This window comes from Coregonus clupeaformis, unplaced genomic scaffold, assembly GCF_020615455.1.
Source record: "Coregonus clupeaformis isolate EN_2021a unplaced genomic scaffold, ASM2061545v1 scaf0761, whole genome shotgun sequence".
Lineage (NCBI taxonomy): Eukaryota > Metazoa > Chordata > Actinopteri > Salmoniformes > Salmonidae > Coregonus > Coregonus clupeaformis.
In genome coordinates, this window is record NW_025534216.1 from 38,649 (window position 1) to 110,737 (window position 72,089).

Sequence of the window (72,089 nt, forward strand, 5' to 3'; positions counted from 1 at the left end):
GTTTGCTTATTTTTTTCTTTAAGCAAATACTTTTTTCTGGCCACTCTTCCGTAAAGCCCAGCTCTGTGGAGTCTACGGCTTAAAGTGGTCCTATGGACAGATACTCCAATCTCCGCTGTGGAGCTTTGCAGCTGCTTCAGGGTTATCTTTGGTATCTTTGTTGCCTCTCTGATTAATGCCCTCCTTGCCTGGTCCATGAGTTTTAGTGTGCGGCCCTCTCTTGGCAGGTTTGTTTTGTTGCCATATTCTTTACATTTTTTAATAATGGAATTAATGGTGCTCTGTGGGATGTTCAAAGTTTCTGATATTTTTTTATAACCCAACCCTGATCTGTACTTCTCCACAACTTTGTCCCTGACCTGTTTGGAGAGCTCATTGGTCTTCATGGTGCCCCTTGCTTTGTGGTGTTGCAGACTCTGGGGCCTTTCAGAACAGGTGTATATGTGCTGAGATCATGTGACAGATCATGTGACACTTAAATAAAGTCCACCTGTGTGCAATCTAACTAATTATGTGACTTCTTAAGGTAATTGGTTGCACCAGATCTTATTTAGGGGCTTCATATGCACGCACCACTTTTCCGTTATTTATTTTTTAGAATTTGAAAGTTATTTTTTTCATTTCACTTCCCAATTTGGACTATTTTGTGTATATCCAATACATGAAATCCAAATAAAAATCCAGATAAATTACAGGTTGTAATGAAACAAAATAGGAAAAACGCCAATGGAGATGAATACTTTTGCAAGGCACTGTAGTATTACTTTCTTAGCTACAGTATACATATCTCCCTGGCATATTACATAATTTATGCAGCAGCATACAATACATTTTAGACTCACCTTGTTGTGCTGTGCTCACTTGAACAGGAAGGTGGCGTGGAGGTCCTTCTTCTGGGCAAATTTTGTCATCAAACTTTGTCGTCAAAGTCTTGCATTCTCTGGAGTTATGGGGCTTTCACGACAACTGGGAACTTAGAAAAAACAAGGTTGAATCATGACGTCAGTGATCTTCAGGTCGGAGCTCTAGAAATAGTTCTTCCTGACTTGGAATTCCGAGTTGGATGACCATTCAAAACGTATTTCTTCAGACAGAGCTAATTTTTTTCAGAGTTCCCAGTTCTCTTGAACTCACTGAAGTCTGAGATTTCCCAGTTCAGAGTTTTCAGTTGTTTTAACGTGGAATAAGTCATGCTGAATTGACAGCATGGCCAATGTATTCAACCTTTTCTGGCCCATGGTGTTGCAAGGGGAATGTTTATCCTTTTAAGCTTGGAAAAAAGAGACCCTTAACCCCAGACTTGGACCACACACCCTCTCCACTGAATAGCAGGCTAGTATTGCTTTGCAACGCTTGCAGTTAGCCACTGATTCCTTCCAAACCACTCATTGTTGAATTTCCAACTTGTTGTGTAATGTTTATGTCCAATGGCCGATGAGCACCGATACGTTTTATCTGTAATTTCTCTTCATATGACAAGGATTGAAAAGGATTTGCCAGTAGATTGTCGACTTGATTGATGATGACTGCTTGTCTAGCTTGCTAGCTAAGATTTTGAAAGTATGATGTTGAGATGATCAGTCCAATCAATGCTATGGTAGATTTAACGTGATTTGACTTTATTTTATCTGTGGCCAATGACCTTGAGCCTTCTTGGATGGGCACTTCTAATGTAAATCTATGGCAGCACCCAAGGGGCTTTAATTTTTTTAGCTCCCCTTGTAGATTTTGCAGGGACGTAGTGTCCCCATGAGTGACAGAACACTGAGCCAATCACAGCGCAACTAGAGAACATTACCAACCCCTACGCTCTGTGTGTTTTCCTCTGGCTGCCCCACCACCACAGAAAGCACTAAGCTAGGCTGAAACACCTGCATGTTGGAGCTGCCTTAGTCAATAAAGCAAAAAATAGACCATGTTTGTATGCGGCTTTATTAAGTCAAAGAGTATTTTTTTTTTACATTGTTTGCAAACTGATATGTGACACGTATTAATGCCAAAATAACATACTAAACAGGTGGGGCTTTAAACAGGGGGGCTTTACCCAACCTGCCCTGAATGATGGGTCGCCACTGAACACAGGTAGTCTAGACTCTAGCTAACCACCATATAGCCTACTAAAATATCCACACAAGCCACTAGCCAGCCAGCCATATATCATGAGATAGAAGATTATAAATATGGTCCTGCTTTAAATGACGTGCAGCTTATAAAGCCTTTATAAAGCCTTCATAAACACTACATAAATTTGTGACAAATCATCTAGAACCATACATCCTGCTCTATAAATGGTTCATAAATGTGGCATTACCATGTGACATAACCACCAATGTCAAAAGTGACCTAACCCTAAAATATGACACAAACCTGTGCTTTATAAAGTGTGTTATAAGCATTGTTTAATAAAGGCTTTATAAATCATATTAAATTGAGGCTTCACAAAGCATGTACATTTTATATATTGTTTTACTCTAAAACATTTATTGGATGGCCCAACTTCTTTCCCTCTTGGGTGCATAGTCAATATTGGACCTGACCTCAACTTCCCCCCAAATGCTCTGCTGCAGGATGGCACACTCTCTAAAGTGCAGTCATGCACAGAAAAAAAAACGGTGGTAGGGTATTTTAAAATCAGTTTAGAATTTTTGCCTCATTTATTTTTTACCCCAAATTCTGTTTTCACTGTTTTGTTTTTCCAGGTTTCAGATTTCCCCCATTGTTTTCTGGTTTTCCTCGAGTTTTCACACTTATTTAATAGAAAAACAACAACATTTGATTTTCTGTGTTAACAATTATGCTTAAACAACGTCAGGGGACGACTTTTGAGTTCTGGGAAAAATCGAAGAAACTTCGATTTTTGTCTGTTGTTTTCCATTAATTCAGTGCACGTGCCCTGCACTGTTGTTTGGTTAGCAGTGATTCTGTAGTGCTGTAAGCGCAAATGTGATGAGTTTGCAAATCAAACGCCCACTTGTGGTGCCACTGGAGTGCGAGAAAACTAGTAAGTTAACCTTAAATTAATTTGTAGTAGTTTAGTGTGAAGTTAGATTACATAGCTACCTCAATCGTTATTTCAAATAATTTTGGTGACTTCACAGCAATTGCTAGTAAGCAGACTCAGCTATATAAAAATCCCATAAGATACAGCCACATCTTATAGTCACGTCAAGAGATTTGTAAATGAAAGAGAAATATAATAATATGAATCTAATGGAGTTTCCCTTCTCCCCATGTAGAGTATTTCATCCGCCAGCTCAGGAACAAGCAACACTATTCACAGCACTGTGTAATGTTCAATGTAACTGCATTGCTGGACTTTTTGAAACTTAATGTATTGATAATGTTTCATATAATAATAATTATTTAATTCTTTAAGTATTAATACATTTGTGTTCACATCATTCAGCCTTTATGTATGTGTTATGAATGACAAATGGGGTCTGACTTGATAATAAGTACAGCGTCATATGATACATGGCATTTACGTATGTTATAAATTACCTAAGGGGTCTGACTTTAAATTAAGTACAGCATCATGCGATATAGAGACTTTATGGATGTGTTATGAATGACCGAAGGTGTCTCACTTCAAACTAAGTATTGGAGCGAAAACCTACAGGAGGGTAGCTCTCCAGGAACAGGGTTGGGCAACCCTGCAGTAGGGTGTGAGAGGTATTTAAATGGCTTGATGGACCTGCAAAGCTTGCATTTGTTTGTTTGTTTGTTTGTGTGTGTGTGTGTGTGTGTGTGTGTGTGTGTGTGTGTGTGTGTGTGTGTGTGTGTGTGTGTGTGTGTGTGTGTGTGTGTGTGTGTGTGTGTGTGTGTGTGTGTGTGTGTGTGTGTGTGTGTGTGTGTGTGTGTGTGTGTGTGTGTGTGTGTGAGAGAACCAAACTGATTTGGAGTAGGGCTGAGCTCCTGTGTAGCTCAGTTGGTAGAGCATGGCGTTTGCAACGCCAGGGTTTTGGGTTCGATTCCCACGGGGGGCCAGTATGAAAATGTATGCACTAACTTACTGTAAGTCGCTCTGGATAAGAGCATCTGCTAAATGACAAAAATGTAAACAAAATGTAATAGTGGTAACATTTCAGGGTGGGAGTGGATGAATGTGTCAAAGAGCTGAATGGGCCCAGCACTGCGTGGTATGGCTTGTTGTATTGTTAAAATGTGATTTTAAAACAAACACTAACTAATGAAGCCAAGTTTCATGCGTTGGTCCACCAAAACTTTCAAGCATTTGGGCGGAAGTGTCTGGGAACGAGATTAGATGTAATGTGAAAACATATCACCCTTTATAAAGCACATATTTATATCATATTTGACAGTGGGTTATGTCACATTTGACTTGGGTGATTATGTCACACAGTTATGCCACGTTTATGAACCCTTTATAAAGCATGACATATGCTTATAGATGCTTATAACACATTTATGTAGTGCTTATGAAGGCACTATGAAGGCTTTATGAAGCCTTTATAAGCTGAACGTCTATGAAAGCAAGGTCAGGCTATATTATGAAGTTATTATTTAAGAGCGTTGAAGATTAATCAAAATCAGTGAAAACAATATTGATTTAGCTGACTAGCATATTTACTTCATCAACATTAATGATCAGCTGATATTCCAACCTCTTTTGCCAATGTCAATCATGTATTTTGGAGGCACTGTAACCAGTGGTGTAGTGATATTTGTTTAGGCAAGGGAGCACACATTTTTTTTTAAATGGACTTCATCATTTCTTAATCAAAGTTTGTACTGGCAGATGTCGCCTATTGAATATCATTATAGAATATGCACAAAATGCATCCTCCGATTGCAAAATCTGCCTCTATCCATATTGTCTCAAGAAAGTGTTCTATTTTTATTACCTTCCTACACCAAGTTAGGCATACCTAATTTAAATATAGGCAAACATCAATGGCAATCTTGAATGATAATTCTTGAGAAATGTCCAAATGTCATGCCAATCATCTCAATAATTTTCATGGGAATAGGCATTTAAATCTTGTCAAATAGTTTTTCTGTTTATAAGACCAACATAACTGCAGAGCAAGACCAGCTACAGACCAGTTACAACACCCTGGCTAAAGAGAGAGACCAGCTACAGACCAGTTACAACAACCTGACTAAAGAGAGAGACCAGCTACAGACCAGTTACAACACCCTGACTAAAGAGAGAGGCCAGCTACAGACCAGTTACAACACCCTGACTAAAGAGAGAGGCCAGCTACAGACCAGTTACAACACCCTGACTAAAGAGAGAGGCCAGCTACAAACCAGTTACAACACCCTGACTAGAGAGGCCAGCTACAGACCAGTTATAAAACCCTGACTAAAGAGAAAGACCAGCTTCAGACCAGTTACAACACCCTGACTAAAGAGAGAGACCAGCTACAGACCAGTTATATAACCCTGACTGAAGAGAGAGACCAGCTACAGAATGAGAGAGATGATCTCAAGAGAAAGTTCTCTAATCTGAGTGAGTTCACCTAATAAATGATCATAACATCACATGCCTAATATGCAGTCAACTTGTGTTTGTATTCTTCAATAATAGGTGCAGTATAATAATTCATGTTTTTGTCTTGTAGAACAAACCTGTCCTAAAGGCTGGCAGAAGTTTGAATCCAGTTGGTACTTCCTGTCTACTGAGACTAAAACCTGGAGGGAGAGCAGACAGGACTGTCTGGAGAGAGGAGCAGACCTGGTCATCGTAAACAGTGATAAGGAACAGGTGAGAGAGAGAGAGAGAGAGAGGTGGAGACTGTATTAATAACGTTGTTTTCTGTCACAACAACAGACATTTATCAATGGGCTTAAAACAGTCAGTCCTGTCTGGATTGGTCTGACTGTTACTGAGGGGACCTGGAAATGGGTGGACGGCACCCCACTGACCACCCCAAGGTAATATACTACTGCTTTAATAACACTGACCACAGTGTAAGGAGTAGGACTGATTCTCTGCGTTGTTCATACTCTAGAGTGGCCAGTCTAACTGTCGTTTCTACTGCAGGTATTGGAGGAGTGGAGAGTCTAATGTTGGTGGAGTGGAGAACTGTGTGGTGGTACATTTTGTGAGTTCATCAGGCGATAGATATTGGTGGGACAATGGGAGATCATCAGGATATTCGTGGGTCTATGGGTGTTCCACTCCACAGTACTGGATCTGTGAAAAATACTCTTTGTAGTCACTGCTGTTTAAGGAACTCTGAAGACTGATGATATATTTTGGTAGAATGGCACTCTGAACTAGACGTAGGAGAGAAAGGCTCACACACACACACGGAAGAATGCACTTACACATGCACGCACACAAATCAAATTAGGTATATATCACTCAATAGCTGTTGTCAATGTTAAGATGTACAGTTCATTATGTAACATTGTATTTAGGCTCTACAAAAATCTCTCTCTCTACCTCACTCTCTCCCTCTACCTCTTTTAATTAGCAACATGTCATGTGATTTGCCATGTGGGTTTCTGATAAGTTGATTCATTATTTTCATAAATCACTTTTATAATAAGAAGAACAAAAGCACAGATTAATAAATAAAGGAACAATGTCCTCTGAGGTCTGCCAGCTTCCTGATTGAATGTGATTGGATCTTCAAAAAAGTGTGACCTGCAGTTGGACACAAGCAGAGGGCAGAACAGAACTTAGAGGACACACACTGTTCGCAGGCAGACCCGCACGCACCCACCAACGCACGCACGTCTGTGAAGTTCCCCTTTAAAACCTCTGACAAAGATGCAGACAGATTTCTTACACACACTTCTGAATATTTCCTCACACTGACGTCACACACAGACAGCACAGATAGAAAAGAAGCCCCCTATTTGGCCATCGATGGCCAGTCACGGAGTGCAAGACATAACGTGACTTCCTTATGAACAATGCCACAGACAGGCCTTGCGAAATATTACATCCTGCTTGAAAGTGATTGGATACTTAAAACATTCTATCAACTGCAGTGCACCACAGACAGACATCAGAGAGGAACCAATAGAGACGCATATCAGAGCAGCTACTCAACTACTGGTCATTGAAGTTAGAATCATTCAGTAGATATTACCATTGCGAGTCAGTTAGAAAGGTAATCATAAGTAAGTTAACACTATAAGAGGTCAGACAGACTGAATTAGTTGATTAATTGATTGATTGGGGTAATCATTGATATTCGGTACAGTTCGTTAAGATGGCCAGCTACATCAACAAACAGGTGATTGAATTAAACAAAGTTACTGAAGAAAACCGGAACAGAGCAACAAGGAACGTGAAGACTGAGACCCATCTCTCAGGTACAAAGAATGATCTCTATCTTTCTCTCTCTCACACGCGGAGGCAGGCAGTTATGAACGCACTAACTGAACGCATGCACGCACACACACACACACACACACACACACACACACACACACACACACACACACACACACACACACTCACTCACTCACTAACACCACGTAATAGAAAAAACACATTTTTTTGGTTCTGTCTTCTGTGTGGTTCAGTTGGTACAGAGCGTGTGGTTCAAAACCAGCTGGGGTCACGTACACTAAAATGTATCAATTCAATGTATTTTTTTACTTTACTTATCGAAACTATTTGGAACTATTTAAAGACGATCAATTGAAAATAACCTTTTTAAACAACAACACAGGGGACACCCCGCCACTGTATTTGGTAAACAGCTGAGGGACGGGGCTAGAAAAATGTAACCACTCTCAAATTCATAGAGAGATATATGTATGCAAGGACTGACCATCCACGAGATCAAAATGATAGTTTTAACAATCTGAAGCTATATGGTGTTTGTTTACAATTTCATCGTGAAACAAGCTTATATTTTGGGTCGTGATGGGGTTAGACGTTTCAACTAAGCTTATGAGGCATTTACAGTAAAAGTTACATTTTCAAGTATCAATGGGGAAATATCATTAATTTAGAAATCACAGATTGCACATTTTAAGTCATGCTGCAGCTATATTGTGTAATTTTGGCAATTTAATCATACAGTAGCTTCCTGTTTACCATATTTGAGATGACTGCAAGCTTGAGCAAACATTTGCTGCCAACCCTCAATCTCAATATAGTCCCAAATGCTTCCCTAATAGCACAGTTGCTTTGACCAGGGCCCATAGGGCTCTGTTCAAACGCAGTGCACCATATATGGAATAGGGGGCCATTTGGGACTTCACCTTTTCTAATGCACTATTTTTGACCAGGGCCCATGGAGCAGATATACAGTATAGATTTTATTTTCACAATGTAGTTAAGTAATGACAAAGCAAGTATCACAATTCCAGAAATGTTTCAATATTTTTGACACACAAAAACACACCCGTTGTAATTATGTAGTACAAAGAAATGTGCACCCTGTTCACAACGGTCTATTATTTTGTGGTGCGGGAGTTTCAAGTTTGAGGAAGTTTACCCTAGCATTTCTACTGATCTGCGTGCCAGTTCTGATTTTCATGTGTATTTTCGTGGAACAGTTTAATTTCAATAACGTTTTTGTTTCTCAAAATCAACCAGCCTCTGCCATATGGACACATTGATACACCTTGATTGGCTTAATAAATTAGTGCATGGAACTAAGCAATATAGCCTATAGGCCAATGTAGCAGTAGTATAACTTCCATTGTCAACTAAGTAAAAATGAATAAACCCCACAAATAAAAACAGAAAATATCCTGATGAAAATGCAGGTTCTTTCAATCTCATTCATCTCTTTACTCTGCCTGTCTGCCTCCCTTTCAGTCTTGACTTGCGCTATCACTAATGAAGTGCAACGTTGTATCAAATCAATCAGTTAGTGAAGGGCAACATTGTATCAAATCAATCAACTGGGTCCGGCCCAATGACTGTATATATGGAGGTCCGGCCGGAAGCTGACGCTAGCGAACTTGCAACATTTAATCAACTAGCCTATTCCGGGCCCTCAGAGTTTTTTGTGCCAGTAAGCTCGGGAGAGACGCAGCTGTTTTCACTCAAAGGGAGATGTGTTCAGGTATTTTTTGACATTTTCACTGGATATATGCTATCTTCAGAACATGACATTTTGCTGTTTCACACCGTGGACTGGTGTTTATCAAAAGGGAGAGTGTTGGAAAGATTTTTTAAATACTTTGAGGAACTAAAATTCACAATTGAAATTCAATAATACTGACTTCTTTGACTTACTGTGTGCGGAGAGAAACAAAAATACTGAGAAGCTCAGCTTATTAGTGATGGTGAGTTAAAGCAATCAGAAATCAGACATCCCCAAATGGCACTTACTACACTTGCACGCAGCAGGCCAGTTAGCCTACATCTATGCATGCTCTGGCACAAACTCTCCGTCAATGTTAAGAGGACAGAGAAACCAGAAACATGCTCATTGCTGACATGGAGCACTCTAAACAAAACACAATGAAAACATTTACAAAACTCGTAACTGATCGTATGAAATAAAACAAAACTAATCTTGGCAACACACTGCCAGGTCTCTGACCTCCTCGCTGTAGGCCGTCTCATCGTCATAGGTGATCAGGCCTACCACCGTTGTGTCGTCTGCAAACTTAATGATGGTGATGGAGTTGGTCGCGGCCACCCAGTCATGGGTGAACAAAGAGTACAGAAAGGGACTAAGCATGCACCCCTGAGGGACCCCATGTTGAGGGTCAGTGTGGCGGATATGTTGTTGCCTACTCTCACCACCTGGGGGCAGCCCGTCAGGAAGTCTAGGATCCAGTTGCAGAGGGAGTTGTTTAATCCCAGGGTCCTTAGTTTAGTGTTGAGCTTGGAGGGCACTATGGTGTTGAACTCTGAGCTGAAGTCAATGATGAGCATAGAGATTGTATCATCTGTGGATCTGTGGGGAGGTATGCGGGTGGAGTGGGTCCAAGGTGTTTAGGATGATGGTGTTGAACTGAGCCATGACCAGCCTTTCACAGCATTTCATGGCTACAGGTGTGAGTGCTACAGGGCGATAGTCATTTAGACAGTTTAATTAGGCATTCTTGGGCGCAGGGACTATGGTGGTCTGCTTGAAACATGTAGGTATTACAGACTGGGTCAGGGAGAGGTTGAAAATGTCATTGAAACACTTTCCAGTTGCTCAGCGCATGCTCTGAGTATGCGTCCTGGTAATTTGTCTGTGAATGCTAACCTGTTTAAAGGTCTTAGTCATGGAGTGTCACGGTTCAGACAGACGACAAGAGGACCACAATTGCGTCACACCAGAAAGTTTATTAAAACTTAAGGGAAAAGGGAAGTAGGGAGTGAGTGAAGGCTCCAGGGGTAATCCCGTCCAATGTGCTGGGTCTGTGCCCCCCCCCAGTGGCAGCGGTGCGTCCGATGACGCCGGTGGTTGGTGGTCCAGAAGTCCTGGGGGGGGAGGAAACACAGACACAACGGGGCGGATGAAACAAGGCAGAAGTACAGTTCAAGGGAAATCCAAATACGTTGTAGCAAGGCAGAAGGCTGGTCAGAGTTACCGGGGTCGAAGAGTAGTCAGGAGTCGTAATGGCAGAAAGCAGGTCTGGTTTTCCTGGGGCAGAAGAGTATCCAAGAATCAGGCAGGTCCGGGGTCACAAAACAAGGGTGAGCCAGAAGCGCGAGCACACAGGTTCCGGGGGTGAGCTTTGCAGACGATCTGACAAAGGAGAGCTGAGAGACGGGACTTTAAATACTGGGAGAGGTTAGTGGGTAATGCAGCGCAGCTGGCAGAGTAATTAGAGCCGAGCAGAGCAGGGACAGGTGGAGCTCGTTAGGCTGAGTAGAGAGAGAGAGATGAGCAGAGTGGAAGATAGTGGAAACACATTAAGGTGGTAACCCGGTGGAGTGAGAGGGCTCATGACAGAACCCCCCCCCCAAGGGACGGCCCCAGAAGTCCCAAGAGCAACACCACGCCGGGCGGGAGGAGGGGAGCCGGAGGAGGGCTAGAACTCCTCCGAACGGTCCGAGCGAACGCCCTCATCCTCGGAGGAAGCCGGAGGGCCGTGGTCGGGGAGATGGGACAGGTCCCGAGACAGGATCAGGCACAGGACAGGAAGCCGAGCGGGCAGGACGGTTAGGGATCCCTCTGGGGCGGCCCCTACGGATTGCAGGTTGATCAGGATGCCGTTGGTGGAAGGCGGTGATGAGAGTCCTATCCACAATCCGACTAGCTGGCACCCAGGTCCTTTCCTCAGGTCCATAGCCCTCCCAGTCAATGAGGTACTGGAGACCCCTACCCCTCCGTCTGGACCGAAGCAGGCGGCGGACGGTGTAAACCAGACCACCATCGACGAGCCGTGGAGGAGGAGGACAAGGCGCAGCAGGGACCAGCGGACTCTCATGAATGGGCTTAATCTTAGACACATGGAAAGTGGGGTGCACCCTCATGGAATTAGGCAGTTGGAGCCGGACAGCAGTTGGGCTAATCACTCTTATGATAGGGAATGGGCCAATGAACCGAGGTGCCAACTTCTGCGACTCCACCCTGAGTGGCAGGTTCCTTGACGACAACCACACCCTTTGACCAACATGGTAGGTGGGAGCAGGGATTCTCCGACGGTTGGCCCCGGTAGTGTAGCTGGCAACGGATCTGAGAAGTGTGGCTCGGGCCTGTGACCAGGTGCGGCGACATCGACGGGCAAACGCAAGTGCAGATGGGCAAGTAACCTCCCCTTCCTGACTGGCAAATAGAGGAGGCTGGTATCCATAAACACATTGGAAAGGGGACATACCGATGGCAGAGCAGGTCAGAGAATTGTGTGCGTACTCCACCCATGTCAATTGCTGCGACCAGGAGTGGGGGTTGCGTGAAGTCATGCATCGCAGTGCCTTCTCGAGCTCCTGATTTGCCCGCTCTGACTGCCCATTGGATTGGGGATGGAATCCGGAAGTCAGACTGACTGTGGCTCCCAGCAGGTGACAGAACTCCTTCCAAAAAGCGGAGGAGAATTGTGGACCACGGTCAGAAACTACATCCTTTGGCAGTCCGTGGATCCGGAAGACGTGTTCCAGGACCACCTGGGCGGTCTCCTTGGCGGTTGGGAGCTTGGGGAGGGGAATGAAGTGTGCCATCTTGCTGAATCGGTCAACTATGGTGAGAATGACGGTCTTGCCCCTTGAAGGGGGCAGCCCCGTGACAAAGTCAAGGGCGATGTGAGACCAGGGACGTCTGGGCACAGGCAGGGGCTGCAGCAATCCGGCTGGGGGGCTGGCAGGACGACTTGTGTTGGTTGCAGATGGGGCAGGCTTGGACGAATTCCCGTACATCCTTTCTCAGAGCGGGCCACCAGAACCTCTGGGCGAGCAGGTTGTAAGTGCGGGTGGAGCCAGGGTGACAAGCTAGGCGGGAGTCATGTCCCCACTGAACGACCTGGGACCTTAGGTTTTCGGGGACAAAAGGCGGTCAGCTGGGCAAGTGCTGGGACCGGGCTGGTTACGGAGAGCTTCCAGCACCTGTTCCTCAACAGCCCAGGTCAGAGCTGCTACGATGCAGGGACTTGGCAGAATCGACACAGGATCCTTGGAGGGGTTGTCATCCTTCTGGAATTGACGGGAGAGGGCGTCTGGCTTGGTGTTGCGTGATCCAGGCCGGTATGACAGAGTGAAATTAAACCTGGTGAAGAACAGGGCCCAGCGGGACTGCCTGGAGTTCAACCGTTTGGCCGTGCGGATGTACTCCAAGTTCTTATGATCGGTCCAAACGAGAAATGGAGTGGTGGACCCCTCCAGCCAGTGACGCCACTCCTCCAAGGCAAGCTTCACAGCCAGCAGCTCTCGGTTCCCTATGTCGTAATTGCACTCAGAGGGGGACAACCGACGTGAGAAAAAGGCACAGGGATGGAGCTTCCTATCCTCCGCAGCCCACTGAGAAATCACAGCACCAACTCCCACATCCGAGGCGTCCACCTCCACAATGAATTGCCGGTCCACGTCAGGCATCTGGAGGATGGGAGCGGAGGTGAACCTTACCTTGAGGGTACTGAAGGCCTTGTCGGCTGCTGGGGTCCAGGTGAAGGGTTGCTTGGTGCTGGTTAGAGCAGTGAGAGGGGCAGCAACGGTACTGTAGTTCCGGATAAACTTTCTATAGAAGTTAGCAAACCCCAGAAACTGTTGCAGCTTCTTTCTGTTCTCCGGAACTGGCCATGACGTGACTGCTGATACTTTGGCAGGATCCATTTGGATACTTCCCTCTGCCACTATGTACCCCAGGAAGGCCACTGTCTTGACGTGAAACTCACACTTCTCTGCCTTGGCGTAGAGGGAATTCTCCAGAAGACGATGAAGGACTTGCTGGACATGGCGGGTGTGTTCAGACAGGTTTCTGGAGTAGATTAAGATGTCATCCAGGTAAACGAAGACAAACTTGTTTAACATGTCCCGCAGTACATCATTCACTAGAGCCTGGAACACAGCAGGAGCATTGGTGAGGCCAAAAGGCATAACCAGATACTCGTAGTGGCCTGTTGGTGTATTGAATGCGGTCTTCCATTCATCTCCCTCCCGGATCCGCACTAGGTGGTAAGCGTTTCTGAGATCCAACTTGGTAAAAACAGTGGCTCCCTGGAGCAACTCAAAAGCAGAGGTGAGCAGAGGGAGAGGGTAACGGTTTTCACTGTGATGTCGTTGAGTCCCCTGTAGTCGATGCAGGGGCGAAGAGATCCGTCCCTCTTCCCCACAAAGAAGAAGCCAGCACCAGCCGGAGATGAAGATGAACGGATCAATCCTGTGGACAGAGAGTCATTGATGTAGTCCTCCATGGACCTTCTTTCAGGAGCAGACAACGAATAAAGACGGCCCCTTGGAGGGGCTGTTCCAGGGAGGAGGTCGATGGCACAGTCGTACGGTCGGTGAGGGGGCAGAGATGTGGCTCTTGCTTTGTTAAACACTTCTCTGAGACCATGGTAGCATTCTGGGACATGGGAGAGGTCAGGGGCGGAGTTAGTAGGTACTGGCCGAGGGGGTAGTGCGGCAGCAAGCAGGCAGGTTCGGTGGCAGTCCTCTCCCCACTCCCTGATCACCCCGGTCACCCAGTCGAGCTGAGGGTTGTGCCGGCGGAGCCATGGGTAACCCAGGATGAGGGGTTGGCCTGGAGAGGGGAGCAGGTGAAACTGGATAGTTTCTTGATGGTTTCCGGACAGACCCATCAAGACCGGGGCCGTGACATGAGTGACCGATCCGAGTAAGTGTCCGTCCAGTGCCCGGGCAGGAATAGGAGGTGTCAAACGGAGGTTCTCCAGTCCCAGTTGGCGTGCCAGCTTGATGTCCATTATGTTGGCTTCGGCGCCAGAATCCACCAGAGCAGCCAGGGTGTGAGTAGAGTCAGAGAGGCGGAGGTGAACTTGCAGCAAGGGTTTGCGGTCGGAGGACTGGATGGTCATTGAGCTCAACCGGACTCCCCCTATGCCCGGTGAGCTTCGGCTTTAAAGGGCAGGTTACCACACGATGTCCATCACCTCCACAATAGAGGCAGAGGTTTGAGGTGAAGCGGCGCTGGCGCTCTGCAGGAGTGAGAGAGGCTCGCCCAATCTCCATAGGCTCAGACTGATCAAGCTGACTTGGGTGAGTGGCAGTAGCTGACAGGAGCCCAGTCGGATCTCTCCGAATGCCGGTAGTTGGTGGACCTTGGCGCCCCCTCTCACGACGACGGGTCTGTATCCTTCTGTCGATCCGGACAGTCAGTGCGATGGCTTCATCAAGAGTGGAAGGCAGTTCATGGGAGACCAACTCGTCCTTGATATAGTCAGCCAAGCTATGGAAGAACGCGTCCACCAACGATGGTGTGTTCCAAGAACTTCGTCTTGCCAGGGTTCGGAAGTCGATGGAATGGTCTGCGACTGTACGTCTGCCTTGTCGAATACTGAACAGTTCACGAGACGCCTCTGCGGTTGGTGAACCCAGGTCAAACACCTTCAGCATCTCCTCAGCAAACAGGTCGAAGGTTGCACATGCGGGGGTTTGACGTTCGAACTCTGCTGTTCCCCAGAGTCGAGCTCGGCCCGTCAGGTGAGTGATGGCATACCCGACCCTAGCCCCTCCGTGGCGAAGGTCCTTGGCTGCAAGGAGAACTGAAGTCGGCAGCTAGTCAGGAATGGCCGGACCTGGGTAGAATCGCCGTTGAACCGCTCGGGGTTTCCAATCTTGGGTTCCGGGGCAGCGGCTGAAATGACCGGGGCAGGTGACTCGGAGGCAGGGCTGGTGGGCAGACTGGCTGGGGTAAGGTTGGTGAGGAGTTGGATGATCCTGGCGAGTTGTTGTTGCTGCTGCTGGGACTGCTGCTGGTGCTGCTGGAACTGCTGATGCTGTTGGTGGCCGACCTGAAGCAGAGAGGTGATGTCGCCGCTCATGCGGCCTAGCTCTCTCTCAGTGTGTTCCAGGCGTAGCATGGCGGTGGGTTGCTCAGGTTCTTCGGTTTCCATGTCGGGGGAAGTGTGCGCTGAGTCCATGATGGTCAGATCGTACTGTCACGGTTCAGACAGACGACAAGAGGACCACAATTGCGTCACACCAGAAAGTTTATTAAAACTTAAGGGAAAAGGGAAGTAGGGAGTGAGTGAAGGCTCCAGGGGTAATCCCGTCCAATGTGCTGGGTCTGTGCCCCCCCCCCCAGTGGCAGCGGTGCGTCCGATGACGCCGGTGGTTGGTGGTCCAGAAGTCCTGGGGGGGGGGGAGGAAACACAGACACAACGGGGCGGATGAAACAAGGCAGAAGTACAGTTCAAGGGAAATCCAAATACGTTGTAGCAAGGCAGAAGGCTGGTCAGAGTTACCGGGGTCGAAGAGTAGTCAGGAGTCGTAATGGCAGAAAGCAGGTCTGGTTTTCCTGGGGCAGAAGAGTATCCAAGAATCAGGCAGGTCCGGGGTCACAAAACAAGGGTGAGCCAGAAGCGCGAGCACACAGGTTCCGGGGGTGAGCTTTGCAGACGATCTGACAAAGGAGAGCTGAGAGACGGGACTTTAAATACTGGGAGAGGTTAGTGGGTAATGCAGCGCAGCTGGCAGAGTAATTAGAGCCGAGCAGAGCAGGGACAGGTGGAGCTCGTTAGGCTGAGTAGAGAGAGAGAGATGAGCAGAGTGGAAGATAGTGGAAACACATTAAGGTGGTAACCCGGTGGAGTGAGAGGGCTCATGACATGGAGAGCGTGATCACACAGTAGTCCGGAACAGCTGGTGCTCTCCTGCATGGTTTAGTGTTGCTAGCCTCAAAGCAAGCATAGAAGGTATACTACATTACCAAAAGTATGTGGACACCTGCTTGTCAAACATCTCATTCTAAAATCATGGGCATTAATATGGAGTTTGTCCCACCTTTGCTGCTATAACAGCCTCCACTCTTCTGGGAAGACTTTCCACTAGATGTTGGAACATTGCTGCGGGGACTTGCTTCCATTCAGCCACAAGAGCATTAGCGAGATCAGGCACGGATGTTAGGCGATTAGGCCTGGCTTGCAGTCGGCATTCCAATTCATCCCAAAGGTGTTCATTTGGGTTGAGTTCAGGACTCTGTGCAGGTCAGTCAAGTTCTTCCACACCGATCTCGACAAACCATTTCTGTATGGACCTCGCTTTGTGCACAGGGTCATTGTCATGATAAAACAGCAAAGGGCCTTCCCCAAACTTTTGCCCCAAAGTTGGAAGCACAGAATCGTCTAGAATGTCATAGTATGCTGTGGCGTTCAGATTTCCCTTCACTGGAACTAATGGGCCTAGCCCGAACCATAAAAAAACGTCCCAGACCATTATTCTTCCTCCACCCAACTTTACAGTTGGCACTATGCATTCGGGCAGGTAGCGTTCTCTTGTTATCCGCCAAACCCAGATTTGTCCGTCGGACTGCCAGATGGTGAAGCGTGATTCATCACTCCAGAGAACTCGTTTCCACTGCTCCATAGTCCAATGACGGCGAGCTTTACAGCACTTTAGCCGACGCTTGGCATTGCACATGGTGATCTTAGGCTTCTGTGCGGCTGCTATTGTACTGATGTTGCTTCCAGAGGCAGTTTGGACCGAGGATAGACCATTTTTACGCGCTTCAGCACTCGGCAGTCAAGTTCTGTGAGCTTGTGTGGCCTACCACTTCACAGCTGAGACGTTGTTGCTCCTATACATTTCCACTTTACAATAATAGCACTCACAGTTGACCGGGGCAGCTCTAGCCGGGCAGAAATTTGACTGACTTGTTGGAAAGGTGGCATCCTATGATGGTGCCACATTGAAAGTCACTGAGCTCTTCGGTAAGGCCTTTCTAATGCCAGTGTTTTTCTATGGAGATTGCATGGCTGTGTGCTCAATTTTATACACCTGTCAGCAACGGGTGTGTCTGAAATAGCCAAATCTACTGATTTGAAGGGGAATTCACATACTTTTGTATATATAGTGTAACTAGCTTGTCTGGTAGGCTCGCGTCACTGGACAAATCACTGCTGGGTTTCCCTTTGTAATAGTTTGCAAGTCCTGCCACATCCAACGAGCGTCAGAACCTGTGTAGTAGGATTCGATTTTGGTCCTGTATTGAAGCTTTGCCTGTTTGATGGTTCATCGTAGGAGGTAGTGGGATTTCTTATAAGGGTCTGGATTAGTGTCCCGCTCCTTGAAAGTGGCAGCTCTAGCCTTTAGCCCAATGCCGATATTGCCTGTAATCCATAGCTTCTGGTTGGGTTATGTACGTCTGGTCACTGTGGGGAAGATGTCGTCGATGCACTTACTAATGAAGCTGGTCACTGATGTGGTAAATTCTTCAATGCCATAGGATGAATCCCAGAACATATTCCAGTCTGTCGTAGAGAAACAGTCCTGTAGCTTAACATTCGCTTCATTGCACCACTTCTGTATTGAGCGCGTGATAGGTACTTCCGGTTTTAGTTATTGCTTGTAGGCAAGAATCAGGAGGATAGAGTTATGGTCAGATTTGCCAAATGGAGGGCAAGGGAGAGCTTTGTATGTGTCTCGGTGTGTGGAGTAAAGGTGATTTAGAGATTTTTCAGTTCCAGTTGCACAGGTGACGTGCTAGTAGAAATTAGGTAAAACAGACTAAAGTTTTCCTGCATTAAAGTCAACGGCCACTAGGAGTGCCACCTCTGGGTGAGCATTTTCTTGTTTGCTAATGGCCATATACAGCTCCTTGAGTGAGGTCTTAGTGCCAGCATCGGTTTGTGGTGGTAAATACACAGCTACAAAAAATATAGATGAAAACTCTCTTGGTAAATATTATGGTCTACAGATTATCATGAGGTATTCTAACTCAGGTGAGCAGAATCTTGAGACTTCCTTGATAACACCAGATGTTGTTAACAAAGAGACACACACCACCTCCCTGCCACCACCGTTCTGTCCTGCCGGTGTACAGAAAAAACAGCTAGATTCATATTTACCATGTCCTTGTTCAGCCACGACTCTGGGCATACTTCTATTTCACTGTACAGACTTACCTATGGATTGTGGATCAATGAAAGGGGGTATCAGTCTACTCAGTTACACACACGGAACACAACTGTGAAGAGTTTACACAAATATTAGGATTGTGGGTTAGTTAGATCACAAACATGTCTAAACTACAGTTGTTGAGTGAAAATGTGATCGAGATCTACAGTGGGGGAAAAAAGTATTTAGTCAGCCACCAATTGTGCAAGTTCTCCCACTTAAAAGATGAGAGAGGCCTGTACTTTTCATCATAGGTACACGTCAACTATGACAGACAAATTGAGAATTGTGGAAAATAAGTATTTGGTCACCTACAAACAAGCAAGATTTCTGGCTCTCACAGACCTGTAACTTCTTCTTTAAGAGGCTCCTCTGTCCTCCACTCGTTACCTGTATTAATGGCACCTGTTTGAACTTGTTATCAGTATAAAAGACACCTGTCCACAACCTCAAACAGTCACACTCCAAACTCCACTATGGCCAAGACCAAAGAGCTGTCAAAGGACACCAGAAACAAAATTGTAGACCTGCACCAGGCTGAGAAGACTGATTCTGCAATAGGTAAGCAGCTTGGTTTGAAGAAATCAACTGTGGGAGCAATTATTAGAAAAATGGAAGACATACAAGACCACTGATAATCTCCCTCGATCTGGGGCTCCACGCAAGATCTCACCCCGTGGGGTCAAAATGATCACAAGAACGGTGAGCAAAAATCCCAGAACCACACGGGGGGACCTAGTGAATGACCTGCAGAGAGCTGGGACCAAAGTAAAAAAGCCTACCATCAGTAACACACTACGCCGCCAGGGACTCAAATCCTGCAGTGCCAGACGTGTCCCCCTGCTTAAGCCAGTACATGTCCAGGCCCGTATGAAGTTTGCTAGAGTGCATTTGGATGATCCAGAAGAGGATTGGGAGAATGTCATATGGTCAGATGAAACCAAAATAGAACTTTTTGGAAAAATCTCAATTTGTCGTGTTTGGAGGACAAAGAATGCTGAGTTGCATCCAAAGAACACCATACCTACTGTGAAGCATGGGGGTGGAAACATCATGCTTTGGGGCTGTTTTTCTGCAAAGGGACCAGGACGACTGATCCGTGTAAAGGAAAGAATGAATGGGGCCATGTATCGTGAGCTTTTGAGTGAAAGCCTCCTTCCATCAGCAAGGGCATTGAAGATGAAATGTGGCTGGGTCTTTCAGCAAGACAATGATCCCAAACACACCGCCCGGGCAACGAAGGAGTGGCTTCGTAAGAAGCATTTCAAGGTCCTGGAGTGGGCTAGCCAGTCTCCAGATCTCAACCCCATAGATAATCTTTGGAGGGAGTTGAAAGTCTGTGTTGCCCAGCGACAGCCCCAAAACATCACTGCTCTAGAGGAGATCTGCATGGAGGAATGGGCCAAAATACCAGCAACAGTGTGTGAAAACCTTGTGAAGACTTACAGAAAACGTTTGACCTGTGTCATTGCCAACAAAGGGTATATAACAAAGTATTGAGAAACTTTTGTTATTGACCAAATACTTATATTCCACCATAATTTGAAAATAAATTCATTAAAAATCCTACAAAGTGATTTTCTGGATATTTTTTTCTCATTTTGTCTGTCATAGTTGACGTGTACCTATGATGAAAATTACAGGCCTCTCTCATCTTTTTAAGTGGGAGATCTTGCACAATTGGTGGCTGACTAAATACTTTTTTCCCCCACTGTAGTTGTCCCTGATTGCACTGACTTTGCTCACAGCTGCTTGTTTGAAGAAGTGTACTTACTGTGATCAAGATGTGGTTGTCCCACTGGCTATCCTAAGTTGAATGCACCAATTTGTAAGTCGCTCTGGATAAGAGCGTCTGCTAAATGACTTAAATGTAAAATGTAAATGTAAAACAGGAAGAAGACAAAGGACAAAGAGATCTGTCAGAAGATGGGAACAACAAGCAGGATCATGTAGGAAATCAAAGCATCTCTGAATCATTCAGGCTGTGGGTTTAGATTAATAGAACCATGATTTCCTTTTTTTTATGTTCAGTGGAGGAGGAAATGGACTTGTGGAAGTGAATCAATACTGTGGAAGAGCCACAACTGTTTCCTCATAGTGACCAAGAAAACATACCGATTTCCTCTCCTCAACAAGTTCAATTGCGCAGAGGGGGTCTTCATAAGGTGATGCTGTAAAGGTTGTGATGTTGCAGTTTCTGTGTATGTATGTGTAACTTTATTTCCACTTGAGAGCAAGATGCCCCTTGACACTGATCCTAGCTTGAAAATTACAAAGGTTAAGACAACAGCGTCACAATAATGCAGGGTTGCTAAACCCAGAAGCACAACATTGCAAGACTTCCTGGAACACTTGCAAAACAGACCAAACACACCAGGCCGGCGTTTGGGGAAGTCAATGAGAGATGTGAAAAATTCTTCCTTAGTTGTTAATTTTCTCAAAATCTAAAGGCACAACCTAGATTCAAGCCAATGTCTTAATTAGTTCTACATGTTATTACTCCATCCTCATGAATGTGACAAAAGCAACTTTATATGTCCTGTACATGGGCACGTCGGCGCAAGATGACTATTAGACCCAATGACGTGTTTCTGCGCATGAGCTTCTCTAGCCAACGTCGCCATGACATCGCCTACAAATGTGATCTGGGATTTCTATTGGAGTCGCAGTTTTAGCATATCTTCATACTGCACTGTCTTTGCTACCGCTCTGAATCAACCATGGGACCAGCTCAAGCATTGTAGCAATGCTGCCTAGGCAGAAGGCAAGCGATCCAAGCAATTTTGACAAAAACAATGGATATATTTTTGTTGTGCAATATTTGGTAGAATCTTAATTCAATGATTCACAGCTGTAATTGCAGCAAAAAGGTGCTTCCACCAATTATTAACTCAGGGGGGTGGAGACTTATCCAATTATGATATTTCAGTTTTCTTTGTTCTATAACTGTCTTTCACTTTGAAAATGTGTAGTTGGTTGTGTAGATCTGTAGAAAATAAATCGAATTAAACCCTTTTAAGATGTCATTTTAAGGCAGCAAATTGTGATAAAAGATCAAGGGGGTGTAGACTTTCTATAAGCACTGTCCTGTAGCATAGTAGGTCTATAATATGTTACACCATAAACACCTCCTCAGTCATTTCTTATCTGAAGAACTCAACAGCACTGTAGGCAGGATATATGCTTTGATTGAAACAAAATAGGCCTACAAGAAGGGCTAATAGTTATGTTAACACCATCTGGGTTGATTACCTCACAAAACAGTAATTCAAGAAGATCTAAATGCATATTCCCATGAAAATTATTGCAATGATTAGAATGCAGTTTGGACATTTCTTCAGTAAAAGGTGAACAATTATCATTCAAGGGGCGGCAGGTTGCTTAGAGGTTAAGAGCGTTGTGCCAGTAACCGAAAGGTTGCTGGTTCTAATCCCCGAGCCGTCTAGGTGAAAAATCTCTCGATGTGTCCTTGAGCAAGGCACTTAACCCTAATTGCTCCTGTAAGTCGCTCTGGATAAGAGCGTCTGCTAAAATGACTAAAATGTAAAAAAAAAGATTGACAGTGATGTTTGCCTTTTTTGAAATTAGGTATGCCTAACTTGGTGTTTTGAGGTTATTAAAACAAAAGTTTTTCTAGAGACAAACGATGACATCATTCTTTTTTCATGCGCTCCCTCACCTAAACAAATATCACTACACCACTAGTTACAGTGGCTCCTAAAGACATGATTGACATCAGGAAAGGAGGGTAGGCTATCAGCTAATCATTGATTTTGATGATTGATGTTAATCTGCATTATTTTATTTACTGATTGTGATTAGTCTTCAATGCTCTTAAATAATAACTTCATAATATAACCTAATGTTCATAATCTTCTAACTCATGATATATGGCTGGCTAGTGGCTTCAAATCAAATCAAATCAAATTTTATTGTCCACATGCGCCGAATACAACAGGTGCACACATTACAGTGAAATGCTTACTTACAGCCCCTAACCAACAGTGCATTTATTTTTAATAAAAAAGTAAAATAAAACAACAACAAAAAAGTGTTGAGAAAAAAAGAGCAGAAGTAAAATAAAATAACAGTAGGGAGGCTATATATACCGGTGCAGAGTCAATGTGCGGGGGCACCGGCTAGTTGAGGTAGTTGAAGTAATATGTACATGTGGGTAGAGTTAAAGTGACTATGCATAATTCATTAACAGAGTAGCAGCAGCGTAAAAAGGTGGGGTGGGGGTGGGAGGGCAGTGCAAATAGTCCGGGTAGCCATGTTTAGCTGTTCAGGAGTCTTATGGCTTGGGGGTAGAAGCTGTTGAGAAGTCTTTTGGACCTAGACTTGGCACTCCTGTACCACTTGCCGTGCGGTAGCAGAGAGAACAGTCTATGACTAGGGTGGCTGGAGTCTTTGACAATTTTGAGGGCCTTCCTCTGACATCGCCTGGTATAGAGGTCCTGGATGGCAGGAAGCTTGGCCCTAGTGATGTACTGGGACGTACGCACTACCCTCTGTAGTGCCTTGCGGTCGGAGGCCAAGCAGTTGCCATACCAGGCGGTGATGCAACCAGTCAGGATGCTCTCGATGGTGCAGCTGTAGAATTCTTTGAGGATCTGAGGACCCATGCCAAATCTTTTCAGTCTCCTGAGGGGGAATAGGCTTTGTCGTACCCTCTTCACGACTGTCTTGGTGTGTTTGGACCATGATAGTTCGTTGGTGATGTGGACACCAAGGAACTTGAAGCTCTCAACCTGTTCCACTACAGCCCCGTAGATGAGAATGGGGGCGTGCTCAGTCTTCTTTGTTTTCCTGTAGTCCACAATCATCTCCTTTGTCTTGGTCACGTTGAGGGAGAGAGGTTGTTATCCTGGCACCACACGGCCAGGTCTCTGACCTCCTCTCTATAGGCTGTCTCATTGTTGTCGGTGATCAGGCCTGCCACTGTTGTGTCGTCGGCAAACTTAATGACGGTGTTGGAGTCGTGCCTGGCCATGCAGTCATGGGTGAACAGGGAGTACAGGAGGGGACCCATTTAGTCCCAGGATCCTTAGCTTAGTGATGAGCTTTGAGGGCACTATGGTGTTGAATGCTGAGCTGTAGTCAATGAATAGCATTCTCACGTAGGTGTTCCTCTTGTCCATGTGGGAAAGGGCAGTGTGGAGTGCAATAGAGATTGCATCATCTGTGGATCTGTTGGGGCGGTATGCAAATTGGAGTGGGTCTAGGGTTTCTGGGATAATGGTGTTGATGTGAACCATGACCAGCCTTTCAAAGCACTTCAAGGCTACAGACGTCAGTGCTACGGGTCGGTAGTCATTTAGGCAGGTTATCTTAGTGTCTTGGGCACGGGGACTATGGTGGTCTGCTTGAAACATGTTGGTGTTACAGACTCAGTCAGGGACATGTTGAAAATGTCAGTGAAGACACTTGCCAGTTGGTCAGCACATGCTCGGAGTACACGTCCTGGTAAGCCGTCTGGCCCTGCGGCCTTGTGAATGTTGACCTGCTTAAAAGTCTTACTCACATCGGCTACGGAGAGCGTGATCACATAGTCCTCCGGAACAGCTGGTGCTCTCATGCATGCTTCAGTGTTCCTTGCCTCAAAGCGAGCATAGAAGTGGTTTAGCTCGTCTGGAAGTCTTGTGTCACTGGGCAGCTCGCGGCTGTGCTTCCCTTTGTAGTCTGTAATAGTTTTCAAGCCCTGCCACATCCGACGAGCGTCAGAACCGGTGTAGTACGATTCAATCTTAGCCCTGTATTGACTCTTTGCCTGTTTGATGGTTCGTTGGAGGGCATAGCGGGATTTCTTATAAGCGTCCAGGTTAGAGTCCCGCTCCTTGAAAGCGGCAGCTCTACCCTTTAGCTCAGTGCGGATGTTTCCTGTAATCCATGGCTTCTGGTTGGTGTATGTACGTACGGTCACTGTGGGGATGACATCATCGATGCACTTATTGATGAAGCCAGTGACTGATGTGGTGTACTCCTCAATGCTATCTGAAGAATCCCGGAACATGTTCCAGTCTGTGCTAGCAAAACAGTTCTGTAGCTTAGAATCTGCTCATCTGACCACTTTTTTATTAACCGAGTCACTGGTGCATCCTGCTTTATTTTTTGCTTATAAGCAGGAATCAGGAGGATAGAGTTATGGTCAGATTTGCAAAAATGGAGGGCGAGGGAGAGCTTTGTATGCGTCTCTGTGTGTGGAGTAGTGGTCTAGAGTTTTTTTTCCTCTGGCTGCACATTTAACATGCTGGTATAAATTAGGTTGAACGGATTTAAGTTTCCCTGCATTAAAGTCCCCGGCCACTAGGAGCACTGCCTCTGGATGAGCGGTTTCCTGTTGATTTATGGCCTTATACAGCTCATTCAGTGCAATCTTAGTGCCAGCATTGGTTTGTGGTGGTAAATAGACAGCTATGAAAAATATAGATGAAAACTCTCTTGGTAAATAGTGTGGTCTACAGCTTATCATGATACTCTACCTCAGGCGAGCAAAACCTTGAGACTTCCTTAGTATTTGATTTTGTGCACCAGCTGTTGTTTACAAATATACACAGACCGCCACCCCTTGTCTTACCGGAGTCAGCCGTTCTATCCTGCCGATGTAGCGTATAGCCTGCTAGCTGTATGTTGTCCATTTCGTTGTTCATCCACGACTCCGTGAAACATAAGATGTTACAGTTTTTAATGTCCCGTTGGTAGGATAACCGTAATCTTAAATCATCCAATTTGTTCTCTAATGATTGAAGATTGGCTAATAGGATTGATGGCAGAGGCAGTTTACTCGCTCGCCGTCGGATCCTTACAAGGCACCCCGACCTACGTCCACGATATTTCCGTCTCTTCCTCATGCGAATGATGGGGATTTGGGCCTTGTCGGGTGTCTGTGGGATATCTTTCGCGGCCGCCTTGTTGAAGAAAAAATCTTCGTCCAATACGAGGTGAGTAATCGCTGTCCTGATATCCAGAAGCTCTTTTTGGTTATAAGAGACGATGGCAGAAACATTATGTACAAAATAAATTACAAATAACGCGGAAAAACACACATAATAGTACAATTGGTTAGAGGGATGTAAAACGGCTGCCATCTTCTCCGGCGCCGCTAAAATTGATATTTTAGTGGGCTATATGGTGGTTAGCTAGTCTACACTACCTGTGTTCTTAATTTGTAAAATCGGGATTTTGCCTCAACAATTTTGCCTCAAAAAAACCTTTTACTTTTAAAGTTATTTTCCTGACATTTTACAGCAGAGAAAATGTTGCTGCTTTAAAGAAAGCTTTCTGATATTCTAATCATTTTGCCATGGACTGGAGAGACATTTTTGCATTTTTAAAGCACAATTCCTGCAATTCTACACATTTTGTCAAGACTTATGACATGTTTTTATTTTTTTAATTTTTTAATTTCACCTTTATTTAACCAGGTAAGCCAGTTGAGAACAAGTTCTCATTTACAACTGCGACCTGGCCAAGATAAAGCAAAGCAGTGCGATAAAAACAACAACACAGAGTTACATATGGGGTAAAAAAAACATAAAGTCAAAAATACAACAGAAAATATATATACAGTGTGTGCAAATGTAGCAAGTTATGGAGGTAAGGCAATAAATAGGCTATAGTGCAAAATAATTACAATAGTATTAACACTGGAATGCTAGATGTGCAAGAGATTATGTGCAAATAGAGATACTGGGGTGCAAAAGAGCAAAATAAATAACAATATAGGGATGAGGTAGTTGGGTGGGCTAATTTCAGATGGGCTGTGTACATACAGTGGGGAGAACAAGTATTTGATACACTGCCGTTTTTGCAGGTTTTTCTACTTACAAAGCATGTAGAGGTCTGTAATTTTTATCATAGGTACACTTCAACTGTGAGAGACGGAATCTAAAACAAAAATCCAGAAAATCACATTGTATGATTTTTAAGTAATTAATTTGCATTTTATTGCATGACATAAGTATTTGATCACCTACCAACCAGTAAGAATTCCGGCTCTCACAGACCTGTTAGTTTTTCTTTAAGAAGCCCTCCTGTTCTCCACTCATTACCTGTATTAACTGCACCTGTTTGAACTCGTTACCTGTATAAAAGACACCTGTCCACACACTCAATCAAACAGACTCCAACCTCTCCACAATGGCCAAGACCAGAGAGCTGTGTAAGGACATCAGGGATGAAATTGTAGACCTGCACAAGGCTGGGATAGGCTACAGGACAATAGGCAAGCAGCTTGGTGAGAAGGCAACAACTGTTGGCGCAATTATTAGAAAATGGAAGAAGTTCAAGATGACGGTCAATCACCCTCGGTCTGGGGCTCCATGCAAGATCTCACCTCGTGGGGCATCAATGATCATGAGGAAGGTGAGGGATCAGCCCAGAACTACACGGCAGGACCTGGTCAATGACCTGAAGAGAGCTGGGACCACAGTCTCAAAGAAAACCATTAGTAACACACTACGCCGTCATGGATTAAAAATCCTGCAGCGCACGCAAGGTCCCCCTGCTCAAGCCAGCGCATGTCCAGGCCCGTCTGAAGTTTGCCAATGACCATCTGGATGATCCAGAGGAGGAATGGGAGAAGGTCATGTGGTCTGATGAGACAAAAATATAGCTTTTTGGTCTAAACTCCACTCGCCGTGTTTGGAGGAAGAAGAAGGATGAGTACAACCCCAAGATCACCATCCCAACCGTGAAGAATGGAGGTGGAAACATCATTCTTTGGGGATGCTTTTCTGCAAAGGGGACAGGACGACGGCACCGTATTGAGGGGAGGATGGATGGGGCCATGTATCGCGAGATCTTGGCCAACAACCTCCTTCCCTCAGTAAGAGCATTGAAGGTGGGTCGTGGCTGGGTCATCCAGCATGACAACGACCCGAAACACACAGCCAGGGCAACTAAGGAGTGGCTCCGTAAGAAGCATCTCAAGGTCCTGGAGTGGCCTAGCCAGTCTCCAGACCTGAACCCAATAGAACGTCTTTGGAGGGAGCTGAAAGTCCGTATTGTCCAGCGACAGCCCCGAAACCTGAAGGATCTGGAGAAGGTCTGTATGGAGGAATGGGCCAAAATCCCTGCTGCAGTGTGTGCAAACCTGGTCAAGACCTACAGGAAACGTATGATCTCTGTAATTGCAAACAAAGGTTTCTGTACCAAATATTTAGATCTGCTTTTCTGATGTATCAAATACTTATGTCATGCAATAAAATGCAAATTCATTACTTAAAAATCATACAATGTGATTTTCTGGATTTTTGTTTTAGATTCCGTCTCTCACAGTTGAAGTGTACCTATGATAAAAATTACAGACCTCTACATGCTTTGTAAGTAGGAAAACCTGCAAAATCGGCAGTGTATCAAATACGTGTTCTCCCCACTGTATTAATGATATATGAGTGAGAGTGACAAAATAAGTAAATGAGGAACCCCTAGAGGCCAGGGCATATATATCCTATGTGCCCGGTCGGTATTCGGCCATGATTGCAAAGAGTTTAGATAGCTGGCTAGACTAACTGACAATCTAAAAATGGTTAGCTGACAAGGCTAATAGAGTGACTGACATAACAAGAGAAAAACTGCTGATGCACAACTAATTTCCAAATTGCATATTGTGTATTCACATTGTGTATTCTACTAAGTTGAAAGCCCGACTGAGTGGATGCTTTCTCAGATCTGTATTCAAACAGTTTTAAAGAGTTGTCATTTTTTGGGATCTGTTTTCAAAAAGTTATAGTGACCTCCAAAGAAACTATTTCTTCCCCCGGAATTTTTTTTACTTTCCACAAAGTATAATTAAAACTATAGAAACCTCAAGTCACATACACACACACACACACACACACACACACACACACACACACACACACACACACACACACACACACACACACACACACACACACACACACACACAAAGACAAAGACTTACACATGACACAAAAACACTGAAAAATGCTAATTGATAGCAAGTCCCAGTGGAAGTTTTTTATAATGATTTTACCTTGAATGTAAATATAAAAATAGCTGTATGTTTTCAGGGTATTTAGATGTATTAATGTAATTATGTGCTGCTAACATGTCATACTGATATGGTAACCTCCTCTAAAACAGCATTGAGAAACAGTCCTCTTGTAGCTGGTCATGTACCAACACCACCCTCGTCTACGTGTGTTTGTTTGTGTGTGTGTGTACGTGTGCGTGTGTGGGTATGTGTGCATGGGAACGTTGTGTATGTTTGTTCTCACAACAGTTTTATCTCCTCAGGACCTGAGGATTCAGGGAGAAGACTCTACAGGATGGTTGCTGTGAGCTTTGGGATGCTGTGTGTTCTACAAGTCACTCTCAACATCTCCCTGAGACTAGTCTGTGAGTGTATTGTTATCTAATCATTACACTATATCAGTTTTTCATAAGGTCCCAAATTCAGATGAATGTTGTTATCTGTGTAACTAAATTCCTCCTCTGTTAGACATGTTCAAGGAACTAGTAAACCACATCCAAGATATTCTGTCCACTTTTAGCAGACTGTATAGACCTTCAGTTTTTAACGCCTGCCACTTACAGTAGCAGTAAGAAATGGCCTTTTCACCAGTAGCTATATGTATCAATCCTTTCTAGATATCAGAGGCATGGGAGATAAAACCAATGTGTCTGCAGAGAGAGACCAGCTACAGACCAGTTATAACACCCTGACTAAAGAAAGAGACCAGCTACAAAAGGAGAGAGATTATCTCAAGAGAAAGTTATCTAATCTGAGTGAGATTACCTAATAAATGATCCTAACATCACATGCCTAATATGCAGTCAATTTGTATTTGTATTGTTCAATAATAGGTGCAGAATAATAATTCATGTTTTTGTCTTGTAGAACAAACCTGTCCTGAAGGCTGGCAGAAGTTTGATTCCAGTTATTACTTCATCTCTACTGAGACTAAAACCTGGAGGGAGAGCAGACAGAACTGTCTGGAGAGAGGTGCACACCTGGTCATCGTAAACAGTGATAAGGAACAGGTGAGAGAGAGAGAGAGAGAGAGAGAGAGAGAGGGAGAGAGAGAGAGAGAGAGAGAGAGAGAGAGAGAGAGAGAGAGAGAGAGAGAGAGAGAGAGAGAGAGAGAGAGAGAGAGAGAGAGAGAGAGAGAGAGAGAGAGAGAGAGAGAGAGAGAGAGAGAGAGAGAGAGAGAGAGATATGGGGGGGTTATGATCAAACATTCTTGGTCAATAATGTATCTTCCAGTATTTAACACATTTAGTCTATTGCAGTTGACAATATCAGTATCTTTATCAACAACAGGAGTTTCTCTTTGGCCTCGATAAGAGAGTCTGGATTGGTCTGACTGACTCTGTTACTGAGGGGACCTGGATATGGGTGGACCGCACACCACTGACCACCCCAAGGTAAGAGACTACTGCTCTAATAACACTGACCACAGTGTAAGGAGTAGGACTGATTCTCTGTGTTGTTCATAATCCAATGACTACAAGGTGAGATTTGACCCTCCTGGTGTGATATGGAGACTTGTTAACAAATTACATATTGCTTCAAATCTTGTTTTCACTCATAGATGTCATTCCACAAGCACTAAAGATATAGCATAGAAACCAAGTACTATTTGCATTTGAAAATGGCATTCAAAAAATACAAATAAAGTTTTGGTTGTTGGTCCATGCTTGGTGAGGTATCTTCATTTTAAAGCTAAAAAAACCTGTATATAATTTAGGATGATGTTTTCTACCACAGTGTCTGACTATTTACATTGACCCATTTTTGTTGTTGATTTTTGCACTGGCTCTCTTCCACTGGCTCTCTTCCACTGGCTCTCTCTTCCACTGGCTCTCTTCCACTGGCTCTCTCTTCCACTGGCTCTCTCTTCCACTGGCTCTCTTCCACTGGCTCTCTCTTCCACTGGCTCTCTTCCCCTGGCTCTCTTCCCCTGGCTCTCTTTTCCACTGGCTCTCTCTGCCACTGGCTCTCTCTTCCACTGGCTCTCTCTTCCACTGTCTCTCTTCCCCTGGCTCTCTCTTCCACTGGCTCCCTCCCCCTGGCTCTCTCTGCCACTGGCTCTCTTCCACTGGCTCTCTCTTCCACTGTCTCTCTTCCCCTGGCTCTCTCTTCCACTGGCTCTCTCTTCCACTGGCTCTCTTCCACTGGCTCTCTCTTCTACTGGCTCTCTCTTCCACTGGCTCTCTTCCACTGGCTCTCTCTTCCACTGGCTCTCTGCCCCTGGCTCTCTTACCCTGGCTCTCTTTTCCACTGGCTCTCTCTGTCACTGGCTCTCTCTTCCACTGGCTCTCTCTTCCACTGTCTCTCTTCCCCTGGCTCTCTCTTCCACTGGCTCCCTACCCCTGGCTCTCTCTGCCACTGGCTCTCTTCCACTGGCTCTCTCTTCCACTGTCTCTCTTCCCCTGGCTCTCTCTTCCACTGGCTCTCTTCCACTGGCTCTCTTCCCCTGGCTCTCTCTTCCACTGGCTCTCTCTGCCACTGGCTCTCTCTGCCACTGGCTCTCTCTGCCACTGGCTCTCTCTTCCACTGGCTCTCTCTTCCACTGGCTCTCTCTTCCACTGGCTCTCTTCCACTGGCTCTCTCTTCTACTGGCTCTCTCTTCCACTGGCTCTCTCTTCCACTGGCTCTCTTCCACTGGCTCTCTTTTCCACTGGCTCTCTCTTCCACTAGCTCTCTTCCACTGGCTCTATAAACCCTGACTAGACTCTACCCATACACTCACACATGCTACACTGACACTCCAACAAACACACACACTACATACGCTCACACACACAAAACACACACACACACACACATAGACACACCTTCACACTTTTCTCATGCGCTGCTGCTGCTCTGTTTATTATCTAACCTGATTGCCTAGACCATTTTACCCCTACCTACATGTACATATTACCTAAATTACCTCAACTACCTCGTACCCCCGCACATTGACTCGGAACCGGTATTCCTTGTATAAAGCCTCGTTATTGTTATTTTATTGTGTTACTATTTTCCTTTTTTTATTTAGCACTTTTTTATTATTTTTTAGGACCCGTAAGTAAGCATTTCATGGTAAAGTCTACACCTGTTGTATTTGGCGCATGTGACAAATGCAATGTTTATTATTTAATTTTGTCTTGTTTACCCTGTAGTTACTGGTACCCACAGCAGCCTGATAATGGTGGTGACAACCCAGCAAATGGGGAGGAGGACTGTGTTGAGCTGAACACAGAAACATGGCTTCCTGTAAAGGCATGGAATGACCAACCATGTTTAGTCAATCGTCACTGGATTTGTGAGAAAGTGACTTAACAACACCATGACAACAGAGGAGGCTGGTGGTGGGAGGACAGCCACACATAAAGCACCATACAGTGCATCTCTCTCTCTCTCTCTCTCTCTCTCTCTCTCTCTCTCTCTCTCTCTCTCTCTCTCTCTCTCTCTCTCTCTCTCTCTCTCTCTCTCTCTCTCTCATAGTATTGCTATGTAGGCTGAACATCTCTCTGTAATCTGTAAAATAATTGTTTTAAATAGAAACATGTTATGTGATTTGCCAAAGCTTGTGCTTTTTCATGATCAATTATTAGCATAAATCTCTCTTAAGAAGATGATCTAAGGCTCAGATTAAGTAAGAAAGGAACAATGTCCTAGCAGGGTTACCAGCTTCCTGATTTAATGTGATTGGATCGTTAAAACAATGAGACTTGCAGTTGGACACAGACGGGCGGCAAAACAGTACTGAGAGGATACACACTGGACGCAGGCAGACACACACACAGGCAGACGTGGGAAGTCCCCCTTTTCTGATAAAGATGCAGACATAGATTTCCCCCACCACCTCTGAATAACTCCTCACACTGATGTCACACACAGACAGCATAGATAAAAGTAAAGGGCCCCTATATGGCCATCGGTGGCTGGCATAGAGAGATTAAGAGCCATAATGTGAACTCCATTTGAAGGCTGGGTATGCCACAAACAGGCCTGGCAAAGTGATAGGATGAAAGGCTGCACTCGTCACTACTTCTTGTCATGCAGCTATCATGTTATATCACTGTGTTTAGAATATCCTGTCATGTTTAACTTCCTGATTGAAGGTGATTGGATACTTACAACATTATATCAACTGTAGTGGACCACAGACAGAGATCAGAGGTACCAGGTAGAGATGCAGATCAGACCAACTACTCAACTACTTGTCAGTGAAGTTACAATCATACAGTAGATATTACCATTAGGAGTCAGTTAGAAAGGTAATCATACAGTAGATATTACCATTAGGAGTCAGTTAGAAAGGTAATCATACAGTAGATATTACCATTAGGAGTCAGTTAGAAAGGTAATCATACAGTAGGTGTTACCATTAGGAGTCAGTTAGAAAGGTAATCATACAGTAGATATTACCATTGGGAGTCAGTTAGAAAGGTAATCATACAGTAGATATTACCATTAGGAGTCAGTTAGAAAGGTAATCATACAGTAGGTGTTACCATTAGGAGTCTGTTAGAAAGGTAATCATACAGTTAGTCAAGAATGGAAGACTACGTCAATGAAGAGGTTGTTGAAGAAAATGAGAACAGAGCAAAGTCAATGAAGACTGAGACGCATCGCTCAGGTAAGAACTAAGAAAACTCTCTATCACACATATACATGTGCACACCAGGCCTTGAATTTCGTGATTTTAAGAGCAAGGCCATTTGGCCTTCAAGAGGTGCCCCACACTAATTAGTGGACTCCAATCAAGTTGTAGAAACATCTCAAGGATGAACAATGGAAACAAGATGCACCTGAGCTCATTTTCGGGTCTAATAGCAAAGGTTCTGTATACTTATGTGAATAAGGTATATGTTTTCTATATTTAAGAAATTTACAAACATTTCTAAAAACCTGTTTTCGCTTTGTCATTATGGGGTATTGTGTGTAGATTAATGAGGAAACATTTTTATTTAATCAATTTTAGAATGAGGCTGTAACGTAACAAAATGTGGAAAAAGGAAAGGGGTCTGAATACTTTCTGAATGCACTGTAATACATTACTTTTGACCAGGGCCCATAGGACTGATATGTATTTCATTTTCACACTGTAGTTATGTACTCACAAAGCAAGGATCACAATTCAGACTTTACTTTACATGGCTTGTGGGACCAGTAGTTTGTCAATATTGTTGACACACAAAAAAAAGAATGTCGACATTGTCTACGGTAACTGGTGCCCTTGGCCTTGTGTAAGTCACTGAACACTGTTTATTTATTTATTTTTGGGGGGGGGGTGGATCAGCTTAATATTGCAGATAGATTGTATCTTCTATCAATGTAATTGTCTGCATCACTTCCAATCCCCCATGTTTTTTTATATATATACTCCCCTTTATTACTTTTCAACCCCGCCATCCTTTCCCTACTTGGAGTAAATTAGTGAGCAACAATGCCCAGGCCTCTACTTCCGGTCTATACTTACTATCTACACCTTATGGACAGAGTTAATTTTACAATAATTCTATTATATATATATATACATATATATACACATATATATATATATATATATATATATATATATATATATATATATATATTTTTTTTTACTCGTGAACTTCTTCTACTCTCAACCTCTCCGATCATTTTCATGATGTCCATCCGGTTTGCTTCTATATGCCATATCTTTCTAACTGTGCTCTTTCCCAAAAGCTCCCAACATACAACCTATATACTTATTATGGACACAGTATGCTTACATTATTAGCTATCTTTGTTATTATTTGTTGTTATTTGTTATTAGTCCCATCCTTCAACTCTATTCAATACCTCCCATCTATCTCTTAACACCATCCATATAGGATTTCTATTTGCCATATATATTTCAACCGTACTGTGATGTTTTACGAAAGTTCTGAACCTTTCTATTCTCATTGTTTCTACAGATTGTGAATCACATCATGGGCAACGTTAGTATTTTAACTTCTTAGCAACTTTCCAAATACTTACTACTTTTTAGCTACTTTGTAACTATATACTTAGCATGTTATCTAACTATTTCCCTAACCTTAACCCTAACCGTAACCCCAAACCCTAACCTTAATCCCTAACCCCTAGCCTAGATTATGTTAGCAACCTAGCCACCTAGCTAACGTTATCCACAACAAAGTGAAATTCATAACATATCATACGAAATGGATAATGGACATCCACAAATTAATACACACCATGTGGAACGTAACATATCATACTAAATGGAGGGAGCCAGATTTACGTTTAACATGTTAAGTCTGTTCCTGAGTCCAAGGTGGACACTGTGTGCAGAGCACATCAATCATGGATTCACCAATAGTTAAATGTAAAAAAATATATTTTGTACAATACACACGTATTACATATTTCACATATTAGGTATATTTCTTTAATTGTCGGAAAATCTGGAAAACTTGTCCAGAAGGTTGGAGGCTGTTGGGATGCAGTTGTTACTTCCTGTCTACTGAGATGAAAACCTGGGAGGAGAGCAGACTGGATTGTCTGAAGAGAGGAGCAGACCTGGTGATCATAAACAGCAAGGAGGAACAGGTGTGAGTGTGAGTGAGTGAGTGAATGTGTGAGTGAATGTGTGAGAGAGTGAGTGAGTGAGTGAGTGAGTGAGTGAGTGAGTGAGTGAGTGAGTGAGTGAGTGAGAATCAAACATCCCTTGGTCAGTAATGTATCTTCCACTATTTAACTTATGAAGCCTATTGCAGTTGACAATATCAGTATATTTCTCACCAACAGGAGTTGACCTCAATAAGAGAGCCTGGATTGGTCTGACTGACTCTGTTACTGAGGGGACCTGGAAATGGGTGGACGGCACACCACTGACCACCCCAAGGTAAGAGATTACTGCTCTAATAACACTGACCACCCCAAGGTAAGAGACTACTGCTCTATAATGACACTGACCACCCCAAGGTAAGAGACTACTGCTCTATAATAACACTGACCACCCCAAGGTAAGAGACTACTGCTCTATAATAACGCTGACCACCCCAAGGTAAGTGACTACTGCTCTATAATAACACTGACCAACCCAAGGTAAGAGACTACTGCTCTATAATGACACTGACCACCCCAAGGTAAGAGACTACTGCTCTATAATAACACTGACCACCCCAAGGTAAGAGACTACTGCTCTATAATAACACTGACCACCCCAAGGTAAGTGACTACTGTTCTATAATAACACTGACCACCCCAAGGTAAGAGACTACTGCTCTATAATGACACTGACCACCCCAAGGTAAGAGACTACTGCTCTATAATAACATTGACCACCCCAAGGTAAGAGACTACTGCTCTATAATAACACTGACCACCCCAAGGTAAGTGACTACTGCTCTAATAACACTGACCACCCCAAGGTAAGAGACTACTGCTCTAATAACACTGACCACCCCAAGGTAAGAGATTACTGCTCTAATAACACTGACCACCCCAATGTAAGTGACTACTGCTCTATAATAACACTGACCACCCCAAGGTAAGAGACTACTGCTCTATAATGACACTGACCACCCCAAGGTAAGAGACTATTGCTCTATAATAACACTGACCACCCCAAGGTAAGAGACTACTGCTCTAATAACACTGACCACCCCAAGGTAAGAGATTACTGCTCTAATAACACTGACCACCCCAAGGTAAGAGACTACTGCTCTATAATAACACTGACCACCCCAAGGTAAGAGACTACTGCTCTATAATAACACTGACACCCCAAGGTAAGAGACTACTGCTAAAATAACACTGACCACCCCAAGGTAAGAGACTACTGCTCTGATAACACTGACCATCCCAAGGTAAGAGACTACTGCTCTAATAACACTGACCACCCCAAGGTAAGAGACTACTGCTCTATAATAACACTGACCACAGTGTAAGGAGTAGGACTGATTCCCTGTGTTGTTCATACTCCAGGTTCTGAGAGAGAGGCAAGTCTAACTCTGTTGTTTCTACTGCAGCTATTGGAGGAGTGGAGAGTCTAATGGTGGTGGAGTGGAGAACTGTTTGGTGCTACATTACTGGTTATCAGGCCAAGGAGAATGGTGGAACTATGGGTGATCCATTCCAGAGTACTCGATCTGTGAAAAAGGCTCTTTGTAGTCACTGCTGTTTAAAGAACTCTGAAGACTGATTATATATTTTGGTAGAATGGCACTCTGAACTAGACGTAGGAGGGAAAGGCTGACACACACACACACACACACACACACACACACACACACGAAGCATGCACTCACGCATGCACGCACACAAAACTAAGTAGGTATATATCACTCAATAGCTGTTGTCAATGTTAAGATGTACAGTTCATTATGTAACATTGCATGTAGGCTCTATAAAAATCTCTCTCTCTACCTCACTCTCTCCCTCTACCTCTTTTAATTAGCAACATGTCATGTGATTTGCCATGTGGGCTTCTGATAAGTTGATTCATTATTTTCATAAATCACTTTTATAACAAGAAAAACAAAAGCACAGATTAATAAATAAAGGAACAATGTCCTCTGAGGTCTGCCAGCTTCCTGATTGAATGTGATTGGATCTTTAAAAAAGTGTGACCTGCAGTTGGACACAAGCAGAGGGCAGAACAGAACTTAGAGGACACACACTGTTCACAGGCAGACCCGCACGCACCCACCAACGCACGCACGTCTGTGAAGTTCCCCTTTAAAACCTCTGACAAAGATGCAGACAGATTTCTTACACACACTTCTGAGTATTTCCTGACACTGACGTCACACACAGACAGCATAGATAGAAAAAAAATTACCTTATATGGCAATCGATGGCCAGTCACGGAGTGCAAGACATAATGTGACTTCCTTATGAACAGGCCTTGCGAAATATTACATCCTGCTTGAAAGTGATTGGATACTTAAAACATTCTATCAGCTGCAGTGCACCACAGACAGACATCAGAGAGGAACCAATAGAGACGCATATCAGAGCAGCTACTCAACTACTGGTCATTGAAGTTAGAATCATTCAGTAGATATTACCATTGCGAGTCAGTTAGAAGGGTAATCATAATTAAGTTAACACTATAAGAGGTCAGACAGACTGAATTAGTTGATTAATTGATTGATTGGGGTAATCATTGATATTCGGTACAGTTCGTTAAGATGGCCAGCTACAGCAACAAACAGGTGATTGAATTAAACAAAGTTACTGAAGAAAACCGGAACAGAGCAACAAGGAGCGTGAAGACTGAGACCCATCTCTCAGGTAGAAAGAATGATCTCTATCTTTCTCTCTCTCACACGCGGAGGCCGGCAGTTGTGAACACACTAACGGAACGCATGCACGCACACACACACACACACACACACACACACACACACTCACTCACTCACTCACTAACACCACGTAATAGTTCTGTCTTCTGTGTGGTTCAGTTGGTACAGAGCGTGTGGTTCAAAACCAGCTGGGGTCCCGTACACTAAAATGTATCAATTCAATGTATTTTTTTACTTCACTTATCGAAACTATTTGGAACTATTTAAAGACGATCAATTGAAAATAACCTTTTTAAACAACAACACAGGGGACACCCCGCCACTGTATTTGGTAAACAGCTGAGGGACGGAGCTGGAAAAATATAACCACTCTCAAATTCATAGAGAGAGATATGTATGCAAGGACTGACGAGATCAAAATGATAGTTTTAACCATCTGAAGCTATATGGTGTTTGTTTACAATTTCATCGTGAAACAAGCTAATATTTTGGGTCGTGATGGGGTTAGACGTTTCAACTAAGCTCATGAGGCATTTACAGTAAAAGTTACATTTTCAAGTATCAATGGGGAAATATCGTTAATTTAGAAATCACAAATTGCACATTTTAAGTCATGCTGCAGCTATATTGTGTAATTTTGGCAATTTAATCATACAGTAGCTTCCTGTTTATCATATTTGAGATGACTGCAAGCTTGAGCAAACATTTGCTGCCAACCCTCAATCTCTATATAAATCTAGAATCGGCTTCCTATTTCGCAACAAAGCCTCCTTCACTCATGCTGCCAAACATGCCCTCGTAAAACTGACTATCCTACCGATCCTTGACTTCGGCGATGTCATTTACAAAATAGCCTCCAACACTCTACTCAGCAAATTGGATGTAGTCTATCACAGTGCCATCCGTTTTGTCTCCAAAGCCCCATACACTACCCACCACTGTGACCTGTACGCTCTTGTTGGCTGGTCCTCACTACATGTTCGTCGTCAAACCCACTGGCTCCAGGCCATCTATAAATCACTGCTAGGCAAATCCTCGCCTTATCTTAGCTCATTGGTCACCATAGCAGCACCCACCCGTAGTCTGCGCTCCAGCAGGTATATCTCACTGGTCATTCCCAAAGCCAACACCTCCTTTGGCCGCCATTCCTTCCAGTTCTCTGCTGCCAATGACTGGAACGAATTACAAAAATCTCTGAAGCTGGAGACTCTTATCTCCCTCAATAACTTTAAGCATCAGTTGTCAGAGCACCTTACCGATCACTGCACCTGTACACAGCCCATCTGAAATTAGCCCACCCAACTACCTCATCCCTATATTGTTATTTATTTTGCTCTTTTGCACCCCAGTATCTCTATTTGCACATAATCTCTTGCACATCTAGCATTCCAGTGTTAATACTATTGTAATTATTTTGCACTATAGCCTATTTATTGCCTTACCTCCATAACTTGCTACATTTGCACACACTGTATATATATTTTCTGTTGTATTTTTGACTTTATGTTTTTTACCCCATATGTAACCTCTGTGTTGTTTTTATTGCACTGCTTTGCTTTATCTTGGCCAGGTCGCAGTTGTAAATGAGAACCTGTTCTCAACTGGCTTACCTGGTTAAATAAAGGTGAAATAAAAAATAAAATATAAAATATACATTTAAATTTTTTACATTTTAGTCATTTAGCAGACGCTCTTATCCAGAGCGACTTACAGGAGCAATTAGGGTTAAGTGCCTTGCTCAAGGGCACATTTACGTCATTTAGCAGACGCTCTTATCCAGAGCGACTTACAAATTGGTGCATTCACCCTATAGCCAGTGGGATAACCACTTTCCACTTTTTTTTTTTTGGGGGGTGGTGGAGGCTGAAGGATTACTTTATCCTATCCCAGGTATTCTTTAAAGAGGTGGGGTTTCAAATGTCTCCGGAAGGTGGTGAGTGACTCCGCTGTCCTGGCGTCGTGAGGGAGCTTGTTCCACCATTGGGGTGCCAGAGCAGCGAACAGTTTTGACTGGGCTGAGCGGGAACTATGCTTCCGCAGAGGAAGGGAGCCAGCAGGCCAGAGGTGGATGAACGCAATGCCCTCGTTTGGGTGTAGGGACTGATCAGAGCCCGAAGGTACGGAGGTGCCGTTCCCCTCACTGCTCCATAGGCAAGCACCATGGTCTTGTAACGGATGCGAGCTTCAACTGGAAGCCAGTGGAGTGTGCGGAGGAGGGGGGTGACGTGAGAGAACTTGGGAAGGTTGAACACCAGACGGGCTGCGGCATTCTGGATGAGTTGTAGGGGTTTAATGGCACAGGCAGGGAGGCCAGCCAACAGCGAGTTGCAGTAATCCAGACGGGAGATGACAAGTGCCTGGATTAGGACCTGTGCCGCTTCCTGTGTAAGGCAGGGTCGTACTCTCCGAATGTTGTAGAGCATGAACCTGCAGGATCGGGTCACCGCCTTGATGTTAGCGGAGAACGACAGGGTGTTGTCCAGGGTCACGCCAAGGCTCTTCGCACTCTGGGATGAGGACACAACGGAGTTGTCAACCGTGATGGCGAGATCATGGAACGGGCAGGTAGCTTAGTGGTTAAGAGCGTTGTGCCAGTAACCGAAAGGTCGCTGGTTCTAATCCCCGAGCCGACTAGGTGAAAAATCTGTCGATGTGCCCTTGAGCAAGGCACTTAACCCTAATTGCTCCCCGTTGCCGAAGACGTGGATGTCGATTAAGGCAGCCCCCCGCACCTCTCTGATTCAGAGGGGTTGGGTTAAATGCGGAAGACACATTTCAGTTGAATGCATTCAGTTGTACAACTGACTAGATATCTCCCTTTCCCTTTCCCTTTCCCCGGGAGGAAGAGCAGCTCCGTCTTGCCAGGGTTCAGCTTGAGGTGGTGATCCGTCATCCATACTGATATGTCTGCCAGACATGCAGAGATGCGATTCGCCACCTGGTTATCAGAAGGGGGTCCCAAATGCTTCCCTATTAGCACAGTTGACAGTTGCTTTGACCAGGGCCCATAGGGGTCTGTTCAAACGTAGTGCACCATATATGGAATAGGGGGCCATTTGGGACTTCCCCTTTTCTAATTCACTATTTTTGACCAGGGCCCATGGAGCAGATATACAGTATAGATTTTATTATCACAATGTAGTTAAGTAATGACAAAGCAAGTATCACAATTCCAGAAATGTTTCAATATTTTTGACACACAAAAACACACCCGTTGTAATTATGTAGTACAAAGAAATGTGCACCCTGTTCACAACGGTCTTTTGTTTTGTGGCGCGTGAGTTTCAAGTTTGAGGAAGCTTACCCTAGCATTTCTACTGATCTGCGTGCCAGTTCTGATTTTCATGTGTATTTTCGTGGAACAGTTTAATTTCAATAAAGTTTTTGTTTCTCAAAATCAACCAGCCTGCCAAATGGACACATTGATACACCTTGATTGGCTTAATAAATTAGCGCATGGAACTAAGCAATATAGCCTATAGGCCAATGTAGCAGTAGTATAACTTCCATTGTCAACTAAGTAAAAATGAATAAACCCCACAAATAAAAACAGAAAATATCCTGATGAAAATGCAGGTTCTTTCAATCTCATTCATCTCTTTACTCTGCCTGTCTGCCTCCCTTTCAGTCTTGACTTGCGCTATCACTAGTGAAGTGCAACGTTGTATCAAATCAATCAGTTAGTGAAGGGCAACATTGTATCAAATCAATCAACTGGGTCCGGCCCAATGACTGTTTATATGGAGGTCCGGCCGGAAGCTGACGCTAGCGAACTTGCAACATTTAATCAACTAGCCTATTCCGGGCCCTCAGAGTTTTTTGTGCCAGTAAGCTCGGGAGAGACACAGCTGTTTTCACGCAAAGGGAGATGTGTTCAGGTATTTTATGACATTTCTACTGGATATATGCTATCTTCAGGACATGACATTTTGCTGTTTCACACCGTGGACTGGTGTTTATCGAAAGGGAGAGTGTTGGAAAGATTTTTTAAATACTTTGAGGAACTAACATTCACAACTGAAATTCAATAATACTGACTTCTTTGACTTACTGTGTGCGGAGAGAAACAAAAATACTGTGAAGCTCAGCTTATTAGTGATGGTGAGTTAAAGCAATCAGAAATCAGACATCCCCAAATGGCACTTACCTACACTTGCACGCAGCAGGCCAGTTAGCCTACATCTATGCATGCTCTGGCACAAACTCTCCGTCAATGTTAAGAGGACAGAGAAACCAGAAACATGCTCATTGCTGACATGGAGCACTCTAAACAAAACACAATGAAAACATTTACAAAACTCGTAACTGATCGTATGAAATAAAACAAAACTAATCTTGGCACCACACTGCCAGGTCTCTGACCTCCTCGCTGTAGGCCGTCTCATCGTCGTAGGTGATCAGGCCTACCACCGTTGTGTCGTCGGCAAACTTAATGATGGTGTTGGAGTTGGTCGCGGCCACCCAGTCATGGGTGAACAAAGAGTACAGAAAGGGACTGAGCATGCACCCCTGAGGGACCCCATGTTGAGGGTCAGTGTGGCGGATATGTTGTTGCCTACCCTCACCACCTGGGGGCAGCCCGTCAGGAAGTCTAGGATCCAGTTGCAGAGGGAGTTGTTTGATCCCAGGGTCCTTAGTTTAGTGTTGAGCTTGGAGGGCACTATGGTGTTGAACTCTGAGCTGAAGTCAATGACGAGCATAGAGATTGTATCATCTGTGGATCTGTGGGGAGGTATGCGAATTGGAGTGGGTCCAAGGTGTTTGGGATGATGGTGTTGAACTGAGCCATGACCAGCCTTTCACAACATTTCATGGCTACAGGTGTGAGTGCTACAGGGCGATAGTCATTTAGACAGTTTAATTAGGCATTCTTGGGCGCAGGGACTATGGTGGTCTGCTTGAAACATGTAGGTATTACAGACTGGGTCAGGGAGAGGTTGAAAATGTCATTGAAACACTTTCCAGTTGCTCAGCGCATGCTCTGAGTATGCGTCCTGGTAATTTGTCTGTGAATGCTAACCTGTTTAAAGGTCTTAGTCATGGAGAGCGTGATCACACAGTAGTCCGGAACAGCTGGTGCTCTCCTGCATGGTTTAGTGTTGCTAGCCTCAAAGCAAGCATAGCAGGTATACTACATTACCAAAAGTATGTGGACACCTGCTTGTCGAACATCTCATTCTAAAATAATGGGCATTAATATGGAGTTTGTCCCACCTTTGCTGCTATAACAGCCTCCACTCTTCTGGGAAGACTTTCCACTAGATGTTGGAACATTGCTGCGGGGACTTGCTTTCATTCAGCCACAAGAGCATTAGTGAGATCAGGCACGGATGTTAGGCGATTAGGCCTGGCTTGCAGTCGGCATTCCAATTCATCCCAAAGGTGTTCATTTGGAGTTCAGGACTCTGTGCAGGTCAGTCAAGTTCTTCCACACCGATCTCGACAAACCATTTCTGTATGGACCTCGCTTTGTGCACAGGGTCATTGTCATGATAAAACAGCAAAGGGCCTTCCCCAAACTTTTGCCCCAAAGTTGGAAGCACAGAATCGTCTAGAATGTCATAGTATGCTGTAGCGTTAAGATTTCCCTTCACTGGAACTAATGGGCCTAGCCCGAACCATAAAAAAACGTCCCAGACCATTATTCTTCCTCCACCCAACTTTACAGTTGGCACTATGCATTCGGGCAGGTAGCGTTCTCTTGTTATCCGCCAAACCCAGATTTGTCCGTCGGACTGCCAGATGGTGAAGCGTGATTCATCACTCCAGAGAACACGTTTCCACTGCTCCATAGTCCAATGACGGCGAGCTTTACAGCACTTTAGCCGACGCTTGGCATTGCACATGGTGATCTTAGGCTTCTGTGCGGCTGCTATTGTACTGATGTTGCTTCCAGAGGCAGTTTGGACTGAGGATAGACAATTTTTACGCGCTTCAGCACTCGGCGGTCCCGTTCTGTGAGCTTGTGTGGCCTACCACTTCACAGCTGAGACGTTGTTGCTCCTATACATTTCCACTTTACAATAATAGCACTCACAGTTGACCGGGGCAGCTCTAGCAGGGCAGAAATTTGACTGACTTGTTGGAAAGGTGGCATCCTATGATGGTGCCACATTGAAAGTCACTGAGCTCTTCAGTAAGGCCTTTCTACTGCCAGTGTTTTTCTATGGAGATTGCATGGCTGTGTGCTCAATTTTATACACCTGTCAGCAACGGGTGTGTCTGAAATAGCCAAATCTACTGATTTGAAGGGGAGTCCACATACTTTTGTATATACAGTGGGAGAACAAGTATTTGATACACTGCCAATTTTGCAGGTTTTCCTACTTACAAAACATGTAGAGGTCTGTAATTTTTATCATAGGTACACTTCAACTGTGAGAGACGGAATCTAAAACAAAAATCACATTGTATGATTTTTAAGTAATTAATTTGCATTTTATTGCATGACATAAGTATTTGATACATCAGAAAAGCAGAACTTAATATTTGGTACAGAAACCTTTGTTTGCAATTACAGAGATCATACGTTTCCTGTAGGTCTTGACCAGGTTTGCACACAATGCAGCAGGGATTTTGGCCCACTCCTCCATACAGACCTTCTCCAGATCCTTCAGGTTTCGGGGCTGTCACTGGGCAATACGGACTTTCAGCTCCCTCCAAAGATTTTCTATTGGGTTCAGGTCTGGAGACTGGCTAGGCCACTCCAGGACCTTGAGATGCTTCTTACGGAGCCACTCCTTAGTTGCCCTGGCTGTGTGTTTCGGGTCGTTGTCATGCTGGAAGACCCAGCCACGACCCATCTTCAATGCTCTTACTGAGGGAAGGAGATTGTTGGCCAAGATCTCGCGATACATGGCGCCATCCATCCTCCCCTCAATACGGTGCATTCATCCTGTCCCCTTTGCAGAAAAGCATCCCCAAAGAATGATGTTTCCACCTCCATGTATCACGGTTGGGATGGTGTTCTTGGGGTTGTACTCATCCTTCTTCTTCCTCCAAACACGGCGAGTGGAGTTTAGACCAAAAAACTCTATTTTTGTCTCATCAGACTACATGACCTTCTCCCATTCCTCCTCTGGATCATCCAGATGGTCATTGGCAAACTTCAGACGGGCCTGGACATGCGCTGGCTTGAGCAGTGGGACCTTGCGTGCGCTGCAGGATATTTCATCCATGACGGCGTAGTGTGTTACTAATGGTTTTCTTTGAGATTGTGGTCCCAGCTCTCATCAGGTCATTGACCAGGTCCTGCCGTGTAGTTCTGGGCTGATCCCTCACCTTCCTCATGATCATTGATGCCCCACGAGGTGAGATCTTGCATGGAGCCCCAGACCGAGGGTGATTGACCGTCATCTTGAACTTCTTCCATTTTCTAATAATTGCGCCAACAGTTGTTGCCTTCTCACCAAGCTGCTTGCCTATTGTCCTGTAGCCCATCCCAGCCTTGTGCAGGTCTACAATGTTATCCCTGATGTCCTTACACAGCTCTCTGGTCTTGGCCATTGTGGAGAGGTTGGAGTCTGTTTGATTGAGTGTGTGGACAAGTGTCTTTTATACAGGTAACGAGTTCAAACAGGTGCAGTTAATACAGGTAATGAGTGGAGAACAGGAGGGCTTCTTAAAGAAAAACTAACAGGTCTGTGAGAGCCAGAATTCTTACTGGTTGGTAGGTGATCAAATACTTATGTCATGCTATAAAATGCAAATTAATTACTTAAAAATCATACAATGTGATTTTCTGGATTTTTGTTTTAGATTCCGTCTCTCACAGTTGAAGTGTACCTATGATAAAAATTACAGACCTCTACATGCTTTGTAAGTAGGAAAACCTGCAAAATCGGCAGTGTATCAAATACTTGTTCTCCCCACTGTATAGTGTAACTAGCTTGTCTGGTAGGCTCGCGTCACTGGACAAATCACTGCTGGGTTTCCCTTTGTAATAGTTTGCAAGTCCTGCCACATCTAACGAGCGTCAGAACCTGTGTAGTAGGATTCGATTTTGGTCCTGTATTGAAGCTTTGCCTGTTTGATGGTTCATCGTAGGAGGTAGCGGGATTTCTTATAAGGGTCTGGATTAGTGTCCCGCTCCTTGAAAGTGGCAGCTCTAGCCTTTAGCCAAATGCCGATATTGCCTGTAATCCATAGCTTCTGGTTGGGTTATGTACGTCTGGTCAATATGGGGACGATGTCATCGATGCACTTACTAATGAAGCTGGTCACTGATGTGGTAAATTCTTCAATGCCATAGGATGAATCCCAGAACATATTCCAGTCTGTCGTAGAGAAACAGTCCTGTAGCTTAACATTCGCTTCATTGCACCACTTCTGTATTGAGCGCGTGATTGGTACTTCCTGTTTTAGTTATTGCTTGTAGGCAAGAATCAGGAGGATAGAGTTATGGTAAGATTTGCCAAATGGAGGGCAAGGGAGAGCTTTGTATGTGTCTCGGTGTGTGGAGTAAAGGTGATTTAGAGATTTTTCAGTTCCAGTTGCACAGGTGACGTGCAAGTAGAAATTAGGTAAAACAGACTAAAGTTTTCCTGCATTAAAGTCAACGGCCACTAGGAGTGCCACCTCTGGGTGAGCATTTTCTTGTTTGCTAATGGCCATATACAGCTCCTTGAGTGAGGTCTTAGTGCCAGCATCGGTTTGTGGTGGTAAAAACACAGCTACAAAAAATATAGATGAAAACTCTCTTGGTAAATATTATGGTCTACAGATTATCATGAGGTATTCTAACTCAGGTGAGCAGAATCTTGAGACTTCCTTGATAACACCAGATGTTGTTAACAAAGAGACACACACCACCTCCCTGCCACCACCGTTCTGTCCTGCCGGTGTACAGAAAAAACAGCTAGATTCATATTTACCATGTCCTTGTTCAGCCACGACTCGGGGCATACTTTTATTTCACTGTACAGCCTTACCTATGGATTGTGGATCAATGAAAGGGGGTGTCAGTCTACTCAGTTACACACACGGAACACAACTGTGAAGAGTTTACACAACTATTAGGATTGTGGGTTAGTTAGATCACAAATATGTCTAAACTACAGTTGTTGAGTGAAAATGTGATCGAGATGTACAGTGGGGAAAAAAAGTATTTAGTCAGCCACCAATTGTGCAAGTTCTCCCACTTAAAATATGAGAGAGGCCTGTAATTTTCATCATAGGTACACGTCAACTATGTATTTTGTCACCTACAAACAAGCAAGATTTCTGGCTCTCACAGACCTGTAACTTCTTCTTTAAGAGGCTCCTCTGTCCTCCACTCGTTACCTGTATTAATGGCACCTGTTTGAACTTGTTATCAGTATAAAAGACAACTGTCCACAACCTCAAACAGTAACACTCCAAACTCCACTATGGCCAAGACCAAAGAGCTGTCAAAGGACACCAGAAACAAAATTGTAGACCTGCACCAGGCTGGGAAGACTGATTCTGCAATAGGTAAGCAGCTTGGTTTGAAGAAATCAACTGTGGGAGCAATTATTAGAAAATGGAAGACAAACAAGACCACTGATAATCTCCCTCGATGATAATCTCCCTCGATCTGGGGCTCCACGCAAGATCTCACCCCGTGGGGTCAAAATGATCACAAGAACGGTGAGCAAAAATCCCAGAACCACACGGGGGAACTAGTGAATGACCTGCAGAGAGCTGGGACCAAAGTAAAAAAGCCTACCATCAGTAACACACTACGCCGCCAGGGACTCAAATCCTGCAGTGCCAGACGTGTCCCCCTGCTTAAGCCAGTACATGTCCAGGCCCGTCTGAAGTTTGCTAGAGTGCATTTGGATGATCCAGAAGAGGATTGGGAGAATGTCATATGGTCAGATGAAACCAAAATAGAACTTTTTGGAAAAATCTCAATTTGTTGTGTTTGGAGGACAAAGAATGCTGAGTTGCATCCAAAGAACACCATACCTACTGTGAAGCATGGGGGTGGAAACATCATGCTTTGGGGCTGTTTTTCTGCAAAGGGACCAGGACGACTGATCCGTGTAAAGGAAAGAATGAATGGGGCCATGTATTGTGAGATTTTGAGTGAAAGCCTCCTTCCATCAGCAAGGGCATTGAAGATGAAACGTGGCTGGGTCTTTCAGCAAGACAATGATCCCAAACACACCGCCCGGCCAACGAAGGAGTGGCTTCGTAAGAAGCATTTCAAGGTCCTGGAGTGGGCTAGCCAGTCTCCAGATCTCAACCCCATAGATAATCTTTGGAGGGAGTTGAAAGTCCATGTTGCCCAGCAACAGCCCCAAAACATCACTGCTCTAGAGGAGATCTGCATGGAGGAATGGGCCAAAATACCAGCAACAGTGTGTGAAAACCTTGTGAAGACTTACAGAAAACGTTTGACCTGTGTCATTGCCAACAAAGGGTATATAACAAAGTATTGAGAAACTTTTGTTATTGACCAAATACTTATATTCCACCATAATTTGCAAATAAATTCATAAAAAAATCCTACAATGTGATTTTCTGGAATTTTTTTTCTCATTTTGTCTGTCATAGTTGACGTGTACGTATGATGAAAATTACAGGCCTCTCTCATCTTTTTAAGTGGGAGAACTTGCACAATTGGTGGCTGACTAAATACTTTTTTCCCCCACTGTAGTTGTCCCTGATTGCACTGACTTTGCTCACAGCTGCTTGTTTGAAGAAGTGTACTTACTGTGATCAAGATGTAGTTGTCCCACTGGCTATCCTAAGTTGAACGCACCAATTTGTAAGTCGCTCTGGATAAGAGTGTCTGCTAAATGACTTCAATGTAAAATGTAAATGTAAAACAGGAAGAAGACAAAGGACAAAGAGATCTGTCAGAAGATGGGAACAACAAGCAGGATCATGTGGATCAACACTGTTAGGAAATCAAAGCATCTCTGAATCATTCAAGCTGTGGGTTTCAGATAAATAGAACCATGATTTCCTTTTTTTAAATGTTCAGTGGAGGAGGAAATGGACTTGTGGAAGTGAATCAATACTGTGGAAGAGCCACAACTGTTTCCTCATAGTGACGCAAGAAAACATACTGATTTCCTCTCCTCACCAAGTTCAATTGCGCAGAGGGGGTCTTCATAAGGTGATGCTGTAAAGGTTGTGATGTTGCAGTTTCTGTGTATGTATGTGTAACTTTATTTCCACTTGAGAGCAAGATGCCCCTTGACACTGATCCTAGCTTGAAAATTACAAAGGTTAAGACAACAGCGTCACAATAATGCAGGGTTGCTAAACCCAGAAGCACAACATTGCAAGACTTCCTGGAACACTTGCAAAACAGACCAAACACACCAGGTCGGCGTTTGGGGAAGTCAATGAGAGATGTGAAAAATTCTTCCTTAGTTGTTAATTTTCTCAAAATCTAAAGGCACAACCTAGATTCAACCCAATGTCTTAATTAGTTCTACATGTTATTACTCCATCCTCATGAATGTGACAAAATCAACTTTATATGTCCTGTACATGGGCACGTCGGCGCAAGATGACTATTAGACCCAATGACGTGTTTCTGCGCATGAGCTTCTCTAGCCAACGTCGCCATGACATCGCCTACAAATGTGATCAGGGATTTCTATTAGAGTCGCAGTTTTAGCATATCTTCATACTGCACTGTCTTAGCTACCGCTCTGAATCAACCATGGGACCAGCTCAAGCATTGTAGCAATGCAGCCTAGGCAGAAGGCAAGCGATCCAAGCAATTTTGACAAAAACAATGGATATATTTTTGTTGTGCAAAATTTGGTAGAATCTTAATTCAAATGATTCACAGCTGTAATTGCAGCAAAAAGGTGCTTCCACCAAGTATTAACTCAGGGGGGTGGAGACCTATCCAATTATGATATTTCAGTTTTCTTTGTTCTATAACTGTCTTTCACTTTGAAAATGTGGAGTAGATTGTGTAGATCTGTAGAAAATATATCGAATTAAACCCTTTTAAGATGTAATTTTAAGGCAGCAAAATGTGATAAAAGATCAAGGGGGGTGTAGACGTTCTATAAGCACTGTCCTGTAGCATAGTAGGTCTATAATATGTTACACCAGAAACACCTCCTCAGTCATTTCTTATCTGAAGAACTCAACAGCACTGTAGGCAGGATATATGCTTTGATTGAAACAAAATAGGCCTACAAGAAAGGCTAATAGTTATGTTAACACCATCTGGGTTGATTACCTCACAAAACAGTAATTCAAGAAGATCTAAATGCATATTCCCATGAAAATGATTGAAATGATTGGAATGCAGTTTGGACATTTCATCAGTAAAACGTGAGGAATTATCATTCAAGATTGACAGTGATGTTTGCCTATTTTGAAATTAGGTATGCCTAATTTGATGTTTTGAGGTTATTAAAATAAAAGTTTTTCTAGAGACAAACGATGACATCATTCTTTGTTTTATGCGCTCCCTCACCTAAACAAATATCACTACACCACTAGTTACAGTGGCTCCTAAAGACATGATTGACATCAGGAAAGGAGGGTAGGCTATCAGCTAATCATTGATTTTGATGATTGATGTTAATCTGCATTATTTTATTTACTGATTGTGATTAGTCTTCAATGCTCTTAAATAATAACTTCATAATATAACCTAATGTTCATAATGTTCTAACTCATGATATATGGCTGGCTAGTGGCTTCAAATCAAATCAAATCAAATGTTATTGTCCACATGCGCCCGAATACAACAGGTGCAGACATTACAATGAAATGTTTACTTACAGCCCCTAACCAACAGTGCATTTATTTTTAATAAAAAGTAAAATAAAACAACATCAAAAAAGTGTGGAGAAAAAAAGAGCAGAAGTAAAATAAAATAACAGTAGGGAGGCTATATTTACAGGGGGGTACCGGTGCAGAGTCAATGTGCGGGGGCACCGGCTAGTTGAGGTAGTTGAAGTAATATGTACATGTGGGTAGAGTTAAAGTGACTATGCATAAATAATTACCAGAGTAGCAGCAGCGTAAAAAGGTGGAGTGGGGGTGGGAGGGCAGTGCAAATAGTCCGGGTAGCCATGATTAGCTGTTCAGGAGTCTTATGGCTTGGGGGTAGAAGCTGTTGAGAAGTCTGTTGGACCTAGACTTGGCACTCCTGTACCGCTTGCCGTGCGGTAGCAGAGAGAACAGTCTATGACTAGGGTGGCTGGAGTCTTTGACAATTTTGAGGGCCTTCCTCTGACATCACCTGGTATAGAGGTCCTGGATGGCAGGAAGCTTGGCCCCAGTGATGTAATGGGACGTACGCACTACCCTCTGTAGTGCCTTGCGGTCGGAGGCCAAGCAGTTGCCATACCAGGTGGTGATGCAACCAGTCAGGATGCTCTCGATGGTGCAGCTGTAGAATTTTTTGAGGATCTGAGGACCCATGCCAAATCTTTTCAGTTTCCTGAGGGGGAATAGGCTTTGTCGTGCCCTCTTCACGACTGTCTTGGTGTGTTTGGACCATGATAGTTCGTTGGTGATGTGGACACCAAGGAACTTGAAGCTCTCAACCTGTTCCACTACAGCCCCGTCGATGAGAATGGGGGCGTGCTCAGTCCTCTTTGTTTTCCTGTAGTCCACAATCATCTCCTTTGTCTTGGTCATGTTGAGGGAGAGAGGTTGTTATCCTGGCACCACACGGCCAGGTCTCTGACCTCCTCTCTATAGGCTGTCTCATCGTTGTCGGTGATCAGGCCTACCACTGTTGTGTCGTCTGCAAACTTAATGACGGTGTTGGAGTCGTGCCTGGCCATGCAGTCATGGGTGAACAGGGAGTACACGGGGGACTGAGCACGCACCCCTGAAGGGCCCCGTGTTGAGGATCAGTGTGGCAGATGTGTTGTTACCTACCCTTACCACCTGGGGGCGGCCCGTCAGGAAGTCCAGGATCCATTTGCAGAGGAAGGTGTTTAGTCCCAGGATCCTTAGCTTAGTGATGAGCTTTGAGGGCACTATGGTGTTGAATGCTGAGCTGTAGTCAATGAATAGCATTCTCACGTAGGTGTTCCTCTTGTCCATGTGGGAAAGGGCAGTGTGGAGTGCAATAGAGATTGCATCATCTGTGGATCTGTTGGGGCGGTATGCAAATTGGAGTGGGTCTAGGGTTTCTGGGATAATGGTGTTGATGTGAGCCATGACCAGCCTTTCAAAGCACTTCATGGCTACAGACGTCAGTGCTACGGGTCGGTAGTCATTTAGGCAGGTTATCTTAGTGTCCTTGGGCACGGGGACTATGGTGGTCTGCTTGAAACATGTTGGTATTACAGACTCAGTCAGGGACATGTTGAAAATGTCAGTGAAGACACTTGCCAGTTGGTCAGCATATGCTCAGAGTACACGTCCTGGTAAGCCATCTGGCCCTGCGGCCTTGTGAATGTTGACCTGCTTAAAAGTCTTACTCACATCGGCTACGGAGAGCGTGATCACATAGTCCTCGGGAACAGCTGGTGCTCTCATGCATGCTTTAGTGTTGCTTGCCTCGAAGCGAGCATAGAAGTGGTTTAGCTCGTCTGGAAGTCTTGTGTCACTGGGCAGCTCATGGCTGTGCTTCCCTTTGTAGTCTGTAATAGTTTTCAAAACCCTGCCACATCCGACGAGCGTCAGAGCCGGTGTAGTATGAATCAACCTTAGCCCTGTATTGACTCTTTGCCTGTTTGATGGTTCGTTGGAGGGCATAGCGGGATTTCTTATAAGCGTCCGGGTTAGAGTCCCACTCCTTGAAAGCGGCAGCTCTACCCTTTAGCTCAGTGCGGATGTTTCCTGTAATCCATGACTTCTGGTTGGGGTATGTACGTAAGGTCACTGTGGGGACGACATCATCGATGCACTTATTGATGAAGCCAGTGATGATGTGGTGTACTCCTCAATGCTATCTGAAGAATCCCGGAACATGTTCCAGTCTGTGCTAGCAAAACAGTCCTGTAGCTTAGAATCTGTGTCATCTGACCACTTTTTTATTAACCGAGTCACTGGTGCTTCCTGCTTTAGTTTTTGCTTATAAGCAGGAATCAGGAGGATAGAGTTATGGTCAGATTTCTCAAATGGAGGGCGAGGGAGAGCTTTGTATGCGTCTCTGTGTGTGGAGTAAAGGTGGTCTAGAGTTTTTTTCCTCTGGTTGCACATTTAACATGCTGGTAGAAATTAGGTAGAACAGATTTAAGTTTCCCTGAATTAAAGTCCCCGGCCACTAGGAGCACTGCCTCTGGATGAGCGGTTTCCTGTTGATTTATGGCCTTATACAGCTCATTCAGTGCAATCTTAGTGCCAGCATTGGTTTGTGGTGGTAAATAGACAGCTATGAAAAATATAGATGAAAACTCTCTTGGTAAATAGTGTGGTCTACAGCTTATCATAAGATACTCTACCTCAGGCGAGCAAAACCTCGAGACTTCCTTAGTATTTGATTTTGTGCACCAGCTGTTGTTTACAAATATACACAGACCGCCACCCCTTGTCTTACCGGAGTCAGCCATTCTATCCTGCCGATGTAGCGTATAGCCCGCTAGCTGTATGTTGTCCATTTCGTCGTTCATTCACGACTCCGTGAAACATAAGATGTTACAGTTTTTAATGTCCTGTTGGTAGGATAACCGTAATCTTAAATCATCCAATTTGTTCTCTAATGATTGAAGATTGGCTAATAGGATTGATGGCAGAGGCAGTTTACTCGCTCGCCGTCGGATCCTTACAAGGCACCCCGACCTACGTCCACGATATTTCCGTCTTTTCCTCATGCGAATGATGGGGATTTGGGCCTTGTCGGGTGTCTGTGGGATATCTTTCGCGCCGCCTTGTTGAAGAAAAAATCTTCGTCCAATACGAGGTGAGTAATCGCTGTCCTGATATCCAGAAGCTCTTTTTGATTATAAGAGACGATGGCAGAAACATTATGTACAAAATAAATTACAAATAACGAGGAAAAACAAATAGTCAATACCTTTTACTTTTAAAGTTAATTTCCTGACATTTTACACATTTTGCCATAAGGAGTAGAGAAAATGTTGCCGTTTTAAAGCAAGCTTTCTGCTATTCTAATCATTTTGCCATGGACTGGAGAGACATTTTTGCATTTTTAAAGCACATTTCCTGCAATTCTACACATTTTGTCAAGACTTATGACATGTTAATGATACATGAGTGAGAGTGACAAAATAAGTAAATGGGGAAACCCTGGAGGCCAGGGCCCCTGGGAACACATCCTATGTGCCCGGTCGGTATTCGGCCATGAGTACAAAGAGTTTAGATAGCTGGCTAGACTAACTGACAATCTAAAAATTGTTAGCTGACAAGGCTAATAGAGTGACTGACGTAACAAGAGAAAAACTGCTGATGCAAAACCTAATTTCCAAATTGCATATTGTGTATTCACATTGTGTATTCTCTACAAAGTTGAGACCCCGACTGAGTGGTTGCTTTCTCAGATCTGTATTCAAACAGTTTTAAAGAGTTGTAATTTTTTGGGATCTGTATTCAAAAAGTTATAGTGACCTCCAAAGAAACTATTTCTTCCCCCGGAAAAATTGTTACTTGCCAAAAAGTATAATTAAAACTATAGAAATCTCAAGTCACATACACACACACACACACACACACACACACACACACACAAAGACAAAGACTTACACATGACACAAAAACACTGAAAAATGCTAATTGATAGCAAGCCCCAGTGGAAGTTTTTTATAATGATTTTACCTTGAATGTAAATATAAAAATAGCTGTATGTTTTCAGGGTATTTAGATGTATTAATGTAATTATGTGCTGCTAACATGTCATACTGATATGGTAACCTCCTCTAAAACAGCATTGAGAAACAGTCCTCTTGTAGCTGGTCATGGACCAACACCACCCTCGTCTACGTGTGTTTGTTTGTGTGTACGTGTGCGTGTATGTGTGCATGGGAACGTTGTGTATGTGGGTGTGTGTGTGTGTGGGTATGTGTGCATGGGAACGTTGTGCATGTGTGTTCTCACATCAGTGTGTATCTCCTCAGGACCTGAGGATTCAGGGAGAAGACTCTACAGGATGGTTGCTGTGAGCTTTGGGATGCTGTGTGTTCTACAAGTCACGCTCAACATCTCCCTGAGACTTGTCTGTGAGTGTATTGTTATCTAATCATTACACTATATCAGTTTTTCACAAGGTCCCAAATTCAGATGAATGTTGTTATCTGTGTAACTAAATTCCTCCTCTGTTAGACATGTTCAAGGAACTAACAAAACACATCCAAAATATTCTGTCCACTTTTAGCAGACTGTATAGACCTTCAGTTTTTAACACCTGCCAATTACAGTAGAAGTAAGAAATGGTGTTTTCACCAGTAGCTACAGTATATGTATCAATCCTTTCTAGATAACAGAGGCATGGGAGATAAAACCAATGTGACTGCAGAGAGAGACCAGCTACAGACCAGTTACAACAACCTGACTAAAGAGAGAGACCAGCTACAGAAGGAGAGAGATGATCTCAAAAGAAAGTTCTCTAATCTGAGTGAGTTCACCTAATAAATGATCATAACATCACATGCCTAATATGCAGTCAACTTGTGTTTGTATTCTTCAATAATAGGTGCAGTATAATAATTCATGTTTTTGTCTTGTAGAACAAACCTGTCCTAAAGGCTGGCAGAAGTTTGAATCCAGTTGGTACTTCCTGTCTACTGAGACTAAAACCTGGATGGAGAGCAGAGAGGACTGTCTGGAGAGAGGAGCTGACCTAGTCATCGTAAACAGTGATAAGGAACAGGTGAGAGAACAGAGAGAGAGAGAGATATGGGGGGGGTTATGATCAAACATCCTTGGTCAGTAATGTATCTTCCAGTATTTAACGCATTTAGCCTATTGCAGTTGACAATATCAGTATCTTTATCAACAGGAGTTTCTCTTTGGCCTCGATAAGAGAGCCTGGATTGGTCTGACTGACTCTGTTACTGAGGGGACCTGGAGATGGGTGGACCGCACACCACTGACCACCCCAAGGTAAGAGACTACTGCTCTAATAACACTGACCACAGTGTAAGGGGTAGGTCTGATTCTCTGTGTTGTTCATAATCCAATGACTACAAGGTTGAGATTTGATCCTCCTGGTGTAATATGGAGACTTAACAAATTACATATTGCTTCAAATCTTGTTTTCACTCATAGATGTCATTCCACAAGCACTAAAGATATAGCATAGAAACCAAGTACTATTTGCATTTGAAAATGTCATTCAAAAAATACAACTAAAGTTTTGGTTGTTTGTCCATGCTTGGTGAGGTATCTTCATTTTAAAGCTAAAAAAACATGTATTTAGGATGATGTTTTCTACCACAGTGTCTGACTATTTACTTTGACCCCTTTTTGTTGTTGATTTTTGTACTGGCTCTCTTCCACTGGCTCTATGCACCCTCACTAGACTCTACCCACACACACACACACACACACACACACACACATATTACATTGACACACCAACACACACTCACACACACACACACACACACTACCTACGCTCACACACACACACACACTCATACATAGACACACCTTCACACTTTTCTCATGCACTGCTGCTACTCTGTTTATTATCTAACCTGATTGCCTTGACACTTTTACCCCTACCTACATGTACATAGTACCTAAATTACCTCAACTACCTCGTACCCCTGCACATTGACTCGGTACCGGTATTCCTTGTATAAAGCCTCGTTATTGTTATTTTATTGTGTTACTATTTTCCTTTTTTTTATTTAGAAAATGTAGTATTTCTTTTTTTCTAACATTTTAACTCTGCATTTTTGGGAAAGGACCCGTAAGTAAGCATTTCATGGTAAAGTGTAAGCCTGTTGTATTTGGCGCATGTGACAAATCAAATGTTTATTATTTAATTTTCTCTGTCTTGTTTACCCTGTAGTTACTGGTACCAACAGCAGCCTGACAATGGTAATGACGACCCAGCAAATGGGGAGGAGGACTGTGTTGAGCTGAACACAGAAACATGGCTTCCTGTAAAGGCATGGAATGACCAGTCATGTGAAGACAATCGTCACTGGATTTGTGAAAAACGGGTTTAACAACACCATGACAACAGAGGAGGCTGGTGGGAGGGTGGGAGGGTGGGCGGGCTCATTGTAATGACTGGAATGGAATCTATGGAACGGTATCAAACACATCAAACATGTAGAAAACACGTTCGACTCCGTTCCATTAATTCCATTCCAGCCATTACAATGAGCCTGTCCTCCTATAGCTCCTCCCACCAGCCTCCTCTTCATGACATCATACTGTAACACAGATACCTGAGTGACGGAAATGAAGCGCCTTGCACTCTTGGCCTACACGCTAGCAGTGAACATTTTTGCCGAAACATAACACCATGTTCCATATCTCACTGCTTTCTTCCACATGCTGTGCTCTCCTGACGCCAATTAATCAACACTTTTTTATATTAATTCAATGGATTGTGGTCGGTAAACCCATGGAATATGGTGTTAGGTAATTGCATACCTACTATTAATAATATATTTATTGAGATCTATTAGCATATAGGGTAATATGGAGCAACTAGCCCCCCACTCCCTAATTCTCACAGTAACCACTTTATGTCACCAATTTATTTTCCAACACTTTCCCTGATTGCCACTAATCTTGATCAACTTAAACTTTATGTCTCATGCATTTTTAAATCACTAGCAAAACGATTCAGAGGTAAGTTGATCTAATATTTTGTCATTTAGAAAACGTTATATAGATAATTTTATTAAGTTAGATCTATAAACGTTTTATATATAAACACCATTATGGGAGCCTAAAGATACATAATCCACTTGTTTGAAGATAAAAATTGTAATCAGATTTTAATAAAGCAGTCAAATGTAAGAGGGTACAAGTCAATGGTACCTAAAGTATTATTTTCCAAATCATCTACAAGTAACTTTGAGTTACATATTATTGTTTTTGATACTTTAGGATGATTTGGCGTGGAAACCTCATGATAGTGGGGCTCCACATGTTGATGTTGGTCACATTACTGTTAACTAATGTGAGTTTATGCTGCGTGCACGGTGCAGTTCCAAATTGTTACAAAGGGTGGCCGCCTAGACCAAAAAATAATTTTTGCAGTAAATATTATTCTGGTTATGTGCACTGAAGCAGGATTGGGATTTTAGGCTGCCATCCTTTGGATTATGTTGGAACTGCGTAAACTCACATTAGCAGTTGGCTTGTGTTATATCTGTAGAATGGGGGGACACAGCACTTTTAAAGATAATATGTACAAACTCGGGCACCAAACACACTTGAAAATCATAATTGTATATTTATTTGTGGTAATAAAATCACAGATTCCAATGTCAATTAGCTACTTATTTAATTACACAAAAACACCACCTCCTCCCCCTGAGAACATTTTTGTGGGTTTTACTGTAGTGACACATCACAATTTTACACATATGTACACACCAGCATACAATCCTTTCTCCAACTAAATATTCACAATGTTTGCAAGTTATTATACACAGTAATAGGATGTTAGTACATCCATGCAGATCTCTGTTCTCCTGAACGCTCCTCTGTCTGTCTTGTGTAGGCCTTCTCTCTCTCTCTCTCTTATATATATATATATATACAGTGAGCTCCATAATTCATTGGACAGTGACACTTTTTTTGTTATTTTGGTTCTGTACTCTAGCACTTTGAGTTTGAAAGGATACAATGACAATGAGGGTGAAGTACAGACTGTCAGCTTTAATTTGAGGGTATATTCATACATATCGGATGAACCGTTTAGAAATTATAGAAGCTTTTGTACATGGTCCCCCCTTTTTCGGGCATCAAAAAACATTGGACAGTTTAACATAATGTAGAATAAAGTAATCATTGTTAATATTTGGTCGCATATCCTTTGCATGCAATGACTGCTTGAAGTCTGCGATGCATTGACATCACCAGACGCTGGGTATCTTCCCTGGTGATGCTCTGCCAGGCCTGTACTGCAGCCATCTTCAGTTCCTGCTTATTTTGGGGACTTATTGCCTTCAGTCTCCTCTTCAGCATGTAAAATGCATGTTCAATTGGATTCAGATCCGGTGATTGACTCGGCCAGTCAAGGATTTTCCACTTTTTGGCCATCAAAAACCCCTTTGTTGCTCTAGCAGTATGTTTAGGGTCATTGTCTTGTTGCATGATGAAGTGCCGTCCAATGAGTTTGGAGGCATTTGGTTTTATCTGAGCAGATAAAATATTTCTATAGACTTCAGAATTCATTGTTCTACTTCTGTCTGCAGTCACATCATCGATGAAGTTAAGTGAGCCTGTTCCACTGGCAGCCATACAGGCCCAAGCCATAACACCCCCTCCACCATGTTTCACGGATGAGGTGGTATGCTTTGGATCATGGGCATTTCTTTTTTTTCTCCACACTTTCCTCTTTCCATCACTCTGGTACATGTTAATCTTTGTCTCATCTGTCCACAATACTTTTTTCAAGAACTCTTGGGGCTCTTTTAGGTGCTTTTTAGGAAACTGTAATCTCGCCTTTCTGTTCTTCAGGCTTATCAGTGGTTTGCATCTTGTAGTGTACCCTCTGTAGTCCTGCTGGTGTAGTCTTCTACGTATGGTAGACTTTGACACATCTACACCTGCATCCAGGAGAGTGTTTTTGATCTGTTGGGCTGTTGTCAGGGGGGTTTTCTTCACCATAGAGAGTATTCTCCGGTCATCCACTACAGTGGTCTTCCTCGGTCTACCGGGTCTTTTGACATAATTGAGTTCACCGGTTGTTTTTTTCTTGTTAATGATGAACCAAACTGTTGACTTGGGCATGGCCAGGGTTTTGCAATGTTCCTGATTGATTGATTTTCATTTCTGAGCCTTATGACGGCCAGCTTCATTTGCATCGACACTGCTGTCTTCCTCATGTTGTCACACCACAACAACAACCTCCAAAGGCAATAGCAAAGTCTAGAATCAATGCTATTCATCAACAGCTCTCCTGCATTCACTAACGACACAAATGAATACACCTGCCTAACGACACACATCTGTGAAGCCAATTTAACAAATACTTGTAGTACCTTAAAATGGGGGACCATGTATAAAAGGTGCTATCATTTCTAAACAGTTCATCCGATATATATGAAAATACCCTCAAATTAAAGCTGACAGTCTGCACTTCACCCTCATTGTCATTGTATCCTTTCAAACTCAAAGTGCTAGAGTACAGAACCAAAATAACAAAAAAAGTGTCACTGTCCAATGAATTATGGAGCTCACTGTATATATATATATATAGTCCTGTGTTCTCCTCTCTCTGTCCTGTCTGCTCCTCACTCCCCTCTGTTCCATGGTGTCTGATGTTCTGCTTTCCTAGATCCTTTATATTATTACTTTATATTATTACAAAGATGGAATAGTATCAGCATTCTGAACACACACACACACACACACACACACACACACACACACACACACACACACACACACACACACACACACAAATAAGCAATGTGAAGAACAGGAAAACTGGCAAATTATGTTTAATTTAATTGAGCTAAAGGTAAAATCTGAGATAATTTATATTCCTTAATGATAATAGCAGTTCAACTCAATCTTAAAGCTGATGAGCATTGAACTGTCAACCTATCACTAACCACAATACCTTTGTTCTCTCTCTCTGTTCTCCTGTACTCTCCTCTGTCTGTCCTGTGGGCCTCTGTCTCTCTATGTAGATGTAGAATAATATCAGTGCATTTGCAATTGTATTGTAAACACACATACACACAAAATCACTTACTCCTGCAAATAGAATGACCGTCTCAGTGTTTGCTGAGCTCCATCTCTCGAGCTCTAGCTCCCTCTTTCTCAAGAAGAAATTCTGTAAGTCCATCTTCTACAAGTTGGAAAAACAATGTTAACGCAGCCATCCAGCTTTGATCTTTCAACAGTTAATTGAGCTCAGGTTACCAAAAGTAGCTAACGTCATGTTGGTCTTTGATGCCCTTCAAGTTAGCAAGCTAAATAGCTTTATTTGCATATTTTTTTGCATATTTGGACAGTAATTGATTAGACAGTAATTGGTTAGTTAGTGATACTTTTCGTGTGGTGAACAGAGCTCCAGCAGTTGGATTTAGTGTCCAGTGTCCAGATAGCTAATAATCTACTGTCATACCATTTGCTAGACTGGATAGTCCCTAGCGTTACTTAGCTAGCTTAACGCTATCTGTCAGTGCAGCTTTTGAGTCAACATGTTGAAACGTAGCTAAATTTACTTGAATCTGGCTTACTGTGAGGTCAATAACTCTGAATATGTCATCATGGGCTAACAAAAGTAGCTAGCTACAGTAGCAGCAAGCTAACGAAGTTTACCTCGGGTTCTCCTTCTCATCTTTGTTCTCTCAAGAGAATGAACAGTAACTCGCGAGCGCCGAAATGTAAAGTGCCACCGTACACAGAAATGCTGGTTTTAGGCAGTGTCACCTGCAGTTGGACACAGACAGAGGGCAGAACAGTAGTGAGAGGACAGACACACTGCACACAGGCAGACACGGACGCACGTGAAGTTCCCCTTTAAAACCTCTGAGAAAAACACAGACCAATTTCCTACACACACAAACCTCTGAATAATGTATTTTTAGTCATTTAGCAGACGCTCTTCTCCAGAGCGACTTACAGTTAGTGAGTGCATACATTATTTTTCTATTTTTTCATACTGGCCCCCTGTGGGAATCGAACCCACAACCCTGGCGTTGCAAACACCATGCTCTACCAACTGAGCTACATACCTGCCGGCCATTCCCTCCCCTACGCTGGACGACGCTGGGCCAAATGTGCGCCGCCCCATTGGTCTCCCATTAATAACTCCTCACACTGATGTCACACACAGACAGCATAGATAAAAGAAAAGGGCCCCTATATGGCCATCGGTGGCTGGCATAGAGAGATTAAGAGCCATAATGTGAACTCCAATTGAAGGCTGGGGATGCCACAAACAGGCCTTATGAAGTGAAAGTCTGCACTCGTCACTACTTCTTGTCATGCAGCTATCATGTTATATCACTGTGTTTAGAATATCCTGTTATGTTTAACTTCCTGATTGAAGGTGATTGGATACTTACAACATTATATCAACTGTAGTGGACCACAGACAGAGATCAGAGGTACCAGGTAGAGATGCAGATCAGACCAACTACTCAACTACTTGTCAGTGAAGTTACAATCATACAGTATTTATTACCATTAGGAGTCAGTTAGAAAGGTAATCATACAGTACATATTACCATTAGGAGTCAGTTAGAAAGGTAATCATACAGTAGATGTTACCATTAGGAGTCAGTTAGAAAGATAATCATACAGTAGATATTACCATTAGGAGACAGTAAGAAAGGTAATCATACAGTAGATATTACCATTAGGAGTCAGTTAGAAAGGTAATCATACAGTAGATATTACCATTATGAGTCAGTTAGAAAGGTAATCATAAAGTTAGTTAAGATGGATGACTGAGTCAACAAACAGGTTATTGCATTAAACGAGATTGTTGAAGAAAACAAGGTTATTGAAGAAATTTCAGAACACAGCAATGAGTAGAGTGAAGACTGAGACCCATCGCTCACGTAAGAACTAAGAAAACTATCACACACTGACAAAGACTTACACAAATACATGACACAAAAACACTGCAAAAAAAATGATAAGAAGTCTCAGGTTTTTTTATTGATTTTACCTTTAAAAGGACAATCAGCAGTTGAAACTAAAAGTAAGGGACTCCCCACACCTGTTTTGGTAAAAAGCTGGGGGATGGGGCTGAAGAAATGTAACCACTCTCAAATTCATAAACAGCGCTATGGATGCAAGGAATGACCATCCATTATATAAAAATGATAGTTGTAACTGTCTTTTCAGGCTATATAGTGTTTGTATACATTTACTTTGTTTGCAAACATAGTAGAAAAACAAGTGTATATTTAGGGTTCTGATGGGGTACAACAGTTAAAGAAGCCCATGAGGCATTTATAGGTTATAGTGTTCAAGAATCAAATCGGTACATATCATAAATGTATAAGTCAAAAAAATGTATGTAGTTACTGCAGATTCCACTTTAAATATGCAAATAGATGTATGTTTTGTATTTGTATTTATTAGGATCGCCATTAGTTCCTGCCAAGGCAGCAGGGAAAAAAAGTCCCATTAATACGTCCAATATGTTAATCAGTGATATAGAGCAGTAAGAGACCATATAAGAGGGTGTTTGTACCTGGTGTATGTGGGTGGAACTTCCCCCAGTAGACCAGGAAGTTACTCAGGAATCAGATAAAAAGGTGATAGAAGAAGGAATGTAAATTAAGTCAGCGTCGTCGTCGTCGGGTGAGGTTGTGTCTCTCTCTGGCGGGAGGTAAGCTTGCCTTAAATGGTTTATATGGTGTAGAGTAAAGCTTAAACTATGTATTTAGATTGTAGTTAGGTATTGTAGGTAGTTATCGTGGGTTATTGTATGTAATTATTGTAGGTAAGTATTGTATTCGGCTGAGCCCGGTGAAGCACGAGGCTAGCTAACCCACTACCTGGACTAGCTAGCGGGTAGCTACTGGTAACTATTAGCAACTGTGGATAGTTGTTTTACGCTTGAGAGTACCTGTAATTACGCCAGCTAGCTGCCTACAATAATTACATACAATAATGCCTACCATTCAGCTGTTTTTCTAACCTCATTGTCTGAAGCGTTAACATTAGGTAGTAAGTAGCTGAGTACTGTGCTCGAAATGTAGCTAGCTTGTTGCTACCTGGATAGCTAACTAAACATTAGCTGGAACGACCTAGCGAACAGACGCGAACTGGCTGAGTCAATTCAGTGAGTAGCTTTGCACTTGGCTAGCTAACAGTAGCTGCTAGGGGTAAGTTATAACCTACATTTGTGTTTTGTTTTTACATACTGGTAGCCAGAGTTGTTCAAGGGAATTTGGGACATGGGTGACTTGTTAACGTTAGCTTGGCTCTCTCTGTGTGTTCGTGCCGTGGGAGGAGGGGTTGGTTTATTGACAGAGAGCAATGGCTAGCTAGTATGCTAACTATTCTAGCTAACTAACTGGCTGAATAAGTTGACGACGAACTCGCTCAAGCTGTCGGGACTAACCCACAACGTTAGACACGGACACGTATGATCTGCTTGGCGTGTTGACCCACTGGTGGTTTGTTGTGGCCGAGCATTGGTGCTAAACCGTGTTGTTGGAGGCTGGCATGCTAGTTGGCTGTGGCGTCATAGGACTAGGTGCCCTGGACGGTTTTCACAGAAGAATACTGTACCAAGTTAGCTAGCTGAATAAACTAAGTTAGTCTATTTCTAGAAAACATTGAACCGCTGTAGTTTACAACAATTATAGTTTCTGAGGTGGAAGTTGGGAGAGTTAAATTTGGGTGTTTCAGTGAAACGTAAGTGAGGGAGGCCCCGCTCTCTCGCTTTCCCAGATGTTTAGTTCATTTCATTCCGATCTCCTTTGCATTATTGTAGCCATTTTCTGTAGCCTGTCAACTATGCCTCTGTCTATCCCTGTTCTCTCCTCTCCGCACAGGCTATACAAACGCCTCACACAGCCTGGCTGCTGCCTCTCTAACCTGGTGGTCCCTGCACGCACGACCCACGTGGAGTTCCAGGTCTCCGGCAGCCTCTGGAATTGCCGTTCTGCAGCCAACAAGGCAGAGTTTATCTCAGCCTATGCTACCCTCCAGTCCCTCGACTTCTTGGCGCTGACGGAAACATGGATTACCACTGAAAACACTGCTACTCCTACTGCTCTCTCCTCATCTGACCATGTGTTCTCGCATACCCCGAGAGCATCTGGTTAGCGGCGTGATGGCACAGGAATCCTCATCTCTCCCAAGTGGACATTCTCTCTTTTTCCCTTGACCCATCTGTCTATCTCCTCATTTGAATTCCATGCTGTCACAGTCTCTAGCCCATTCAAGCTTAACATCCATGTCATTTATCGCCCTCCAGGTTCCCTTGGAGAGTTCATCAATGAGCTTGACGCCTTGATACGTTTCTTTCCTGAGGATGGCTCACCCCTCACAGTTCTGGGTGACTTTAACCACCAAACGTCTACCTTTGACTCATTTCTCTCTGCCTCCTTCTTTCCACTCCTCTCCTCTTTTGACCTCACCCTCTCACTGTCCCCCCCCTACTCACAAGACAGGCAATACGCTTGACCTCATCTTTACTAGATGCTGTTATTTTATTAATCTCACTGCAACTCCCCTCCATGTCTCTGACCACTACTTTGTATCCTTTTCTCTCTCGCTCTCCTCCAACACTACTCACTCTGCCCCTACTCAGATGGTAATGCGCCGTCGCAACCTTCGCTCTCTCTCTCCCGCTACTCTCTCCTCTTCCATCCTATCATCTCTTCCCTCTGCTCAATCCTTCTCCCTCCAATCTCCTGATTCTGCCTCCTCAACCCTCCTCTCCTCCCTTTCTGCATCCTTTGACTCTCTATGTCCCCTATCCTCCCGGCCTGCTCGGTCCTCCCCTCCTGCTCCGTGGCTTGACGACTCATTGCGAGCTCACAGCCGAGCGGAAAAGGAGGAAAACTAGACTCCCTGCGGACCTGCCATCTTTTCACTCCCTCCTCTCTACATTTTCTTCCTCTGTTTCTGCTGCTCAAGCCACTTTCTACCACTCTAAATTCCAAGCATTCCTGCCTCTAAACCTAGGAAGCTCTTTGCCACCTTCTCCTCCTTGCCGAATACTCCTCCCCCTCCCCCCCTCCTCCCTCTCTGTGGATGACTTTGTCAGCCATTTTGAAAAGAAGGTTGACAACATCCGATCCTCGTTTGTTAAGTCAAATGACACTGCTGGTCCTGCTCACACTGCCCTACCCTATGCTTTGACTTCTTTCTCCCCTCTCTCCCCAGATGAAATCTTGCGACTTGTGATAGCCGGCCGCCCAACAACCTGCCCGCTTGACCCTATACCCTCCTCTCTTCTCCAAACCATCTCCGGTGACCTTCTCCCTAACCTCACCTTGCTCATCAACTCATCCTTGACCGCTGGCTATGTCCCTTCCATCTTCAAGAGAGCGAGAGTTGCACCCCTTCTCAAAAAACCTACACTCAATCCCTCCGATGTCAACAACTACAGACCAGTATCCCTTCTTTCTTTTCTCTCCAAAATTCTTGAGCGTAACGTCTTTAGTCAACTCTCTTGCTATCTCTCTCAGAATGACCTTCTTGACCCAAACCAGTCAGGTTTCAAGACTGGTCATTCAACTGAGACTGCTCTTCTCTGTGTCACGGAGGCTCTCCGCACTGCTAAAGCTAACTCTCTCTCCTCTGCTCTTGTCCTTCTAGACCTGTCTGCTGCCTTTGATACTGTGAACCATCAGATCCCACTCTCCACCCTCTCCGAGTTGGGCATCTCCGGCGCGGCTCACTCTTGGATTGCGTCCTACCTGACCGGTGGCTCCTACCAAGTGACATGGCGAGAATCTGTCTCCGCACCACGTGCTCTCACCATTGGTGTTCCCCAGGGCTCAGTTCTAGGACCTCTCCTATTCTCGCTATACACCAAGTCACTTGGCTCTGTCATATCCTCACATGGCCTCTCCTATCATTGCTACGCAGACGACACACAACTAATCTTCTACTTTCCCACTTCTGATAACCAGGTGGCGAATCGCATCTCTGCATGTCTGGCAGACATATCAGTGTGGATGACGGATCACCACCTCAAGCTGAACCTCGGCAAGACGGAGCTGGGGAAGGACTACCGTTCCATGATCTCGCCATCACGGTTGACAACTCCGTTGTGTCCTCCTCCCAGAGTGCAAAGAGCCTTGGCGTGACCCTGGACAACACCCTGTCGTTCTCCGCTAACATCAAGGCGGTGACACGATCCTGTAGGTTCATGCTCTACAACATTCGGAGAGTACGACCCTGCCTTACACAGGAAGTGGCACAGGTCCTAATCCAGGCACTTTATCTCCAGTCTGGATTAATGCAACTCGCTGTTGGCTGGGCTCCCTGCCTGTCCCATTAAACCCCTACAACTCATCCAGAATGCTGCAGCCCGTCTGGTGTTCAACCTTCCCAAGTTCTCTCATGTCACCCCGCTCCTCTGCACACTCCACTGGCTTCCAGTTGAAGCTCACATCTGCTACAAGACAATGGTTCTTGCCTACGGAGCTGTGAGGGGAACGGCACCTCCGTACCTTCAGGCTCTGATCAGTCCCTACACCCAAACGAGGGCATTACGTTCATCCACCTCTGGCCTGCTGGCCCCCCTACCTCTGCGGAAGCACAGTTCCGGCTCAGCCCAGTCAAAACTGTTCGCTGCTCTGGCACCCCAATGGTGGAACATGCTCCCTCACGACGCCAGGACAGCGGAGTCACTCACCACATTCCAGAGACACTTGAAACCCCACCTCTTTAAGGAATACCTGGGATAGAATAAAGTAATCCTTCTACCCCCCCTTACCCCACCCCAAAGAAAAAATTAAAGAAAAAAACATATTGTAAAGTGGTTATCCCACTGGCTATAAGGTGAATCCACCAATTTGTAAGTCGCTCTGGATAAGAGCGTCTGCTAAATGACGTAAATGTAAATGTAGAGAAGAAAGTGTCCCAACTATAACCAGCCAGGACATGTTTCTGTTCCACAAGTCCATGTAAATATTGTTGCCATCTTCCTCTTTTGATATTTTATACTTCCTGTGTGCTGGGGATAACCCCCACCTACAACAGGGTCAAAAGCAGTTCGTTTCAGACACTGACACAGGGCAGAGATATACTCTTGAACCAGTGAAATTGTCTTGCGTACTTTAACATGCTGACTACACCAGGCACGCGGGTGTCCACGTGTGGCATCGCACGCATGTTGATTTTGTCCATCCACACCAAAAGCGATTAGGACACACAGGTTGAAATATCAAAATGAACTCTGAACCAATTATATTAATTTGGGGACAGGTCGCTAACACATGAAATATTAATGGACATTAAGCTAGCTATCTTATTGTTGCTAGCTAATTTGACCTTGGATATAAACATTGGGTTGTTATTTTACCTGAAATGCAGAAGGTCCTTTTTTTCCTGGATCTTGGTAGAATTTTGACTCACACAAAATTGTGTGTTCTCTACTCCGACAATTAATCCACTGATAAAAAGGGGAAATGTAGTTAGTTTCTAGTGATCTCTCCTCCTTCAGTCTTTTTTTTCTTCTTCTTCTTCTTCTTCTTCTTCTTCTTCTTCTTCTTCTTCTTCTTCTTCTTCTTCTGTGGACTTTATATGGCGATTGGCAACCAACTTTAAAGGTGCATTACCACCACCAACTGGACTGGAGTGTGGACCTCAGTTCATCTTTCAATCACTCAAATGGGTATATGCTCCAAAAAAACAATGAGGAGATGGGAGAGGCGGGACTTGCACCGCGTCAAGAGTCAAAAATAGAACCAAGCCTGGCTACACAGACTCTCATCGACAGGCTCAAGCAGTTTGAATGAAATTATTGAATAACATGTACTTTTAAATGTATTTTGCAACGCTCACACACGTAATGCAAGCGGTTTGATCAGCATGTAAGGCACTGTAGCTATAGTCAAAAAACATTGTTGAGGCTGTCTATACCAAGCCAGATATTACCAAAAGGTCAAATTTGACAGAGATAAGATGGAGGAGAGGATTGTGGATATCTACGTCAGTGCAGACACCCTGAGAGACGGTGAGACCAGCACCAAGAGAGAAGAGGCAGCAGACTCCATTACCACGCCAACGAGCCAACCAGGAAATCAGCCAACAGGTAACACACACAAATACCATTTCTCATTCTCTTTTGTTTTGTTCTCTTTTAATTTTTTTACCAATATATTTTGTCTGTCCACAGAGCCTGATAGCACAGGGAAGAGATCCTCCAGAGTTGCTGCAGTGTTTCTGGGGCTGCTGTGTGTTCATATTCCATTCACCCAGCTCTATGTATCATCGATAGTTTTAGGCTACTACATGATACACACATTTTCCCTATACCTACAGTATCATGAGGTTGCTACAACCTAGCCTATGAATGAAAGTTTACAACGTAGGTGCACACAGGTCAAGAGACAAAATGGAGTAATCAAGGTTACAGACGGTGACACTTTTCCCACCTTGCACACTCTTGCCTGTATCTAGCTGGTCTAGGGTGTAATCGTTAGTCCAACAGTTGCAAACAAGAGTTTCTATTAGACACAATCAGGTATGTTTATCCCCGTTTCGTTCCATTTTCTTCCATTTCAAAAACATTTTTCAACAGAATCGGCAGAATGAATGCACCCCTGATCACACCCAAACACGGTTTACTTTCATAGCAGCCACATGCAAACAGCATGATGTATGATTCCTTCTCGCATCATCTTCACGCGCCCTCCTCCTTTTACTTTCACTTGTGGACTTCAGTGCAACAACACATCAGCTGTCTGTGACCAGGCGAAAAAATACCTTTCCCAGTAAATCAAATCAAATCAAATTGTATTGGTCACATACACATATTTAGCAGACTTTATTGCGGGTGTATCCAATATGCTTCTGTTCCTAGCTCCAACAGTGCAGTAATATCTAACAATTCACAACAATACACACAAATCTAAAAGTAAAATAATGGAATTAATAAATATATAAATATTAGGACAAGCAATGTCGGAGTGGCTTTGACTAGAATAGAATACAGTATATGCATATTAAATAAGTAAAGCTTGGCAACGCAGTCATGGGTGAACATGGGGGCTGAGCACTCATCCTTGTGTGGCCCCTGTGTTGACGATCAGTGAAGTGGAGGTGTTGTTTCCTACCTTCACCATCTGGGGTCGGCCCATCAGGAAGTCCAGGACCAAGTTGCACAGGGCAGGGTTCAGATTCAGGGCCCCAAGCTTGATGATGAGCTTGGAGGATACTATGGTGATGAAGGCTGAGCTATAGTCAATGAACAGCATTCCTCTTGTCCAGATGGGATAAAGCAGTGTGCAGTGCAATGGCGATTGCATCGTCTGTGCATCTATTGTGGCGGTAAGCAAATTGAAGTGGGTCTAGGGTGTCAGGTAAGGTAAAGGTGATTGATCCTTAACTAGCCTCTCAATGCACGTCATGATGACAGAAGTAAGTGCTACGGGGCGATAGTCATTTAGTTCAGTTACCTTTGCTTGCTTGGGTACAGGAACAATGGTGGCCATCTTGAAACAAGTGTGGATAGCAGACTGGGATAGTGAGAGATTGAATATGTCCGTAAACACTCCAGCCAGCTGGTCAGCGCATGCTCTGAGGAAGCGGCTAGGGATGCTGTCTGGGCCGGCAGCCTTGCGAGGGTTAACATGCTTAAATGTCTTATTCACTTCGGCCGCAGAAAACGAGAGCCCACAGTCCTTGGGAGTGGGCCGTGTCGATGGGACTGTGTTATCCTCAAAGCTGGTAAAGAAAGTGTTTTTCCCTTTGTAATCCGTGATTGTCTGTAGACCCTGCTACAAACGTCTTGTGTCTGAGCTGTTGAATTGCGACTCCACTTTGTCTCTGTACTGACGTTTTGCCTGTTTGATTGCCTTACGGAGGGAATAACTACACTCTTTGTATTAGACCATATTCCCAGTCACCTTGCCATGGTTAAATCCGGTGGTTCGTGCTTTCATTTTAGCGTGAATGCTGCCATCTATCCACGGTTTCTGGTTTGGGTAGGTTTTAGTAGTCACAATGGGAACAACATCCCCTATACACTTCCTGATGAACTCAGTCACCGTGTCCATGTGTACATCAATGTTATTCTCCAAGGCTACCCAGAACATATCCCAGCCCGCATGATCAAAACAATCTTGAAGCATGGATTCTGATTGGTCAGACCAGCGTTGAATAAACCTTTGCACGGGTACTTCCTGTTTTAGTTTCTGCCTATAGGAATGGAGGAGCAAAATGAAGTCGTGATCTGACTTGCCGCAGAGAGAATAGCAGTGTTCCAGTGTTTTCCCAGCGGGAGTACTACAGTCAATGTGTAGTACTCAAACCATATCATAACCGCTAACCGCTACACACAGCATACATCATTGTCACCATTTTAGCTAATGTCATAGCTAGTCAACATAGCTACTAGAACTAATGCGTTAGTAAACCCACCACAATCGTGCAGTACAGTGTACAGTCAGCAAGCAGTTTAGCAGTTACTCCAGCGGGCCCCGGTGACATTTATAAACCTTACCTTGACTTGGAAGAGTTCCAGTGTTGGACAGCCATAGCCAGCTAGCTAACATGTCATCCCTCTCTGTTTGAAGCTAAACTAGAAGGCTGCATTCGCTAGCTAAGTCAAAGTGGGAAAAAAATACAACAAAATATAGTTAGCTCCTTCTCTCTCTCTCGCTTCTCCTTCCTTTTAAAATAAATGAATTTGTACAAAACTGTTCAACTATTGCCTTTCTCTCTCTTTAAGTCAACTACTCACCACATTTTATGCACTGCAGTGCTAGCTAGCTGTAGCTTATGCTTTAAGTACTAGATTCATTCTCTGATCCTTTGATTGGGTGGACAAAATGTAACTTTATGTTGCAAGAGCTCTGATAGTTTGGAGGACGTCCTCCGGAATGTGTCATAATGTAGGTGAAAAGAAGCAAAAATGTTTGCTGTGTGCCTTCACTCTGTCTTCCTCCTTCCTGAGCCTGCTGTTTCAACCTAGCACCAAGAACCTGTCTGTCTCCCACTTTTATTGCACTCTTTACCCTTTGTATTGTGTGAAACTACACAATATCTTGCGGGAAGCTGCACAATGTTATTTCAATACAATATTTCGATACATTGTAAAAAAGTATGTATTTTCCCTCACTCTACCCCAGTCAGGTGCAAATTGGGGGAGGGACACAACAAATAAATAGCTTTGCATGTGTGGATCCTTACCAATATCAATCAGTATGGCAAAAATAATCTCTGCACAGAGGGCCTTTGAAATCATTTACTGTTGATGAGCAGCTTATGCCATTTAGGGGCCGCTGCCCCTTCATGGGGGCCTGCTTCATCATATGCGTGGAAATTGCAAGTGTATACGGGGAAGCCAGATGGAGGAGCCCCTGAGAAGAACCAAGGGATGCGGGTTGTCCTGGACGTGACACTGGGACTCCGTGGCCACAACATGTGATAACTTTTTTACTTCTCACAAGCTGTGACAGCAGCTCCTCAAGAGGAAACTGACGATGGTAGGAACAGTATGGAAAAAACAAGCCAGAGATCCCACCTCAGCTGTTGAATACACGGAACAGGCCTACCAATTCCTCTAAGTTTGTGTTCATGGCTGACACGTTTCTAGTGTCCTACGTGCCAAAGAAAGGCATAAATGTGGTACTCATGAGTACGCTGCATAGGGATGGGAGAATCTGTGGCCAGGAACATAAAAAACCAGAAATCATAATGGATTACAATGCCTCAAAAGGAGGGATGGACAAATTAGACAAGCTGGTGACTGGCTACAGCTACAAAAGAAGAACCCTACGCTGGC

At 43.9% G+C, this 72,089-nt stretch overlaps 1 protein-coding gene across 1 annotated transcript; it reads left to right on the forward strand.

Annotated features, from left to right (window-relative positions):
• Positions 1-37,321: 37,321 nt before the first annotated feature.
• Positions 37,322-56,695, forward strand: LOC123485608 (C-type lectin domain family 4 member E-like). Its single transcript, XM_045216639.1, has 6 exons — positions 37,322-37,628; positions 54,622-54,723; positions 54,981-55,118; positions 55,231-55,373; positions 55,503-55,606; positions 56,523-56,695. The coding sequence occupies exons 1-6, from the start codon at positions 37,526-37,528 to the stop codon at positions 56,680-56,682; spliced, it is 750 nt and encodes a 249-aa protein (XP_045072574.1). The 5' UTR covers positions 37,322-37,525; the 3' UTR covers positions 56,683-56,695.
• Positions 56,696-72,089: the final 15,394 nt, after the last annotated feature.

Bases quoted from the DNA above. Each gene is read 5' to 3' on its own strand.
- LOC123485608 (XM_045216639.1), top strand. From the start codon at position 37,526: ATGGCCAGCTACAGCAACAAACAGGTGATTGAATTAAACAAAGTTACT. The intron at 54,724-54,980 runs GTGAGTGTATTG...AATCCTTTCTAG, and splicing joins CATCTCCCTGAGACTTGTCT to ATAACAGAGGCATGGGAGAT. The intron at 55,607-56,522 runs GTAAGAGACTAC...TTTACCCTGTAG, and splicing joins ACACCACTGACCACCCCAAG to TTACTGGTACCAACAGCAGC.